A 68,185-nucleotide genomic window follows, 5' to 3' on the forward strand; every position below is an offset into this window, starting at 1 on the left:
TTAGGTGTGGTGACGTGGAAGGACAGATGTCAATAAACTAGTGGGAGACAGGGAGAGAGACAGAGAATTAGGGACAGAGGATTTGAAGCCAGAAACTACCCATTTTCTTACCAAAAAAACACCCACACACATAGAGAGTATGGGCACTTGCTAGTTTATACTATTATAAGAAAGAAGTTTTTTTTTAAGGAAAGATGTCAAACTTGTACTTCAGCAAGCAGTACAAAAATTAGTTAAATTACTCACCCCTCTGGGGACGTCAAAAAGGGTTATCTTACAGAGTACTAAAACCTATTGTACCAACGCTCGAGGTTTAAGTGTTACGCATTCTTCTTTCCTCTATTGTGAATTTGTGATGCAGAAAAATATAATAAATAATAATATGAGAGTAGGGATGCCTTCTAACTGAAACCCTATTATTTAAAAAAAAAAAAAAAAAAAAAAAAAAAAAAAAAAAAAGAGATGGGCCCTGTAGCTGTGGGAAAACAAAATCTGACCCGACCCGAAACAGTGAAAACATTGGAAGCCGAGTTAGTGCTCTCAGCTGCTCACTGCCTACTGGTCGCTTCAACCTCGCTGGCTCCCCCAGAATAATTTGAACAAACAACAAACAGCAAAACTCCGAAAACCCCTCACCAAAATTCTCCCTCATTTATTATTTATTCCTCTTCTGCTCTAACCCCCATTCTCCAAAACCCAAAACAATGCCACCGAATCTCTCCCTACTCATTTTCCTCTTGGCCACAATGGCTTACAGGTCCCTAGCCGTTGGCGTGAATTGGGGCACTACGGCCTCGCACCCATTGCCCCCGGCCAAGGTCGTCGAGCTCTTGAAATCAAACAACATTACCAGAGTGAAGCTGTTCGACGCAGACCCACTTGTTCTTGAAGCGCTTTCTGGGTCCAATCTGGGCGTCACTGTTGGGATTCCTAATGGGTTGCTTAGAAGCTTGAACTCGTCCAAGAAGGCTGCACAGAGTTGGGTCCATGACAATGTCACTCGCTATGTCTCTAGTGGTGACAGCCGCGTCAAAATCGAGTATGATCGCTTTTCATAAAGTTTCTTTAATGGGTTTGTGTTTGATTGGATGATGTATTTAGATTGGGTGGAATGGGATTGATTCTTACTAATAAGATTCAGTGCATTTATGTATGTGTCACTGTGATTGTTGAAGTGATACCGAGTGTCGTTATTCGAAAGGATCAATCTTGTTGCTGCCTTTAATTGCTTGGATTGAAGTGACAGGGTGGGTTTGTGCTGCAGTTATTAGGAAATATAAGGTGTTAGAGAATTCGATTTATTTCTCGAAGTTTCTTGGCTCTTAGTTAACTGTAAAATGCAAAAATACATGACTAACTGGAGACGGTGATGCTTAGAACATTGTAGTTTTCTTGATGCTTTTCAGAGTGGATGCTTAGAACATTGTGTCATGGATTGTCTTTGGTATCATATGAACTTGCATAGAGCATTTGGAGATGATTTTAGAGTGTTTTTTTGTGATCGAAGCATGAAAATGCTAGGTGTTGGTATTGGTGTTTTGACGCTGGCTGGTGGCTCAAAAATTGAACTCTTTACTTTCATGGTTGCTTGATTTCTTGGAAGTAAACAAATGTTTTGTATTTTCATCTAAGAAAGCAGCATACTTTATAAGAAATGAGAAACAATATACTCTCCTTTGTGTCATAGATTATAAAGAGGAGCATGTTGCCTCCATTGTGTCAGTGTCTTAGTGCAAGGAAGTAGTTGTACAAGAGGAAACTGGCTTCTTTGCATTAGGATTCGTCTGTTGTTTACAGAAGAAGGAAGATCGTCACAATATGGTAGATGCTGAGTCTGAGTCCTTTCTAGGGCTAGTTAGCAATGCAAGAAGAGTTAGAAAATCAATGTTTGTAGCAGGATTTTCATAGGTCGCCTACTCAACAGCCTCATAAAGTAACTACATACTACTTGTTTTGTTAATTTAATCCCGATACAAGGGACGTTGCTTATCCATAAGATTGCTGTTTCCTTTTGTATTTATTGGTGGCTAACTCGAATGATTCCAGGTATGTCGCTGTGGGAGATGAACCATTTCTCCGGAGTTATGGTGAGCAATTTCACCCCTTTGTGCTTGGAGCAGCAATCAATATCCAAACAGCTTTGACCCAAGCAAACTTGGACAGCAAGGTGAAAGTAGTGGTTCCCTGCAGTTTTGATTCCTATTTGTCAGAGACTAGCCTGCCTTCAAAAGGACATTTTCGAGCCGATGTCAACAGGACCATGATTCAACTGCTGACGTTTCTCAGCAAGCACAACTCACCATTTTTTGCTACCATTTCCCCGTTCCTAGCTTTCCAACAGTACAAGAACATTTCCCTCGACTTTACTCTCTTCAAAATATACACCAAAGCTCATAACGACAGTCGCAGAATGTACAAAAACAGCTTTGACTTGAACTATGACATCTTGGTTAATGCATTGTCAACAGTAGGGTTTCCTAAGATTGAAATTGTTGTGTCACAGATTGGTTGGCCTACAGATGGAGGACCAAATGCTACTTCACATGCTGCAGAGACCTTCATGAAAGGCCTGATGAACCGCCTTCGTAGCAAATTGGGGACCCCACTTAGACCTCGAGATCCTCCAGTTGAAACATACATTTTTAGCCTCTTAGATGAAGATCAAAGAAGCATAAGCACTGGAAATTTTGAGAGACATTGGGGCGTTTTCACTTTTGATGGTCAAGCCAAGTACCGTTTTGATTTTACCCAAGGTTCAAACAGCCTTGTGAATGCACAGAATGTTGAGTACCTTCCTTCCAAGTGGTGTGTGGTGAACAATAACAGGGACTTATCTAACGCGACTGCGAGTGCATTAAATGCATGTTCCCTTGCTGATTGTAGTGCACTGTCTCCTGGTGGATCTTGTTCCAACATCAGTTGGCCTGGGAATATCTCGTATGCGTTTAATAGCTACTATCAGCAGCGTAATCAGAGTGCAGACAGCTGCGACTTTGGTGGCCTTGGTTTGATCACAACTGTTAATCCATCAGTGGATAACTGCAGGTTTTTGGTTCAACTGAACACTTCCCTTTCAGATACCCTTCATCCGGCCTCTGTTTCCCAGTGGATTACCTTGCTAGTGACAGCCATTTTATTACTTTTACCACGATTTACCTAGATATACATTCCGACGAAAATTTTGTAGAAAATAGGTGTCCAAGGAAATTTTTTGATGCTGTAATGATCTGTGTTGTTGTAAGTGTTTGTTGATGTAACTTTGTAAGAGGTTTAATTATTTGTTGAAGTTCTTGTTCTATGAAATTTTTTGTACAAAAGTAGGATGTGAGGAATTAAGAAATGACTTTGAGGCTCTTCCACAACTTTTGTAAAGGGTCTTACACCCCTGAAATGTTCTTTGGCTTTGGAAAAAAAAAAAAAAATCTGTGCTTTCTTGCTTTTGAACTTTAATGCTTGTGACTTTCTGAGTGTTCAAGAAAACACAATTCTTGAATTTATGGCACGTTAACATAGAATGATTACGATTCGTAAATTTTTTATGTATTTATTGAACACAAATTGAATTGGAATTTAACTATTAAGGAATTAGAATATATGGTGGGAGTGAGTAATGTGATCTCTATATTTTCAAAAATTTATTCTTGATTCATACATTTTTCCGTTCTAAATAAATAAACATAAAATATACATGAACTATTGAACACTAAATTATTTAGTCTAAATACATAAACATTTCTAAAAATTTCAATGGGTCGGAGGCCCAAAGTACGAAGCCCAAAAATAAACGAACACGTGTAATTCTAGTCAAAGTCGGCAAGACAAAAATCTCATCACGACTTCACGATATAAATCTCAAAGTTCTTACGCGGATATATCTCATTCTGAGTCGTTACCCTAATCGCTCTGTTTCTCTCGTTCTCTGAAAACCTAGATCATGGCTGGGATGTATGGTCAGGAGGGCGGCGGTGGTGCCGCTCCGCCGTATGGATCTAGCGGCGGTGGTGGCTACGGTGGCTCCGGAGGGTATGGAGGCGGTTCCGGAGGTTATGGAGGAGGCGGTGGCGGTGGAGGCTACGGAGGAGGAGGTGGTGGATATGGAGGTAAAGGCGGCGATAGCGGTGGTTACGGTGGTGGAGGCCGTGGCGGTCGAGGTGGAGGAGGTTATGGTGGCGGTGGCGGTCGAGGTATGTATGAGGAATTCGATTTCTTAGGTCCTATTAGGGTTTTTTTTTTTTTTTTTTTTGTAGTTTTTTTTCTATTGATTTGATTTAATTGAGCTGTTTGGATTTGTTTTAGGTGGAGGATATCAAGGCGACCGTGGTGGCGGCCGCGGAGGTGGTGGCGGCGGCGGCAGAGGTGGCCGTGGTGGCAGTGGAAGGGATGGTGATTGGCCTTGCCCTAATCCAGGGTAAGTCCTTTCTCTATATATCTTTATCTGGTCTTCTGATCCATTTATTTTCGGCTTTTATATCCATCTCTGCTTGCTTAATTTGAGTGCGTTGTAGTTGTAATGTAGAAGGCTTTAGATTTTAATTGGCATTTACTCTTGCATCTGAATTTATGATATTGAAATTGGTAATACTTGCATATAGCTGTGGGAATGTGAACTTTGCGAGAAGAACTGAGTGTAACAAGTGTGGTACGCCCTCTCCTGCGGGTGCTGGTGGCGGTGGGGGAGACCGTGGTGGTGGAGGTGGTTATAATAGAGGTGGAAGTGGTGGGGGATATGGTGATAACCGTGGTGGCAGAGGTGGTAATTATGATGGGGGTCGAAGTGGCAACTATGAAGGAGGTAAAGGTAGCAATTATGATGGAGGCAGAGGGGGTGGTTTTGATAGTAGAGGTGGAGGAGGTGGGAGTAGAGGTGGTTCTTATGGTGGTAACCAAGGAAGAGATGATGGTGGGTACGGTCAGGCTCCTGCAGCTGCTCCTCCATCTTATGGTGCAGGTGGCAGTTACCCACCATCGTACAATGCTAATTATGGAACAGATGCAGTCCCTCCTCCTACAAGCTATACTGGTGGGCCTGCTTCATATCCCCCATCCTATGGTGGTCCTGCAGGTGCTTATGGTGGTGATGGTCCGGGTGATGCAAGGAGTGGCGGCCGAGGTGGCCCTCCTGCTAAATATGATGGCGGATATGGTGGTGGTGGTCGAGGTGGTTATGCAAGTGCTCCTACAGAGGCCCCTGCTAAGGTGAAGCAATGCGATGAGAACTGTGATGATACTTGTGACAATGCTAGAATCTACATTTCAAGTCTGCCACCAGATGTCACGGTCGATGAACTGCAAGCTCTTTTTGGAGGCATTGGACAAGTAAATCCATATCTTCTTCCGAACTTTAGGAACCCTACAGATTTAAAGTTTTGAATTTAGATTTTTTTGTTACCTATGTGGTATATGTCCTTAATTGTTAATTATATTACCTCCTTCCGGCTTCAGCATTTGCATTCGGTTTGGTCATTTTATTTTGTTTCAGTATCATAAGTACAGCTCTAGTTATTACTTTCAATTAGTGGATGATAAATTTGTCACAAACTTTACTATTTGACATTTGTGTGAAGGACTTGAGTGTAGTGACTAGTGAAATCTTCTTTCTTTCTTCAAATAGTTGGTTACGCTTTGATTGGTTAGCTCATGCAAAGTTATTTTTCTAGGTTGGGAGAATCAAGCAGAAACGTGGGTACAAGGATCAGTGGCCATATAACATCAAAATTTACACAGATGAGTCGGGAAAGAACAAAGGTGATGCATGTTTAGCCTATGAAGATCCAAATGCTGCACATTCAGCTGGCAGTTTTTACAACGGTAATGTCCTGTTCACATTGTGCATCGAGTAATGCTTATATAGTTTCTGTATACTCACTATGTGCTGTGCTCACAGGTCATGACATAAGGGGCTATAAGATCAGTGTTGCGATGGCAGAGAGGTCGGCACCTAGGGCTTACGACAATGGGTATCTACCTATCAACTGTATTTATGAAGTTCAAATGAACTGCGTAATCTTTGTGTGATTTTTTCTTTCAACTGGTCGGGTCGCAGTAGGGGAATTAGAGCACTTTTGTATTTTCCTTGGTGATATTTTTTATTTTGCTTCTTTTTATTGCATTGTGCTTTCTAATTATTTTCTTGCGGTTTGCTTAGCCACTATGCTTTTTATTTTTGGGAGTGATGTCATTGTTATAGCTTATTTCCTGTGGGACAAGTCCGTTTCAAATTGTTGTAGACAATTCTATTATGTTCTTAACTGTGTACTGACTAATTTTTTTTTGATAACAGTGGTGGTAGAGGTGGTTATGGGGGCGGTGGGCGCAGGGACAATTATCGAGATGGTGGACCTGACAGACATCAGCATGGTGGAAACCGTTCACGTCCATATTGAGAGAATTTTCAGATCAAGCACATTTTATGTAATGAGAATTGTTGTCTGAGGATTTTTGTATTCGTTTTGGAGGGATCTTAAACTGGAGACTAAGAGGTAGGTTGTTCAATAACCCTGGGCAATACCTCTGTCCTCCTTTAATTTACCTACCCATACCTGGAAGGGTTTAAATTATAGGCGCTTTGGATTGATTAAGTTGTGTGAATGTTTTTTTAGAGACAAGTGGATAATCTCCAAATTGCTTGCTGCTAAGGTAGGTCTATTTTTCAGGTGAGTGCTGCTCTTTCATAACTATTATTTCACACTTTTTTGGAGATTATCCAGCCTCTCTGCGCTGGATGTTTGATTGCATCTGATCATTTCATATATATTGCTCGGATGCACACATGAAATGCATGATCATGATTATGATGTTTATGCACGGATATTTTGTTGTAATGCATCATTTTTATTAGTTGTGATGTACCTCTGAATAAAAAGACTCCGACATGTTTGAAATTATGGATTTGAAGTTAGAATTCCTGTGTTTTTCGGTATTTGATTTTAGGTGGTATACTTTTGGGTTGGCAACTCGTTGTTGGTTTTGGTTAAAAAGAGTTGCTTATATTGCTATCCATCGTGCATGGAATATGATAGAACATTGGCTTATAGGGTAATTATGGGGAATAAAGTTGTAGATTCTGGTTAATGATGGGGAATAAAGTTGTAGATTCTGGTTAATGTACATAAATGGATGCTATTGTGGATCCACTCCCCAGCAGTAGACGTTCGTCAGTCTTATTTTGGATGACAAAGGATCTCTTCATGGCTATCAACATTGCTGGTCTACAAGTATTGCTTGTTTGAGACTTTGGCTTTATGACTATGAAGAAGACATGTTCTTTTAGGTTAGGTTCGGCTTCACAGAAAAAACGTTAAGCCAGTTTTCACTTTTTATGGTCATTTGAATGTATATTTGAAACAAATTTGAATCGAGCTTAATTGTTTGTTTGGGGCACGTCTTCTCTATTTTTTGTCTATATTTCTCTCTCATTTGTTCAAAGGACATGGACTATTGATGCCCCACCACCTGAATCCTTGATTTTTTGTGAAAAGAAGGTTTGGGACCAAATCAGTATACGGACCCTTTATAATGTGGTGATTATTTCATATGAACAAATCATATAAAATCAGAGTCCTTTCAGTTAGCAAATCTAAAACCAAGAAAAAGTATGGGTCAGTTTACATCCATTTCTGTGCTAAGTAGTTGCTAACTAATATTCTCAATCAACTACACCCCCGAGTGCCTTCGTCAAGTTTCAACTAAAAAACCAGTAAGAATAGACTTGAGTTTATAACGCCACGATCAAAGGCCACCAAATCGAATTCCTCACATTGGTTGAAGCTCGTGTGTTTGGTCACGGTCACTTTACTCACTTCCATCAGAACTCAGGAAAAGTAGGATGAGAAACATAAACATATAAAGCTAAAAGGGAAACAAAACATGTGCCTGGGCAAAAACTCAACTCTTGTATTATCAGCAAAAACTTTATGAAAATGTTGAAATTACATTTCAAAGAAATACGAAGACTCTGGTCTGGTTTCTGGTCCTCTAAGTACCTGATCGAACTATTATCTATGTACATGTGTTTGTTGAATATCATAGGAACTATGTGGCATTTGAGCGGAACCATATTGAGGGGTGCCATCAGCACTGCCCTGACCCTGAAGTACAGATGAATATATTGCTTCAAGGTTGAGGAACAGAAAAATGGATATGATACTTTAATAATATTAGATTACATGGCAGGATATACAACAATACAATGCTAGATTTTTAAGTACAGTGGATCATCTAAATTGCACATTACAGGTATATGTGAAAATGCAACTGCAAGTGAAAATGTTTTTTTTTTTATAGCACCTTACAGTAATTTTGGGCAATGTTTCCAAGTAAGAGAGCCAAAGTTTTCCTTGTTATCTTTTAACCTTCAAGGTTTAACAGCTTCAATCTCTGTTTTTTTTTACCTCAAAGCAGTTCATTCTTGCTAGTCTATGGAGATCTTAAGATACAAGATGGCTAGGGTCATCATGATCGAACGAGACACTTGTGTTTCCTGACAGTTGATTAATCAAATTGGAAACATATCATTGTGACTCGCTATCCATCTGGTGAAAACAATCATGCAGGACCACTTTTCACCCCGACCTCCATATGTACTTTGTACTAATACCCACAATTACAGAGATCGGTGCATTCTGGTTATAGTATCAGATTTTCCTAAGATTTCAACCTTAATGAGCCGTAACAGGCATTGCAATAAGAATGGTTTAAGGAAAACATCAAGACGCGAAGGTCATACACATACCTGATGCATGGCATAGGGATCAGGGTATGCAATTCCTCCATATAGCATTTCGGCATTGCCATAAGCCATAGGGTACCCAGAACCTGCAACCAAACAACAACCTGAAGCTTATCATAAACTCACATGTTGCAGCATTGGGATATCTAAATCTAGAGGATTAAGACGTCTACATTATCCCCACGTGAATTTTACTATTTCACAGATGATGGAATTCAAACACTGTATCAAATACATTCTCTACAACGTGCATCATAAGGCAATCTCGAAAACAATGACAGCTCAATGGAAAAGAACACTCAAGTTGAAGGCAAACAATCACCTGGATTTGCAGCTGCTACTGCAGCCCTTGCTCTCTTCTCTGCGTTTGCCAACTCCCCATGAAGCTTTTCGATTTCAAGAGCCAACTTGGCCATATAGTTCTCCATACCTTGACGATGCTCAAGGTTACTAGCTCGCGTTTTCTTCTCAATCTCAACCGCAGTACTACATGTCAAAAGATTCAAATTTTCATATCAAAATCTCAGCAATTTCATAATTCTCTCACGAATTCGAAAAAGGATTCGATTTTTTTACCTTCCTTTCTCAATCTCCAGCTTCAAGGTCTCAATTTCGTCTCTAATGGCTTCGATTTGCTTCGACTCGTCGGAGCGAGCCCTCTCAATCTCTCCTTGGATCGTCTTCAACTCGGTCGCGAGCTCCATCCGCGACGTGCTCAAGTCCTCGATGTCGTTCCGGACCAGAGTCAACTCGGCGTTCATGGCGTCCAGGTCGCGGAGCTCGTCGTCCAGCTTCAACGACCTGTCGTAGACCTCGCGGACTTCGGCGTTCCTCTCGGATTTGATTTGGCCGGCGACGGCCTTCAGGTTGCGGAGGTCGCTCTGAGCGGCGGTTAGGTCCTGCTTGAGCGCCACGTGGGTGGCCGCGAGGCGTTGATTCTCCCCGAGGAGGGACTGGATCTCGCGTTGCTGGAGATCGATGCGGTCCTCGAGGGCCGTCGTGTTGACGATTTGGGGAAGGCGGTGGAGATGCCGAGGCTCTCTTCCGGCCATAACTAATCTCACTACTTTGGCGCGACGACGGCGAGACCCGTTCGGTTTTTTTTTTTTTTTTTTCCTTATTTTTTTGGTTTTCGGTGAGAGTGAGCTATAAAAAATTGGGCCTTAAACCAACTAATTTTTTTTTTTTACCCAATGACCAGGTCACCAGGAAGTTAGTTTGCAAAATTAAGGCTGGTAGAGACCACACACTCGAACAACACTAAAGTTGGCGTGCAATCACTGTACATTAGAGAACAAAAAAGACAGATCGTGTAATTTATTGGTTGATTTATTAGCAAAACATTAATCATGATTAATGAGTCTGACGGTAGATTCTTTAACTCTTTTGTGCCGATGTCATTCCTCTCGAAGCTGATATAACAGGCTAAGGCATGCTCACCTAATAGATAGTTTTTAGGGCATGTTTATTTACTTGGAATGGGAGAGAATGATTAGGGGATAAAAATATTCATGCGTTTACTAACACATAAATTAATCGAAATGATTCCGGGTAAAAAAATTCCTGCATTTACTAACACATGAAGGAATCAGAATGGATGTAGATCTCACCTCTTTATCAGGAATCGATTCATGAATACTCAGAAATTTGATTACGAAGGGGGGAGATGAGTTTAGGAATCAATCCTCCGGAATCAATATCGATTCATTTCTTCTCCCATTCCACTTGTCTCCGATTCATGATTATTTTCTATTCCAAATAAGTAAACGTGTCATTAATAGATTGTGAGAGACAAGTGAATCTCATGGCTAAAAATAACTACACAGTTTTAAGTTGCTATAATTTCTATTTTCATATTAAATACATGTAGTTAAAATACATTTGTTTTAGTCCCTTAACAATTTTGCTACTAGGCTTATTTAAGTCAAAATTAGTTGTGATTTAGGTTTTTCATTCTTTGTCTTCGAGTTTATTTATAAAAAATATAAATAAAAGGACAAATTTTACCACGAACCGACTTCTAAAGTGATGTCTGATTTTTACGGTTCCTAACCCGATGGTATTATCAAACTCCATTGAAACCAAACGAGTAGTGTTAGGGTGAAAATTGAATTTTTTTTCTTTTTTAGTCGATTTAGTAATTGAATTTTGATGGCAACAAATGTTTCCAAATCAAGTTACCACCAATAACCCCAGTTGGGGTCTGCAGGCCATATATAAACCCCAGAACACAAAAAAGCAACAGAAAAAGTGAACCCTCATCCTAATCTCCCGCCAAAATGTCAGAGCCGTTTCGTTCACTCGTTTTGAACAGAAGGTCTGATCTTTCACCATCTTCTCCAATCTGCCATCTCTCTCTCTCTCTCTCTCTCTGTATAATTTAAGCCTCTTATTGCAGATTTGGCTATGAGACTCTTCGCGTTCTGGAATTAATTTTGGTTTCCAAGGACGTGAAGTCGTCGGTGGAAGTCCAATCCGGCTTGAGGCAGTTCATGAGGTCTGAATCCCTCTCCGTTCTGAAAGAAATTTCTGAGAAAAACGTAGAGGAGAAGCTTCTGGTTCTCGAATTTCTCGTTCGCACTTTCGCGCTCGTCGGCGATGTTGAGGTATGTCCTCTCAAATTCTCCCAATTTCGTTGCTTTCACCGTTTATTATTCTTCTGTTGCGGTCAATAAATTGAATTTACCGGATTAAATTCTTCGAATTTACTGTTTAGATCTGATTAGGTATTGCTTGTGGATCGGTTTGTGTTTGCAGAGTTGCTTGGCTTTGAGATATGAGGCTTTGCTTTTGCGAGATCTCAAGTCTAGAACTCACCAATGGCTAGAGGTGCTATATCTGGAATGGCAGAACTTTGCTCAGCAGTCACTGGACAATGGTTTCTATTCAATTGCGGCAAAGGTCTGTGTGATCATCCTCTCACTGTCCATTGCTAACTTATTAGTATCCTCAAATTTGTGCTGAACTGACGCAGAAAAGAAAGTAGAGTTATTTTTTATTTCGAAATGTGTACGCTTAGACTATGATCGATCATCATCACTATCGGTCACTCTCACTTGGTTGTTTTCTATAGCCAATTGCTTGATTGGATCCAGATAGTAGTAGTTGGAGATACAGGTTCATTATCTTGAATGACTCAGGAAGGAATTTGGAGCAATTAAACTTGTTGATAATGTTTTACTTCAGCATAACCTCATTTGAACTTTGTTATGATTTGTGTTTATTGCTTTTTCCACCGGTGTCTAGAATGAGCTGTTACAAACAATCAAGGGTATTTTTGCTATATAAGAAGCCTTATTGTCTATTAGATGAGCCAGAGAAGATATTCTGACTATGAAATGTTCATTTTCATATCAAATAAGTAGCAACTGTGCGTGTTTGGTTACTTCGTCCATGTGAAACATTGGTCTTCAATCTTGTAATTAGAATATCACAAGACTTTGAGGTCTGTGTCTTGGCTTCTAAGCTTTTCCTGTGCTGTTACAGGCTTGTGAAAATGCATTGTTATCCCTTGAGGGGAAGTCTGCTGAACAGCCTACACCAGATGGAGTTTGCATTGAGAGGATATCTACTGAAGACCCCAAAACAGATGAAGTCTTTGAAACTGAACAAGTTATTCAAAAGATAAAGAAACTCAAGGAATGTGCCATGGCATCTGCTTCTTCCCACTCAGGTATGTCTTGGTAATTGGAAATTATCTCGAATAGTTCTGTTAAATTATATCAAGTTTGGTATATATGCCAGAGTCTTGGAGTCAATCTAAGGACTTGATAAGTATATCAAGTATCTAAAGTGGTTGTTCCGGTTAATAATGCTGAATTGCCTGCCTTGACCGCAATTTAATCTAATCATGATACGGGGCTAATGTTTCGGTCCAAAAAGGAGAGGGTTTGTATTCAGGGGAAAAGAACCTCAAGTTTTCACCACAAAGTAGTGGCTATAAATGAATTGATAGGTAGTGTAAGCTGCAGTTCAGAAATCTCTGTAAATAGATAGCTTAATCAATTCTCGACCATAAGATAAGACATCTTAACTCTTAAGAATCAATTCATTGATTATTTAGTGTGTGGTCTACAATACTCCGTATCAAATGGCACTACATCACATCCAAGAAACCTTACCGAGTTCAGTTCCCTCTCTTGACATACGGTGTAGGCAAGAGGACGCAATTTATGTCCCGATGATTTAGATTGCAAGACTGTTAGATACTATAATTGTTCAAATAATAAGATCGGGATATTGATTTGTGATTCTTGATATTAGACAATCCACAGAGTTTGCTTTTCCTTTGTGGTTTGCCTATTAGGTTACTCTTTGTGATTCATCTTTGGCGACAAGGATTTGTGTTCACATATAATTATTGCTGATGTTAACATGTAATTATTGCTGATCTCAGTTCAAACGCAAACGGCAGACTACATGAAAAAGAGACTAAAACAGAAGAGTATGGTGTGCTCTCCAGTTCTCAAGAAGACAACATGTGTAGCCAGCACTTTGTTCAGAAATGGAATCAAAAAGCGGAATCAGCGAAAATTGAATGAAAGCGGAAGCTTATTAGGGTGGAGTTGAGTGGTTGATGGCTAGTAGCGTAGTCAAATCATAGACGTTGGTAACACCCCTTGTGCTCATCTTAGAAAGGAACCTTGAAGTTCCATACTCAGCAGAGGAAGACTATAGTTGTATTTGGTTTGTGTACCAAGTCCTGTACCATAGAGCAGGGTTTGGATCGACTGTTATAGAGTGATTGTATATTGTATTTTGGACTATTGGGTGGAACTGTGGCTTGTTGTACTATTAAAAATTAATAACTCTAGTGTTTTTTATCTTCTATATGAACTCAACAATCAAGTCACTCGATGAAGGAAATAGATACGAAGTTGTATATAACCGATAAAAGGAAGAAATATATGACTAATCCTATGAACCCTGCAGCCAAATACCAGTCTTGCAGCAGGCACAGGGACAGATGGCATTCAGCTTGCTCACTTCTTAGGGCCCAAGGACAAAAAGAAGGTGCTCTCATACTTAGCCGTTGCTCTTTTGATTACTCTGTTTTTATATTCTAGTCTATATCTTTTCTGCGCTTGTATATTTTCTGTTGGGCCTGGTCTTTTGGATACTAATTACTTAATTAGAATCTTAAATATGCAGGCAGCCGCTAACAGCTATACAGCAACAAATTATTAGGGTGGCCCTGCCGCTTTTACCCACCGCTTTCGTTTACCCCCAATATTTTTCATGGCTGGCATTGGAAATCCAACACCACTCTGTTCAAGCAAATTGAAATTTCAGGTCAGTAGCCATTTGAACTTCCCCACTTCTTAAGCTTTCATTGTCAAACATTGCTTCTATTATTATCCTCCATTTTAGAATTTGGATTCGAAAAATTAAGAAAACCATACATATGATCCATATCTCAAGAATCGAATCTTCCATATCACCAAGCAAGTGCATTCAATGTTTGCATCGGAGGCTGCATGTTTTATATTTTCTCTAAATTGGTGAAAGATGTCTGTTTTTCCTCTACTTTATTCATTTGGTTATAATATGCAGTAAAAACAAAAAGTTTACATGGATCTCACCGTCTAGAGCTTAGAAGTTTTTCTTCTTCCTAGAGCTTAGGGGTTTGAAACTTGAAACTGAAAACTGAAACTATATAGGAACACGCGTTTTCTGAGGTAATGCACTAAAACAAATTCAACTTCTATGACCCCATTTTCCTTACTACATGTCTAAGAGTCTAATTAAAACCACAGACTTGGTTTATAATCAAAGATAGGGAAAAAAATGCTTCACTACTTATATGCAAACAGCTATTCTTTGCAAGTAGATCACAACTTCATCCGTCTTTTTTTGTATTAATGACTGATTTCTTGTTGTTGAATATGTGTTAAAACTTGTGATTCGCTTGTATAGAATAACGACTTACTTACATGTAATGAGTCAAGAGTTCTGCAGTAAGATAAACTATGTAGTTAAATAAAAGAGAGATACGTATGCCATGACAGCTAGGAAAGAGTGCTGTTTTCCTCGGAACAAAAGATTAGAAGCTTGGAATCATGTGGAGAACATTAAATGCAAGAGAGTGAGAATAGGTCTTAGGGTTCCACACTTCCTAATTGTTTTAGTTTCAATCTCTCTCGAAACGGGTTTCCTGTTTAATAAATTCTTAACCCTTTGCTTCATGTCGGATCTCATTAATTGGGTCACATTAATTTCCTGGTGTGAGTCGTGTTATCATGTATGCTTAATTGTACTAATATAATGTATACATGTGATGAAGGATATTGAAAATTAATTGAAATATATTACAGTACTGGTTGTGACGTGTTAATACTGGATGGTTCGCAGTCATGCAATGTTGTACATGCATGTATTATTATTCCTTTTTTCGTTTAAGTATTTCAGGAACTGAGATTTGAATTTGATAGAAGAAAACAGAGGTGTGACTCCTAACCTTTGATTCAAGCACTTCTCTGCCTTATTTGACCTGTTCCTCTGTTATCTTCTCAAATTTTATAGTTGATTAACTGTCTGCATGTGTAGGTGTGATTATAATAAACTGGTACAGACAATTTCTCAAAAATATCTAAGTATTGCTTTTGGCTCACAGCAATGTCTCTTCTATGCATGTCTTTGCAGCTAGGATAGCTATATCTGCAGCTAGGATAGCTCTATCTGTACAGCAATAGACTTGTTTCTTTGATTTCCGTATGTGTGGATTTGTATGACTGATAGATGATTAAGAACGTAGAAGTATTAAAAACCAAGTTATACAAGAGGAAAGAGAAAAAAGTAAAGTATTAAGGACCTGTATGTGTATACTGGAAGCTTTACTTAATACAACACAATCATAATTAATGTCTGTCAAATGTATATGTTCTTTTTTTTTTTTTTGGAAATGGTCAAATTGCATATGTTTAATTCAAAGTTATACATGATATCCTCTTGAATTAAGAGTTTAGATCTATATACAAAAAGCTGTAGATGATACATGTAAAATCATAATGTTTGTCAAAAAATTTATGTTTAATTTAGATGTCATATATGAGATCCGTAACATCAAGGTTTAAGAAATTGATATCAAAGAATTGTTGTTGGTCAAGACTAATTATAGGACCGCATGAAAATTAGAAACAGGGCCATATATAATTAGTATACACTTCCTAGATGTATCAAAGTTAAAATTTGGTTTTTGGGGTGTGTGAGATAGAGTGAGAGAGAAAGATTAATGTCACAAATGTAATGTTTCTCCATGTGAATGTCCGCCCAACAAACATTCACGTTGAGTCGACCATCTCTCTCGGTGTCTTGGTCCGGGCTAGGGTTTCACATCACTTTCATTTGTGTGCATTACTTTACCCTAATCACCCTCTCTCTCTCTCCCATTAATGGCTTCCACATTATCTAGGGTTTAATATTCATTTGTGTGCAATTTCAATAATCACTTTCTTTTTTCTTCTCTCCCCCCTACTCGTTTTGCTCATACCAAGACATGAAAATGCAGAAGAAGCAGAATGGAAATAGAAGGGTCAAATTAGAACGTGAAATCCACACAACTGCATGGCATTTCCAACCTATTGCTGTTTCATACCCTTCACGCGCCTAGGCGGTGGTCAACCACAGAAGGATCTATTCTGCAATGCTGCAGAGGTAAGTGACAGAACTGCCCTTCCTAGTCACATTAATCCAAGGAAGTTATGGCTAGAACGGGAACTTTCATATATGAAAACACTTAATTTGTCTCTTTTGTATTATCCAGATTCCCAGGCTTTAAGTCTATGAATTGGATTATAATTGTTAATTACGTTAGTACCATATTTTATTGGTAAAGCATGTGGAACCATTCTACCCTAGACCACCACCCTTGGACTAATATAAATATGCAATCTCAGCTCCTTCCCCTTCAACACACACATGCACTTAGCTAGTTTCCTTCTGTTATAGTTCTCCACTAGCTCTAACTTTGTTCCTTTATCACATATACTTCTACTTCAAGAGAGAAATTTGGATTGTTCTTAGGGTGAAATGGGAGGAACTTCACCATGTGCTTCGTGCAAGTTGTTGAGGCGCCGCTGCGCTAAGGACTGCATCTTTGCCCCTTACTTTCCTTCCGATGACCCTCATAAGTTTGCCATTGTTCACAAGGTCTTTGGTGCTAGCAATGTCAGCAAAATGTTGCAGGTTTCTATTTCTCTGTCATTTACGAAAACTAACATGCAACCGTTGCATATAACTTTTCTCTCGCATTGTTACATGACAGTCATGTGACCAGTTTAGTGAGACTGAAGTTGTGTAAACTAGCTAGGTTTTATGTGCTAATTGTTCTGCGATGTACAGGAGCTTCCGCTTCATCAGAGAGGAGATGCTGTGAGCAGCTTGGTGTATGAAGCAAATGCAAGAGTGAGAGACCCGGTTTACGGCTGTGTCGGTGCTATATCTTTCCTGCAGAATCAAGTTTCGAATCTGCAAATGCAGCTCGCGGTGGCTCAGGCTGAAATACTCTGCATCCAGATGCAACAAGAGCCAGTTGCAGCGACCTTACCCGCATCGCAGATGCTAGATCATCACCAATATCAAGATCACGATCAGAAATCCCTTCTCTTGTCCAATAGTCACGACTTCAACAACATTCCACAGTACCTCAGCAGCTTTGCTTCTTCCAGCAATGTAATCCAAGACCCTCTTAAGAGAGAGTCTCTATGGACTTGAACATTTTGCTTATGATTTCGAATCGATCGAGCTTTGTCAATCCATCATCGTTAATTTCAATACTAGTTTCTTTTAATCTCTGTGTGCGATCCGCATGTGCAAGAACAAGGCATGTGTTTCAATTTTTGTGCGTGTGAGAAAAAGAGAAAGGGGATGATGATCTGGAATTCTGGGTCAACCCCTGCATGTGGGAGATGGAGTAAAGTAGGGTTTACAAAGCTTCCTTTTTCTTACTATAGACGTCAGCTTGTAAAGTAGTCCCTCTTTGACTAGTATTTTCATTTCAATTTTTCTTTCATTTTCGTTTACCCGTTTGCATTGGACCCATAAAATTTTTCCTGCGAGTTATCCTATGAGTAGAGGAAAAAGAAAAATACCCAACTACAAGAAGTTGTATGCAATATCTCTATCACGATAATCTGTGATAATAACACAGTCAGAGAATGAATATGAGAACATGTTGTACACGTTAAACCTACTAACAGAATTTCTCTATACGAAACCGACTTATAAATTTGATAGATATTATTACCTCATTTCGTAACAAATTACTATTCACTGTGTTAGTAGAATATATGTACTTCCCCTCAATGTCAAGAATGGGTAGGGGTGTAAATGAGCCTAGCCGGAGCGAATACCAAGGTGATTATGTTTGGCTCATTTGTTTTTTTATAGAGCTCGAGCCAGGCTAAAGCTTGAATTTTTTTTTCCATGCTCAAGCTCAGCTCGGCTTGAATATTTTTCTTAAGCCCGAGCTAGGCTCGATTTATTGGACAAGATTGAGTTTAAATATGCTCGGCTGGATTCATTTGACTTTAAATTTAAAAATTTTAAAGAGAGAAAGAAAATTTAAAATAATAATCCAAAATTTGATGTCTAACCATCACACAAATCCCTTTTGAGTTTTGACTTTATTGTAATATATTTTACTTAAAATCTCATATTCTCTTCTAATTGAAAAGGAATATAATAAAAAGAATTAAACATTTGAGATTAGAAAAATTATATTTTTATTTATATTATAAATTTTCATGAATCTAGTTTTAACAAACGTTGAGCTTTAACAAACTTGAGCTACTCATGAGTTAGACGAGCCGAATACATCCTTGTTCAAGCTCGGCTCGTTTTTTTGTCGAGCCTAATATTGAGCACATACTCGGCTCATTTATCTTACCAACACGAGCCGAACAAGCTAAAATCGAGCCGAATACGAGCTGTATCGAGCCCATTTACAACCTTAAGAATGGGGTCACCTCTAGGCTAGGGGTAGAGCGAGTCAAGAATCCAACCTTTGCGTTACATATGGTATGTTTTCACATTAGACCATCGTTGTGCCTTTGAAGCTTTAAGACATTATGAAGTGAGATATATATGACACTCATTATATGTACTTTCTTGTAGAATATATCACCAAGATGAAAGTTCATAGTAGAGACAAATGTGTATGTCCCCTAACTAGCTAAGTAGGTTTACATATATATGTTCACATTACTCTAGTGTAACTAACTAGAATGTGTTTTTTTTCCTAATTTTCAACGTATAATCGGTGTAGTCTTGTCTGAGCCTTGTAATGCTGACAAGTGAGATTCTTCAGTCGCGTTCAAAATAGGAGTGCATGGCAACTCAACTCGATCAATCTTTAGGCCAAACACCCCTACAAATTTATATTACAGCTAGCTAATCAAGCTTCCTTTAAAAATTTGAAGGCCTAGCTAGCTAGGGTCTCACATGAGGGGCTACAAACCAAAACGAAATATCCAGTTCAAATTTTAATACAAAATAATTAGATCAGACGACCACAATGATCTGTATTTTAATAATGTGCATTTGCAACTATATATAGTATTAGTATTAGCACAAATTGTCAAGGCAAGACCTTGGATTTGGAATATATGGGCGGTGGGTCTGTGTGTGTGATAACGTACACATTTGTCCTCTTAGCAGCTGGAACCATTTTTCTCTGCCATATATGAATGTTGGCTGGCTAGCTATCTAGCTTGCTACTGATTCATTTGAGGAGACTAGGAGTCTCTCTACTCTCTAGCCCATGTTTGTCTTTGAGTGTAAGTATCGATCTTGAGTGAGAATGAACAACTTTAACCTAATCTTTTGTTCTTTTCCTCAAATGAAGAGACACGATCAGGGGCAAATCCAGGATCAAAATATTATTGGGAGGTGAGCTAGATTTATATAAAATCTTTTCTTGCCGAAACATTTTGTTGTTTGAGTTTTGAACTAAGAAAATTAGGGATTGACGGTCGAAGTAGAAAGAGAAATAGAGAGGGAGGAAATGATGGAGGAAGACTGGATGAAGAAATTTTTCAGGAGAAAGATGCATGTTGAAGGATATCAGGTTTATGTATGCCTTACTAAATTAGAATTACTTTCTATTGTTGTAATAGTAGAGAATGTTTTAGATTCCTAGTTTTAATTAGAATAGGATTCCTTATATTTCAAGATTATGTACTTGTACTCCCTAAAAATAGAGGCTCTTTTTATTAATAAAAAACACAATTATTCTCTCAATTCTCTCTTTGCTTTCAATATTCTTAAACAAAAGAGACATTGAATGATTTTTCTTCTCTAGTTAGACTTAATATACTCTATAGGATTTCATTTTTTACCAGAATTCTGTGTTGGGTTGCAACCTATGCAGTATAGGCATAGATCCATCACTGGACACGATATTTGATAAAATACCTCCAAGAGAAGTGAAAATGATGAAATTTATTTTTAAATAGCTATTAGTCTCCCATGAAATGTTTGACTTGAATATTGTGAGTATTGTTTCTTAAGTTTTAGTATTGTTCTGTCTATGTGCACCACATTTAAAAATCGAAGTGGTATTAGCTCAGTGGTTAGAGCATCCACTACCTAAGATCAAGGTTATGGGTTCGAGTCACCATGGGAGTACGTAGAAGTGAAATCCTTTGATCCTTTAAAAAAAAAAAAAAAACCGCAGTTATGTTTCTTGATCGAATTATTTTTTCAAAATAGAGACAAAATGTCTCTTGATCTATGCTTAGGTTCCGGCCTACGCAGCCTAGGCATACATACAGATATTTGAAAAATACCTCCAAGAGAAGTGAAAACGGTGAGAATTGTATGTCTGAATAGCTATTAGTCTCCACTCTCCAACCAAACATTTAATTTGAATATTGTAAGTATTATTTTCTAAGTTTAAGTATTGGTTTGTCTCTACGCACCGCATTTAAAAACCGCAGTTATGTTTCTTCATTTCTTTATTTAACAATAGAGACAAGATATTCAATAAAATATATCTAAAAAAATGACAGAGATAATAAAGACTATGCTTGAATGGCTATAAATCTAGGTATCTGTCCCACTAGTCAGTATTATTTTCTAGTATTTACTCATTTAGACCATTCTAGACCAATGACAAGTTCTTCATAACCCTCATTTTCAATTTAACAGTTATTTATGTACATTATGCAGGACGTTACAAACTTAATTTTGAGTTGCTCTGATTTTAATAAGTTCTATTGCTAAATTAGTGAACCCTAGAGTTCGAGTATAGCGACGGTGACAGAATTAGACTGTCGGTCCTCTCTCCATGTCGAGTTGAGTAGGCCTCTGGCCTTTGTTAGATCGCGGTTTTATAGGGAGAAGGAGTTGGCTTTCGTGGCTGGGTCTGTACAACGATTGTTGTGTTGATCAGATCTCGGGCTGGTGGGATTGCCAGATTGGGAAGTGAAACAAATGCAGGTGTCTGGGTATCGACGCTGCACAGACTCTGTATTGGCGAGGTGCGGGAGGAGCTGTCAAGGTTAGAGCAGCGGGGATTCTCCTTTCTGGCCGGTCCTTTGTGGGATTGAGGACTGTTGACCGCGTAGGCAACAGGTCATCGATGTTGATGCACGGGAGGAAAAGCCAGCCGCCAGAGCTATGGTCGAACAGTATGCCGTTGGAGGATATGATGACAGTGAGGCAAAGGAGCATCATGATTCTCCTCCTTTGTTGTCTTGGGCTCAAATTTGGGCTGATGGGGCAGGGGAGTCTTCCTGTTAGGCAAGACTTGATTTGGGCTTGGGCTCAGGTTAAGGCAATCTGGGCCCTAATGTATTAGAGTATTGAACTTATGTGAGGTTGGATTATTTTCTACGAGTCTTCTATGATGTTTCTAGTGTCTTGCTTGTACCACAATTGAGTGATTGGCAAGTGGGAACTAGTTGAATTATTTCTTTTCCGTAGGAGGCGAGGCTTTTTCATTCTTTTATAGGCTCGCTTAAATGTGAGTGTTCTAGTAATATTTAATAGTTTGCTTTAGCTTAGATAGGTTACTCCAGAACTTCTTGCCGGATTCTTATGTAAATTTTGGTAGACTACAACTTTTTTACTGTTGATCTAATGAATTCAACTTCTATTTCAAAAAGACTACTATGTGAGTAGGCATTGCAAAAATACCCAATTGGGTGCCGGCTACTATCAACCTCCACGCTTCCGGCTTCCCCCTCTCTCTAGAAAGAGAGAGAGGGTAAAGAGTTGGAAGTCGAGGGTTGTGGGATGTGAATATCCCAATGAGTAGTTTTGCCATTACTAAATATGGGGCTTCTCTATAGAATGCAGAGAGACTGCCTCAATAGACAATAGGCATGGGATGATAATATCTTGCTTTACCAACAACGCCCCACAAGTTGGGAATGCCAACAACTGGGCTTCTGGCGTTTTCCAATTATAAATCTAAGACTGTAACTTTAACAATATGGGTCTTCTTTATACTCTTCCTGATTATATCTGGACTGCATACATGACCATTTTCTAGATCTTTTCTTTCTTGAAGCTACTATATGCTACTCCACTATGGCTGTCAACATATGCACATACATACAGAGCAACTGAACAAACCCTTTGATGATCCTTGCTTATCAAAGCTTTTTGTTCACGTGCTTCATGCAACATTTGAACAAAGTCTTTTTGGTCATATGCATATTGCATGTAGTAGTAAAAAGGCTCTGTAGGGTCCTTCTCTTCAACTTCTGATGAGGGCATGAACCAGCCAATGGGGAGAAGATAAGGTGACACGTAGGACGAAAAGAACCCTATATACGTTTTCCATTTTCTTATGCTACATTCAAATTTGGGTGCTCACATAGTACATACAAAGAAAGAAAAAGAGACTATGGGATAAGATACTAAGATGAGGTACCATTCATTCTTAAGAAGCCCAAAGAAGGAGGAGCAGCAGGTGCCGGACAGTGCTAATTCTTCCGAGGATTTCTCTGACACTACCAAAGATGGTTATGTCAATGGAGAGGTTGATATCATGGATGACTTGGAGCGCATTTGGGGGATCGAAGACGATGAGAAGCTACCGAAGGGTCACAACATGTTTACTGGTCAGGAACTTAACTGGGATTTCATGGATTGGGATGAGTTTCCTAATGGTGAAGAAGGGGATGGAGAGGTAGAGAATGAAGTGTTTGGTGATTCTGCTGAGAGGTGCTTTTTCGAAGAGGAAAGCTACTGTAAGAAGGTTGTGAAGAGAGAGAGTAGTACTGTTGGGTTTTGGGATGATGATGAGGATATGAAGAAGGTGCAATTGAATTTGAACTTGAATTATCAAGAGGTATTGGATGCTTGGTCTGATCGTGGTTCTCTTTGGGCTGAGGATTGTTCATCACATTCTTCCAAGGCTGCTAGCATTGGCAATTATGTTAGTACTACTACTCCATTGATTTCTCATTTCATTCTCCACTTTTTGCACCTTTTCACTTTCATATTTTCCCCAATTTCAAAATGCCCTTAGTATTATAACTTGCATTTATTTCCCTTCTCCATTAATGGTTTCAAATAAGGAATGCTATTCGCACTCTCCAGTTGTATTCTTGTACTTCTGCGTGAAAGTGCAAATAACACCAATAAACTTGTGCCTATCTCTTCTTCCTTTTCCCAAAAACTTGAGGTACGGAATTCTTTTTCTTTTAAGGAATGCAATGATAGTTACTCACTAACTTGATATTAATTCATTTCTCAAAAGCAATTGTTATTTAGATTTCTATTTTTAGCTCTCCAAAATCAATATCTTAATCTCTTAAAACACAAGAAGCTAGAGAGCGCATAATGGCAAACTAAAAATAAAAATGATAGACCTTACAAAAATTAGTCGGTGTCGAGTCCGAAAACTACATTCTAATTATATATAGATTGAGTATGCTTGTTCTGTGTAAATGTATCTGGGAAATGGAATATTTTGCTTAGTGTGCATTTCTTCTGATGATGATTAGATGGGAGAGGTGCCAGTAATGGAAGAAGAGAAAAGTACAAGAAGGGAGGCAAGTGTTCTGAGGTACAAAGAGAAACGTCAGTCTAGACTCTTCTCCAAGAAGATAAGGTACCAAGTCCGCAAGCTCAATGCAGATAAAAGACCTAGACTCAAGGTAAGTCATTAGGTCAATTCTTTGTCTTCACCTCTCTCTCTTTCTCATCTCTTTCCCTATCATGGATTTGAAAGTTCTGGAATTTGAAACTAAAGTTTGGTTTGGTATTGCAGGGTCGATTTGTGAAGAGAGTTTCGTGATAGATCGATGAAATATCTCAACAAATATCTCATCCAACCCGTCGACTTTTCCTTTGCAGAAAATATCTTCCTCCTAACTACGTGGAATTAAGAACCAATGATGAAAAATATCTCTATTTTTTTTTTTCTGGAAGTACTTGATTAAAGCTTCTGTTTCTGGGGTCTACTTATCATCAAGACATGATCATATGTTATAAGGTCCCTCTTGGATACAGTCTTTCCTATGACATGTTCAGGAGTAATTATTATGTACATCGAATACATTACGTTGTGATCATTAATGACGTATTTGACAGATTGTTAATCGACATATTGTTAGTGTATTGCCTTTTGTTTTCTTTTATATATTTTTTTTCTTCTCTAAATTTGATAATTAAAAGACAATCTAAACTTAAATTTTAGTAATTCTTAATTTACTCCAAATTGATAAGTTTACATTCGAAAACTCAACATTGTTATGTAATGTAGCAGATATACTAGGTAAATTAGTTTGTGACTGGAATTTTTGTGTATAATCTCGATCATAACTCACGAGAAATGAGCAAGAGTCAACTTTATTTCAGTGGACTGTCAAGCATTGGAATATTTCATGGACACTATTATTGATATCAACTGATGGCATAGTAGTGGTCCATCTCAAGAACCATTTTCTTTTGCTTACTCTTTGTGGTACCTCATTGTGTAGGTAGTAGTGTCATTGTCTTTACAAGTATGCTCGCACAAGATCACTCACGTAATGTGATCACTCATCCAAAGTCAAGTGAGACTCCAACAATTGTGTTCATATTGATCTAAATTATTTTGATGAAGTTGATTTGAAGACAATCATTCACTAATCCATGTGCAGTTGCAATCAAAGATCCAACATTTCAATACGAACTTGTACTGAATGTGCATTTGTGGTCCATATAGCATACTGTTCAACATGATTTTCTTCAATTCTTGATTTAAGCTAGGTGAAAAGCTTTTAAATGAGAGTGATTGATGTTTAGAATATTTAATTCGTTAGGTCGTGTTTCACTTATGAATGTTTTATAATTGAATTCAGTTTAACGTACATGGCATAAGGATTTTGGTATCTCCGAGTCAATTTAATTGTTGAAGTATTGATAATTTTTGTTCATAATAATGTGATCTTAAATTAGAATTCGCCCTCCATAAAATAAAGAACACAACTTTTCTACAATAATTTTCCAACCTTTAGTCCTTCCGTGGTGGATCAATATTTTCGAATAGTTACCTTCGACTGATGCTACTTTTACCTTTCTTTATATCATTTTGTTTGTGTTGTATAACTTTTGTATTATATGTGGTCCTTTGAAAGAATGGGACAATCACAGTGGACCATAAGACTTCGCCAGAAGCTCACCCCATATGTCCTCTTTTGCAAGAGGGAAAGTTTCAATTCAAATTTTCTTACAACAATTTCAGAATACAACAAAAATTATATATGAAAGAAACTAGACAAATCAGAAAAAGAACTGAGCGAAACAACTAAAAGTGTAAATTCAAATGTCTTCGTATAATATGTCACATGAAACTGAAATTGTAATGATCGTAATCAAATAGCTAAAGAATACTCGAATTGGCTATTTGTTTGCATTGATAATTCTTGTAAAAATATCTAAAGAATGGTTCCTTGGACGGCAGGCGATACAAATTACAAAGAATGAACAGAAAACGCTCGAATATGGGTTCCAAAATGACCCAAACTCACGGGCTTTGCGAGAGTAGGCTCAAATAGCCCAACAAATAGAAATGACGTCTACGTAATCGAATCTCTTTTTGGCGCTATATTAACCGCCGGTCTCTTTCGTCGTCGTCTTCCTCGTTCTGCTCAATCCTCTTTTATCTTCTTCTGCTTTCTTTCTCCCTCCTCGAACTATCAGCCCACTCCCAACGACCCTAATGGACCTCCACACTCCCCATCCAACCACCCCTAGTTGCCACGTGGTCGCATTGCCCTTCCCCGGCCGCGGCCACATCAACCCCATGATGTGCCTCTGCCACTCCATCGCCGCCATCTCCCCCGACACGACCGTCTCCTTCATCCTAACCGAAGAGTGGCTCGGCTTCATCGGATCAGATCCGAAACCCGACAACGTGCGATTCATCACCATTCCCCAGGTCATTCCCTCGGAAATCGGTCGCGGCAAGGACTCTCCCAGCTTCTACGAGACTGTTCTGAAGAAGATCAGAGCGCCGGTGGAGGATCTCCTCGATCGGCTCGTGCCGCCGGTGACGGCCTTGATCGCCGATACGTACTTGGTGTGGTCGGTTGAGATCGGGAATGTGAGGAATATTCCGGTGGCTTCTCTTTGGACTATGTCGGCTTCTGTCTATTCGGTGTTTCAATATTTTGATCTACTCGTTCAGAACCAGCATTTCCCGGTCAATTTGGCGGGTACGTAAATCTAACTTGATAATTTGATTTCATTTTTACTTAGAGAAAATTACAATTTACAGGGTTATAATTTTACAGGTTTTCAATTCGGAAGTATTGATCTAACTTCATATATAGAGTGATAAACTAGTTTCTTGTGATGTATTGATGTTTATAGATCATTCTACCACAATATGAAACTGGCCGTGCTATTACACAAAGCCGAAGTCAATAGGAAGTCCAATGTAGATAAACTAGTTTCATTAAATGTTATCAGCTAATTTTTGCGACTACTTACATGAATTGGACCTATCATCAGATAAAGTTATAATGAAAAATTATATTATGTATCCAACTACATATATTTAAATATAGAGAAATTTCGTATGATAGAATAGTTTCATGAAATATTCAAAAGTCAGATCACTATATAAAACATGGCTACCATCACATGGAGTTATATTGAGAAGTTCTATTACGCATTTAAGATTTGACACATGATTTATAGACTTTATGTCGTGATAGACTAGTTTTATGAAATATTAAGATACCGATATACTATTATATGAAATTGACATAACAACAGAGTAAGTTTGTCTTTTTTACTATATTGATTCTTTAATGCACCACAAACAATTTTGCTCTAAATTCTCTAATACAAGTATGGTTTCAATTTTATGGTCTTGATTCTTTGTATACGTAAAAGGCATATGTTTCAATTGGTAATAAAATTAGTCTACCAAATTGATGAAACTAAAAGGTCTGTCCTCAAGCTCCCACAATAAGGCAACTTACCATGCATTATTGATACAATCAATAAAACCGTATTGTTTTTTTTTTTTTTTTTTGTAGAGAGTGGAGAAGAGAGGGTGGACTATATCCCGGGGCTTCCTTCTACACGTGTGGCGGACCTTCCTACGTGTTTTTACGGAAAAGGGCTTAATGTCCTGAATAGAGCTTTAGAATCAATTTCATGCCTATCTAAAGCACAATGCCTTTTGTTACCTTCAGTTTACGAGCTTGAACCAGAAGTGATCGACGCTTTGAGGCAAAGTGTTCCGATCCCGGTTTACCATATTGGGCCTACCATACCCTGCTTCAAAGTGGAAGCCCATTCAATGCCCAATGAGGATCACTATTTTGATTGGCTTGACAAGCAACCTAGAGGTTCAGTTTTGTATGTGTCACAAGGCAGTCTGCATTCAGCTCCTCAAGCTCAAATGGATGAAATCGCCGCCGGGTTGCAGGCCAGCGGTGTCCGGTTCTTTTGGGTGGCGCGTGAGGAAGTGTCGAAGCTAAAAGAGAAATGTGGTAACATGGGGATTGTGGTGCCTTGGTGTGACCAATTAAAAGTGTTATGCCATTCTTCTTTGGGTGGGTTTTGGTCACATTGTGGCTGGAATTCGACCTCTGAAGCTGTTTTTGCCGGTCTTCCGATGTTGACTTTTCCTATATATTGGGACCAAGTACCTAATAGTAAGATGATCGTTGAAGATTGGAAAATTGGGTGGAGGGTGAAGAAGGGTTCGGGAGAAGAAGGTTTGGTGAGTAGAGAAGAGATTGGTGGGCTTGTTAAAATTTTTATGGATTTGGAAAATGAGGAGGGGAAAGAAATGAGGAGAAGAGCAAGAGAGCTTAGTGAAATTTACAAACAAGCAATCAGAAAAGGTGGGTCATCTTATAACAGTGTTGAAGCCTTTATCAGTGACATATCAAAGATGAAATAAAGATGCGAGAGAAGCAATGTTGGATCAAATGGCATTGTGTCATTGATATATGATGTACGATTAGTGGAAATAAAGATTCAAATAATTTAACTAATTAGCAGCTGCATGTAGTTCTTGTTAATTAATATTAAATTTTAATTAGTTTCCATGATCAAATTCCTATTTCCTAAAGTTAAAAAATCAAAAACCAAAACAATGCACATCCAAATAATAAAATACTAAAAATAGACAATTCAAATTCACCTTCATGCACCCACTACCTAAGATCGAGATCATGAGTTCGAGTCACCATGAGAATAGGAGTGAAAATGTGAAATCCTTTAATCCTCTTTTGAAAAAAGTAAACAAAAAAAAAATTCACCTTCAACTCGAGATTTGGTTTAATTTATGTTCAAAGGCTCAACTCAAGCAGAGATGTAGCCATATACAAGATTACTTGGGCGGCAACCCAATCCAATTTTCTCCCAAAAATGTTTATATATTATGAAATGTACAATACTTACATGAGTTTCTCAAAAATTAGTTGGTTAAATGTTTGGTTTAACACAGATTAGGTCTTTGGTTTGATCACTAAGAGCATCTCCCATGGTAGGCTAAAAGCCAAATGGTTTTAGCCTACCAAAAACAGAATATTCCCTCTAATATGCTTTTTTAGCCTACCAACAAAAAACAGTGCTGCTACCGTAGGCCAAATTCTGTAGGCCAAAATCAAATATCATTACATCTAACGGCTTAGAATATATTTCCGAGGCCAAATTCTCTAGCTTTGGAGGTTTAAAATCCTTACTTAGTTCTGTAAAAAAAAAAAATTAAAGAAGGTAAAATGGATTTCCAGTTGATAGAGGAATGAATTTACGAATAAAATTTTCGAGCCAAATATGGTAGCAGACAAGTTAGCACCTTTAACTATGCTCCGATGCAGTTAATAATTCTCTTTATATCTTGCCAAGGTGCTTGCTCCCACAGTCCACTTCTTGATAATTCCCACCAAAATGAGGGCCTGGTTTGGTATTTCGACCAGTTTCATGATGAGCTCATGACTTAGCTAATCAACAGTAGCCTAGTTAGGTGGCTTCATCAATGCCATGATGGCTATCCCAGTATCAATAAGATGGCCATGACATCAAAACCCTGAAAGCTTCAGCAAACCTTCAACCTTCACTGGTATATATCAGAAATGGGAACGGTGAAGCTCGAGCCAATCGCTCCTTGCCACCTGGTGGCGCTGCCGTACCCCGGCCGAGGCCACATCAACCCCATGATGAACCTCTGCAAGCTTCTCGCTTCTAAAAAACACGACCTCCTCATCACCTTCGTCGTCACCGAAGAGTGGCACGGCTTCATCGGAGCCGACCCGAAACCTGACAACATCCGGTTCGCCATGGTGCCCAACGTCATACCCTCCGAACTCGGCCGGGCCAAGGACTTTCCGGGATTCGTGGAGGCCGTGTGCACCAAGCTGCAAGAGCCGTTCGAGCTGCTTCTGGACCGGCTCGAGCCGGAGGTAAGCTTTATAGTTGCGGATCCATTTGTGGTTTGGGCAGTGAGGGTTGGGAATAAGAGGAATATTGCGGTGGCTTCGCTTTGGCCGATGTCGGCGTCTGTGTTCTCGACGTTACACCACTTCGAGCTGCTCAAAGAAAATGGCCACTTCCCTGCTGATGTGTCAGGTACTAAATTAGTGAAAGTAATCGCATGGAATTCTGTGAAAAAAATTTGGTTATGCTGAGTATCTTGACTTGGTGCTTTTTTTTATTATTCTATTTTATTTTTTATTTTTTTAAGAAGAAAATACAATATGACAAAGGAAACATCAGCCCAAACTTCTTTTATAAAAGAGAAACAAAATATAATTGAAAAAAGAAACAAAACAGATGCAGCAAGGATGCACCATAGACCAATGAAGATATGTGATGTACTAAACCCAGACACTAGAAATAGCCATGAGAAACAAACCAACCGTAGAATTGACTCTTGGAGACACCAATTAAAACTTGCCCATTACAAGTAGTAAAAGGGTTGGAAAACAAGTCTAAATCACAGTTTTATAGAATATTAACGTATTGGCAGTAAATGAAAGATAAACCAACTCTCAATAGTAACAGGCCAATTCCCTAACTCGAGATTAGGCTATATTAGTACATGTAGTCGGTCTATCTCTGTATTGAACAGTGTACTTAATATATCAGTATATTAATCTATATATTGTAGACTAATTTTATGTGGTAACTAATTGGTGTGTCAATGACATATCAACTGGAACATATAGTTATTTCAAGTTGAAAAAAGTGATACACTTATTTACAAATTGGGATTGTATCAATTGAGGTTTACATGATTCACTTTCAGAACAAGAAAATAAAACTTATATAGATAATTATTGCATTCTATGACCTATTTGAAAAATTAAGATGTATCATGGTTATCTTATCAATTTAGGAGCTTTCTCTCCTCTCATTGTAACAATTGATTTCATTAATAAAGTTTGTCACACTTCATCAATTGAAAAAAAAAAATTGGAAACTCGAGATTTAGATTTTTTTAAATTTTTCTTCATATATCATCAATTGTAATCGACAGTATCGGTTTCTTTCATCTCAAAATTTAGTCTAAACTAATTAAGATTATCTATATATGAAATGTTTAGATTGTAGCTAATAGTACATACATAACATCAAACTGGATGCAAATTTTGTATTCTTGATAGAGGTATCTGGTTAGACAAATATGTTTATATATCACGAGCCGGCCAAATTGCATGTGCTGCTAGGCTATCTTAAAGCCTTTCCTCATACCAATTGATTGTTACCGGAATTTTTCTTATGTTCCTCTGTGCCAAATGTGTATATATAGTCCGTGGAGATGAAGTAATAGATTACATCCCCGGAATCTCCACCACCCGCCTGGCAGATCTTCCCACTGTATTCTACGACGACGTTCAACAAGTCCTCAACAGAGCCCTTGAAGCTGTTTCCAGCACATACAAAGCACAATACCTCATATCAACTTCATTCTACGAGCTTGAGCCCCATGCCTTTGACACATTGAGAGCCAAACTGTCTTCGCCGGTCTACCCTATTGGCCCAAGCATCCCACACTTCGAGATTTCAAAAGGTGCTCATGACAATGACCTAAACTATCTGCACTGGCTAGACTCTCAACCTAAAAGTTCTGTCATGTATGTCTCACTGGGGAGCTTCTTGTCTGTTTCGAATGCCCAGATGGATGAAATCATTGCCGGGGTGAAAAACAGCGGTGTTAGGTTCTTGTGGGTGGCGCGTGGGGATGCTTCTAAGCTGAAAGATGGCGTTGGTGACATGGGTTTGGTGGTGCCTTGGTGTGACCAATTGGGGGTGTTGTGTCACTCTTCCATTGGAGGGTTTTGGTCGCATTGTGGTTGGAACTCAACTCAAGAAGCTGTTTATGCTGGTCTTCCTGTTCTTACTTTCCCTATATTTTTTGACCAAATCCCAAATGGGAAGCAAATTGTTGAGGATTGGAAGATCGGGTATAGGGTGAAGAAGAAGAAAGTTGGAGGTGGAGACATAGTGACCAGAGAGGAGATTGCAGAGCTTCTGCAGAGGTTTATGGATGTCGAAAGCAATGAGGGGAAGGAGGTTAGGAAAAGAGCAAAACAACTTCAAGAGACTTGTCAAGGAGCAATTGCAAAGGGTGGTTCTTCTGATTCCAACCTTGATGCTTTTATTAAGAATATTTCACGAGGTTATAGCCCTTAATTAAGCTCCTGATTGTTGTATTTCTTTCCTATTGCTAGCTCCATGTTTTCCGGCCATAAGGTTCAGTCTTAGATTGGACAACCTTGGTGGTGTTCTAAAGTGTCTTCATCCATTTCTTAATAGTAATGTTAAAATATGGAGTAACTTTCAAATTGTCTCCCTTTTCAAAAAACACTTTCAAATTGTCTCTATTATTAAGAAGCTGTATGGAATAATTAATGTGTATTCCGCTGAAAGATGTATTTCTCAATTTTGTGTACGTGGTTTGCTACTCACAATATACGTGATGTTTAATAAATTTGTGGTAAATAAATGTGATCGTCATATAATGGTTGTCTTTATTATGATTTCATACTGATAAAACAACATCAGTTAATTATGAATTGTGCATCTCCACTACAACAAAACTGGTCTTTTACGACACACAATGTGCGTCGTAAAAAACAACTTTACTGCACAAAGAAGCGTGTCGTAAAATACCATATTGTAAAAGACAAATTTCTCGTGGCACACAAAATGTGCGCTGTAAGGCCCCGTACCTTAACATCTCTATGAAGTACGTTTTTATTGGTTTTGACCGAGGAGTTGACTTTCTATTTTGTCTGTTACGTCGGTATATTCCTTGAGTACGTCGTAAGTTGCGAAAAATTTAGTTCGTGGACACGCAGTTTGTATCGATCGGAGTTTTTATGGGAAAGTTGAGATTTAAGTGTTGGAAGGTACTGTTCCTTATTAAAATGTTGGTTTTTTTTTTTAAGAAGGGGAATTAGTTAATTAAAAGGAGAGAGAGAGAGAGAGAATCGGACAGAGCCGACCTCCCGAACCCTCCTCCTTGCTTTTTCTTCTTCTCCCCGAACCGGACTCATTTTCCGGCGATTCACCTCAGCCGGACCTCGTTGGACTCGCCTCCGGCCACCGCAGCTTCCCCTCTTCATTCTCTTTCATCTCAGATATATGATTTTAGCTGGGTAGCTTTGATTTGAACGATTTTGGGGGAAGATTGCCGATCGGGTTTGAGAACCTCCGGCTAGGTTTTTGATTTCTGGCAGTCTCCGGCCGGAAATCCTTGTGATTTTGGTTCTCTGTGAAGAGTTGAACACTTTTCCAACCTCCTTGTAGCTTGATTTGGCCGGAGGAAGTGGTAGGGATGATGAACAGTGGCTGTCGGGTTTTTTTTCCGATTTTGGGTTGATTTCCGACCACCTCTGCTTAGTTTTAGCTGTTATTGCAGGTTTAAAGATTGTTGGGTTTGCTGTGGTGAAGTGTTTAGGCTTGTTAGGTTGGCCGGAGATGGGGTTTGGTGTGATGGCGCATGAAACCACGCACCGCCACTGGTGGTGGCGTGTTGAGTGGTTATCAGGCTAGTTAACTACTTTGTGAGGTGGTGTTGTTGTTGGAACCTTCGGTTGGCATTATTTTAGACTTGTGATTAATTGTTTGGTTGGTTGTTTTGATGTTATGGTTCACAAACTTCCGGGTTAATCCCTTGATAAATTGCTAATAGGCCTAGTACAGATTTAATCTACTTGGTTGAGAATTTGAAGTTGATATGGAGATTTTTAGAAAAGGAAATTATATTATTTTGGTGGATAATTGTGATTACGGATTTGAAATTTATTGTTTGAGAAGTTACAAGTGACTTTTGAAGGCTAAAAAGAAATTAGAGGATGTTGAGAATGTTAGGATTTCTGTTGTCGGATGTTAAATATCCAAATTGGAAGGATTCGAAATTGTAGAGGAATTGTTGAGTAACGAGTTACTTAAATTTTCAAGGGAATGAGTTTTAATTCTTTAATGATTTCCTTTGTGAGGTTAATTTTATCATGCCCAATTATTACAGGACGTACTGAGCCCTCGAGCGAGGAGGACACGGCCAGGCAGCAGGATTAGCTGCGGGACTCACTTGTGAGTGGATTTTTATTTTGTTTAAATAATGCATGCAGCATGGTATTAAGTTTTCAGTTGGTTTATTATTTGAGAAAATGTGACTTTGTGGAAAGTAAAGGATTTAAAAAGAAAGCAGTTGACAAGGAGGCCAGTTTTGGCGCATGCGTATCTTACCTAGTTGGCAGTCCCTTCTAGGTAATAGTCTGGTTGGCAGTCCCATCCGATGCGTCATCTGGTTGGCAGTCCCTTCCAGATGACATGAGGTAGTTAGTTGGCAGTCTCTTCTAACTACCTGTGGCTAGTTGGCAGTCTCATCTAACCACCGCCTCCTATTCCTGTTGGCAGTCCATTCCGATGCGTCATCTGGGTGGCAGTCCCTCCCAGATGGCATGAGATGCCTAGGAAGCAGTCCTTCCTAGTCATCAAATGAGTTTTCTTGGAAAAGGATTGAGTTGGAATTATTATAGAGTGTCGCTGCATGTTGGTTTTGTTGAAAAGAGAAATGGGGAAGCATTCTATTAATTGTTTCAGATTTTGTTTCAGTTTTGTCCACTCACTCTAACGGTTTTTAAATGTTTTCCCCTGAGCCCTTCGTTTTCAAATGCCCAGATTTCAGATTTGCCGAGATCGCGTCTAGGCTCTAGAGACTTTGGAATCAGCGCTTCCGTTTTGTCTGTAGGTTATTACTTAACCTACCTTGTATGATATCGGCTTAGTTATTAGTGTTGGTCTGATAACCCTTTTTAAATTTGGTGGATGTTTTTGTTCGAATTGATGTTTATTACGGAGGTTGTGATAAGATTTGAACTTTCTGAATGTAATATATATGCTTGGAATGTAAATATGGTATTGTGGGTTGAGTAGAAGTTAAAGTTTTAATCATGTCCAGGTTTGTGAACATTTTGGGTAGCCCATATTTAGAGGAGGTTCTGCCGATTTTTCGGTAGGATTTCACTTAACGTGGGCCCCGCAGGCTCGTATTCAGGATTACGGGATGTTTCTTGGGTCGGGTCGTGTCATGCGCCGTAAAAAACATTTTTTGCACATCATAAAACACTCGTTTGCGCGTCGTGAAAGATATTTTACAACTTTAATTGTGTGCCGTAAAAGACCATTTTGCGTGTCGTAAAAATTGTCTTCATTCAATCTTCTAATAGATAATACTTTCAATTAAACCCTTTCATTCAAGCATAGTAAACAAAAGTATGCATGTAGTAAATTAGATCAATTAAATAACTTCATATTACAAAATCATAGTATAATTAAACTGGTTTTCAAATATAGAACATGCTATCTAGATTAGAATTGTCTTCAAATTGATTACATGAGTACTTAAAGGGGCTGATTATAGCTTGATTTGATGCCACATGCCAACCATTTCCCATAAAGAAGTTGTGCATCATAGAGCCTACAAAGACAAGCAATGACAATTTAAGCATTAGTGAAGTCTGCCCTTCAATCATTCCAAATGAATAATCCATAGAAGTGAAAACAAATAACCCCAAAACAAATACCATACCAAAATTCGTGGCAGGATCTACTGCCATACTGCTAAAAGTCTAAGACCTCATAATCAAACAGAACTAGTAAGAACTACCAACACCTGAATCTTCCTCCCTTCATTTCAAAATGGGCAGGTCCCTCGTCTTCTCTACTAACTTTGCTCTGAGATTTAGGTCTCAAAGATTTGGACTTTCAATTATTAAACCAACATGGGTCTCAAAGATTCACTATTAAGAGCACAATGAGTCTGCATTGTCTTAGATACAACTTCATTACTCTCGGCAGAAGTGGATACAACTTCATTTCAAAATAACCTATCATATTTTAATTCCCCACGAACTAAAAAAGGAAAAAAAATCCACTGACCAAGACTCAGTCATCAATTTCATCAATCACACCACCAAATTCCAATCCCAAACAAACTAATGAATCAAACACTTCTACTGATATTTATGATTGATAAATATGATACAAGCACTTCTACTGTATTCATCTATTGTGCACCATTGCATTTCTAAACAAGGTCTAGAATTACTCTTTTCTTCTCACGCTCACGCTCACGCTCAAGTTCATTTTATGTTTAATCATATCATTGATCATCACATTGGTTTATTAGAGAGAGAGAGAGGGGTACAAAGATCTAGTTCCCAGTTAAAATACCATAAATAGACTACAGACTTACATGCCCTTTCTTTTCAACGTTCTCCAATGCCCTTGCTTGCTAAGCACTCTCCAATCTCTCGTTGACCATTTGCAAAAACAGAGGGAACCTGATCATTATATATTTAACTGTGAATCTCTGATAAAAGAAATATTTAAACAAACATAGCAACCTACATTTCATATAAAAATCCAGTCATAGCAATGAATAATAACCACGACCACAAACAGAGGCTCATAACAACCTTGGTTCAACAACCTGCAGCAATTCGGTAGCACAGGGAGGAATGGACCGAGCTTGTGATGCTCCCCGAGTAGCTCAGATAGATATCTGCACAGAAAATTAATAGATTCTATCATGCTGCTACGGCTTATTTCAATGTAACCAAAGATGACTATATCCAAATTCTTTTTGACTACCAAGAGGAACAATTAAGGCAGATGCCCAACTCCCACAACTAAGTCTAATAGTTCATTAATCTACCTTTACTCAACAATAGCCCACAAATCTATACAATCATTTCACCCAAAATCAAACAAACATATTATTGTGAAGAACATGGAAGAGCAAAAAAGAAAAAGAGGGGCTCGAGTAAATGACCAATTGATCAAAGTTGAGATCTACCAACTTGAAGGATACTTGAATAACGTCACCTAAAAACGATCCATCAAGCATCTAGGCATCCAATTGTTCAGACTAAACTAGGACCAAAACTATGAAACAACATCCCATGCATAATAAATTCATACAAATATTCGCAATCATCCCTGCAAGAGCATAATCACACAAGTGATTTAAGAGTAACACAAAACATACCAAAGGCATTGGGAATCTGGACGTCGAGCTCAGACATGAAAATTGCTTGATTCAGGCTTGCTAACTAGAATGCTCAGACATAGAACAAATTAGAAAACTGAGAAGCAAATTGAATCCACAACTAACAAACAAGAATCGCTAAGACTGAAATCGAATCCATATGAACAAATAAAAGCTAAGAAGCTGAGAAGCTAAGACTGAAAACAAATCCCAGTTAGAGGCTAATTGATAGTGTCATTACATTCTTGTTGTTTCTATATAAGAAAATTAAGCAAGTGCAAAGATATACATTCACTAAGATAAAACAAGTACAGCAATTAGTGTGATATTGAGCCAGTGCAGATAAATGACAAATTGAAATAATGGAATTGATCCAAAACATCAGCTCATCAAAAAAAAGAACATGTAATCTAAGAAGTTCTCACCACTCAATACACATCCATACCAAATAGAAGATCCTCTTCCCACTTGAACATCACCAACGATGGAGGCACTTGGGGCCACAAATGCATCCTTGTCAACAACAGGAGCTTTATCGAATACATTCATGAGAGTCCGATGCCTAGACACTGCACAAAAGAACATCATCACTACCATCTTTAATGCAAGGAAGAAGGCAAAACCAAAAAAAAAAAAAATCCTAAATGGCACAAATAAACTAGGAACAAGTTCTGCCTGGTAAAATCAGTGCATGTTATAAATTTATCATTCTCAGTCGTCTAGTTCCTCCTTCTTATGAATTAAGAAACATATAGCTCAATGGTCATCCAATCAAAAACACGCCACCACTTCACCACCGCAAGGAAGAAGACCTAATGGCTTCCAATACTCAAAAAGCCATTCCCAAATTTTCTATATTTCACGATAAAGTCCATCTACAATTTTTGACATTGAAACTATCTTCTATCACTTCTTCTGTAAATGCTAGATGGTAACGATCAAAGTACTATACTTCGGTAGATTATAATCCAATATTGAAGCACACTCCTACATTTAAGACATTATCAAATCTAAAGGATACACACTGGTCTAGCACAAACAGATAATCCAAAACGAAAAACGAATTGCAGAGATTGAAATCGAAACCCTAATAAAGGATACACACCGGTCGCGAGCATCGACAAGAAGAATCCATCGCACCTTGCAAAGCAAAAAAAATCACAATTCGAAATCAGAAACCTGGCACAGTTAACCTAGGCAGAGCAAGAAGAAAGGTACTGACCATTTGAAATCGACGCCTCTGATGGTCATGGAGGTCGAGCTATGCACGAATCACTGCGAGTGAGATACAAGATCCGACAATACTCATTTGAGGAAGGAAATGCTTGAATCGGACGTCGATCTTTTGCGGACGGAGAGAGGTCGCCGGAAAAAGAGAGAGGCGGTGAGGGAGTAAACAGTGAACCACCACTGAGTCGGCGAGTCGGAGTCTTTGGACTCTGACTCTGAGATGAAATCAATTAGATCTCGAGAGAGAGGGCTTTGCTTCGATATTCATCTGGAAAATACAAGCAGAGAACAAAAATGAGGAAAAATAATATTTTGAAAAAAAAAAAAATTAATACTTTATAACTCATTTACGACATGCTAAAAAAGCAAGTCGTAAAAAACTAATAAAATAACTCATTTACGACACACATATTGTGCACGCCGTTAATGAATAACTAAATTTACAACACACATAAGATGCACGCTGTGAATGACCTGAATAAAGACATTCCAACGGCACAAGATGTGTGCCGTAAATAACAGTCTTTTACGGCACACGTCAAATGTGAGCCGTAAAATGTGTGCTGTAAAAGACTGATTTTGCTTTAGTGCACGAACTTTATCATACAACGGTACAAAATCTATTTCTGTTGTGTGAATAATGAAGCAAATTGAAAACCTTTTTTTTAGGAAGATATTGGACAACTGATTTAAGAAGTTTATGTTGTGTAATGGAGAGGCCTAGAATGGAGGGAAATGAGTACATAATTCCCTCCAAGAACAAGCTCACCAAAATAGAATTTGAACTAAGCACACAATAGTTTTTTTTTACTTCTGTTGTCTGAGCATGGAAGCAAGTTGCACAGCGGAAAAGTTTTAGTTTGATGAAACCTATGTAGGCATGTACAGGCGGAAAATTTTCCCTCCCAGCCGGCTTTGTCATCATACACTCACACAACGATCACTTTTTTATCTGTTGTTGGAGAAACTTAAGACAAATTGAAGTCTCCCACCAAAAAACTTAATTGAAACCCGACAACCACTCTTATTACTCCTTTTCTTTTCCCCCAATTACATACTCCCCCCAAACCTGACAGTCACTCTTTCTCAACTCCTTCCAAAACAGCAAGCCACTATTACTCAAAACCAAATCCAAAACAGCCAGCAACCAAAGGGAAGATCTCTACTACGATTTTGATAACGATTTGGAAATCAAACCCGCTCTTACTCAAACCCTAGAAATCAAACCCATTTCTCTACTAAGAAGACCCTACTACGATTTGGATTTCGATACGAAGATCTTCAGGTTCTATTCGCATTCGCCTTGTTTCAGTTTTCTCTTGTTTTTCCAAATGAAAGAGTTAGTGATTGAGGGTTTGTTTTAGAGTTCGGTTCTGATGGTGGACTGAGGTTTACTCGTTCCTGCTTAATTTGGAATTTCTTTCCCCAAAAAGGTTTGTTCTTCTTCTTCTTCAGCTTTGGATAATTTAAGTGGATTTGTGCAGATTTCGGTCTGTCTTGACCGTCAACCACCGACGGTCGACGTTACTTCGCCTGATAATTTAAGTGTCTCTCTTTCTCGGACTATTACTTTGCTGCTCGACTTTAACAAGAGCTGATTTCAGGTGTGCTTTACTTCTCTGGTGAAATTTGGGCTTTTTTTTCAAGAATGTGGTTGATGTTGTTTGCTGGTTATATTGTTGATGTTGTTTTTTTGCAAGAACTATGAAAAATCTTGAGTGAAAGACTGGGTTTATATTAAAATTGGAATATGATTGTTCATGTTGTTTGCTGATTATATAAGATGGGGAATTCTATTGTTGCTTTTCTGTATTCCTTTGGTTAATGATGGTCGAAGCATGTATATGGTTGACTGAGCTTAGGTTGATTGGGTTCAATTGGGTTCAATTGAATTCATATGGTTCGATTTACGCTTGAGTTTAATTAAAATCACTTGAAATTGGTTGCTGCTAGGCAGATTGTTGATTGCTGGGTTTGGTCTTGGGTTATTGCTAAGTATTGTGGTTGTTTGTATTGTTATTATGGCTTGCATATATTGTTCTCTTTGTTTAAGTAAAACCCTAGTTTGTGTTTGGCCCAAACTCTAGATTACTTGACCTAGTGGTAATAGGGTTAAATTAGAAGGATCTAGATTCCTATTCAATGTATGATTACTTTCCTTGTATGATTGAGATTCTATGCATTGTAATCCTCTATATAAAGAGGCCCCTATTATCAATGAGAATACACAGTGATTTCCTCTCAATTTCAGTTTCTCTACAACACATTATCATCACGAAGCCCTAACCCTGAAACAAATAGCCAAACCCTGATTCAAGAAGCTAAAAACCTTGAATCCGAATACAAAACCTTGAAGCCTTTTCTGCCTCCACCTCACACATTAAGAACTCGATTCCAGGAATCCAGAACCGGCGGCGGCACCCCAAGAACAGGCTAGAAACCCACCGAACCGGCCACCGGAAGCTCCATACAACTCACAGCAAATATTCCACCGGTTCACCATCTTCCGGACCTCTAATTTCCACTAAATTTTGATAGCAGAAGCCCATTGATCTGAAGTTTCAGGAACCGGAAGAAAAAGTTCAAAAACTGGCCTAAAAATACGTGAACCGGCCACCTGAGCATCTGCGTCTTGAACCGGCAGAAAAGAAGAAGAGAAGAAAAGAAAGAAAAAAAAAAGGGGAAAGGAAAAGAAGCCCAAGGCAGAGGCCCACTGACGCAGGCCCACTGCCACGTCAGCAGCAGGACCCACTGCCACGTCAGCCCTCCGGTTAACGACTTTTCCAGCCACTTTTTCTGACCACTTTTTCCGGTCAAATTTTCCGGCGACCTATTTTGAGGTATTTTTTACTAAACGTTCCCCTTTTTTTAGAGTTTTTAAATTTAATTTCTCTTCTTTTTCGGGACTTGCAACCTCCCTTCTTCTACCCCCCTTTCTTTATCATAGGGGAGACCAAATTAAGCCGAACTGTGGGGGTTCGTGCTCACTCCAAGCTTGGAGCTTGTAGAGTTCTCCAAACTTAGAGTTTGTTGAGATAAAACGATCGACCGCAAACATCATTGTTTCAATCTAATCCAACCTCTCTTGGAATCGAATTTCTTGGAAGCGACTACGCTCATAAATTTTATTTGTTTTCGTGGTAGCCTTTTTCGCTTCGAAACTAACCCTAATTTCTTGTTCTCTTTCAAGATGAGTAACTTGAACAAATTGGACTTTGCTCCATTGGGAACAACTGGTTCTGAATATCACAGGTGGGTTCGTGATATCTGCCAGCATCTCAAGGCTGATGGAATCTTGGATACGATTCTCGAGCCTAGCCAGGATGTACTAACTGCTGAACAAGCTCAAGCTTTGGAAGCAAATAGAGCAGCCTTAGAGGCAAATAAGGCGAAAGCCATCATTCTAATGACTCGTCATATGGATAATTCGCTCCAGTACGAGTGTATGAATGAAGAAGACCCCAGAAGGCTGTGAGTCTCACTCGAAGATAGATTTGGCAACGTCCGTGACTCCCTGCTTTCTGACCTAGAAGTGAGATGGCATAGCCTCCGCTTCTGTGATTTGAAGTCAGTTCTTGACTACAACTCGGAAGCACTTCACATTAAATCCTTAATGGAATTCTATGGTAAAGAGATCACAAATGCGATGTTGATTGAGAAGACTATCTCTACTTTCCCCATCTCTGCATTGATGGTTGCTAAGAACTATCGAATCGATGTTACTGCAAGATGAATCACAAGGTTTCATGAGCTCATTGGAGCTATGAATGTCGCTGAAAAGCATGACAACATCCTTGTGAAGAACTATAATTCAAGATCCGTGGAAACAAAGCATATTCCGGAATCCAATTATAGTCGCGCCCCAAAGAGAGGGCGCCAAGAGTGAAACCCTAATCTTAGGAATACATTTGGATGTTCTGGTCCATATAATCGCTCTACTTGGGAAGCTAACGCCAAAATAGGCGAACACGGAACCGAAGAGGTAAACGTGGAAAGAGAGAGGGAGGCAACGCCTCTGGCCATGTTGGTGGCGCCACCAACACTAAGAGCCATCTAAATGACGCTTTCAAAGCGCCTCAATCAATGGAGTTTGAGCAAAGAGATGTATGTTCTCGATGTGGAGTGTCTGATCATTGGGCACACATTTGTAGAGCTCGTGAAGAAATCGTCACCGCCTACAAAGCATATTGTGAAGCAAGAGAAGCTCACTATATGGAACAAGAAGATCAAGAAGATGATCTAGAGTGAAGGGTTGAAGACTACAAATCTGGCTGGGATTAATAGATCGCCAATTATGTTTAAGTCTTTATTTTTCCAAGAGATGTAATAGGCTATTGCCATATATTTTTGTAGTAAATGCCAATGGTTTAGTTTTTCTTCAAAGTAGGCTCACTCAAAGTAAGTGTGATGTCTAGGAAGGTTATGAGATTAGTGGTACTTAAGTGAGCCTTGCTCCACCGACATCTCTCTACTCACCTGGTCACATTTATTTTGGAATTACCGAAAGAAGTTAGATGACTACCATTGTTTTGCATTAACTATCATTTTGGATTAGATTTTGTTTAGTCAAAGAGACAATGATGTAACTCCGTTGGCTTATGAATAAAATTTCAAATTCTTTATGACTCCATTTTGATTCTGAGCATATGACTTTTGTGACTATGATGGCTGGGCCATTAGTATTAATTCAAAGACATGGAATAGCCCAAGTTCCACTTGCCAAATGGCACCTTAATCACTGTCACAGAAACTCTCTACGCTCCTAAGACCAATCGCACCTATGAATAGCCAACGGATTCCATGCAAAAACTCATGTAGAGAATGGAAATGAGTTCCTTTGCAATACCTCTAATGATTGCGAACAAAGGCGCATCTTAGAGAAGTTTATGTGTCTCTCTAGTGGATTCTATGTCACTATTTGAGCTATTAATCCAATAAAGTTATGAGAGAAGATCTTTTGAATTTAGACACATATTGGTTTTGTCACGACAGGATAGATCATCCTAGTCATGATATGATGATCCGTCTACTAAAGACTTCACATGGACATCATTCCTTTCGAGCAAAACGAAGCATGAATCAAAAGTTGATTTCTGGACTAAGTGTCACTGATGCTGCTGCCTAGGGCACCGCCTCCGTCCACCACCAGCCTGGGGCTTGCACAGTCCCTATCCATGACACCATGGATAGCGTCCATCATGGTGATGGTGCCCCAGGTGATGCTGCAATCATCAACATGCTTCAAATAGCGTTTCAGACGCTTAGGCCTAACCAAAATACTCATTGGTTGCTTCTAAAGCCTCTCGCTTGTTTTACAAAGCCCGTTCCTTAGGGAAATTAGGACTAAGACCGTCCTATGCAAAGGAAATGAACATACTCATTCTGTTCTTACATAGAATCCATGGGGATTCTATGGATTGATTCAACCAACTTGCGGACGCTTAAATATTTCATGATGTTGGTTGACACGCAAACATGCTGATCACGTGTTGTGCCATTGTCCACCTATAAATGCTGCTTATGCTACACTCCTAGCACATATCATATGACAACGGGCTCACTCCCCGGATCATCCTATTCAGTCAATTGGATTTGACTATGCTAGAGAGTTTACATTGAAAGACTTTCGATGGATATTGCCATGGGACTGATGTTGGACATCACATTCCGATGTACACACCTAAATGGTCTTGTGGAAATGACTACGATGGTAGTCCGGACATTGGTAATGCGCACCAATCTCCTTATATCCGCTTGGGGTGATGTAATATTGCATGCAGCCATGCTAATTCGTCTACGACCCACCGCCACTCAATGTACCTCTGCGTTACAGCTAGTGACTGGGTACAAGTATCGTACTTACGCATATTTGAGTGAGCAATGTATGTGCCAATTGCGCCGCCACAATGCTCTATGATGGGTCCTTACAGACGAATGGGCAACTACGTTGGATTTGAGACTCCAACAATCGTCCGCCACTTAATGCCCTTGCAAGGCAATCTCATTACCGCTAGATTTGGGGGTTGTCACTTTGATGAGACAGTCTTCCCGTCGTTAGGGGGAGATAAGAACACGGATGTTCAGAAGGAACGACAGGAATTGTCGTGGCCTGTCCCCACTATGTCTCATCTCTATCCTTGTTAAAGTGACGAGATCACACAAATATGCTGCAAACAAGCCTGCAAGGAAAGACGTCCCTACCAGAGGACGTAGCACCACCCTACACAGAGGTAGACATGGCGCCAACGCCAAAGAGAGTGGCACTCTGGCGTTACAGGCCATGGCCCTAGCTAGGATGCATGGGAGGCCCGTAAGTTCGAAGGATGCTTTGGCACACTCCAATCCTTTGATCATCGACACTCAAAATCTGTCTCATGAGAATCTTCCGGGTTATGGTTATCGTTGGGGGACGCCTCAACGTCAGAATCTATTTTTGAGAATATAGAGCTCTATGAAAATTACACTAGTGTATATGAGACGTGGGATAGAAACTCCATCATGATTGATGATGTAATCGAGCATTTCGTTGCGCGTGAGTTTGTTGAGTCTGATGATATCGAACCACGCTTCATTGATGAATGAATGCCAACGTAGAGAAATCTGGCCTAAATGGAAAGATGCAATCTAGGTTAAGATGGATTCTCTAACGAAGAGGAAGGTTTTCGAGCTAGTGATGCCAACACCTCCTAACATAAAACCTATTGACTAATGGGTCTTCGTTAGAAAGCGTGATGAGAAAAAGATATGGCAATCTCGCCTTATGGTGCAAGGCTTATGACAAAACGCCCTGGAATCGACTACGATGAGACATATTCTCTCGTAATGGATGTCATTGCACTCCACTACCCTGTCAGTTTGGTAGTTTCCAAATAACTGAACATGCAGCTTTCAAATGTGATCACTACGTATCTCTATAGGGATCTAGATACGGAATATACATGAAGGTTCATGGTGAACTTCATTTACCCAAGTCAAGTGGCTCTAGACCACGGAGCGCGTTTACAAAGAGGTTGAAACGCTCGCTAAAATGACTACTTGATTGGGAGGGGATATGCCCATGCGTTTCCATAACAAGTTTCAGATTCCATCGCGGTTCATGTTGGACATGATCTTCATTAGAAGCCCTTAAAGAGTTAAGGGAAACCGCTGAACACTTCAAATCCGAGTTTGAGATGGAGGATTTTGGGAGAACACGATTATGTCTCGGTTTGGAACTTGAGCATCGTGTTGATAGATGCTTAGGCATTTTGAAAAGGTCAAACCTTCAAGTACCCTCATGATCGTTCTTAGTCTTGATCCTGAAAATGATCTTCTTCGTCTGAAGGATGATGACGAAGATGCGCTAGAGACAGAAGTGTCTTACTTGAGTACAATAAACTCATTATTGTACTTAGCTCAATGCACAGGATCAGACATCTCATTTGCAGTGAACTTGTTAGCTAAGGTATAGCTCTGCGCCAACGCAACGCCATTTTGATTGGTGTAAAAGACATCTTTCAGTACTTGAGATGTACGATTGATATAGGCTTGTTCTATCCATATAGAGAGATGATGGATTCGGACCCATCCCACACCAGAAAAGCCGCCAACACTGGCCTGCGTTCTCTATCCCCATCCCAAAACGATATAAGTGGTTTGGAAGGTTTTGCTGATGCTGGGTACCTCTCTGACCCACACAAAGGTCGCTCCCAAACTGGTTAAGTGTTCACCATGGGAAAAGACCGTGATATCTTAGAGGTCTACAAAACAGACCGTAGTCGCTATATCTTCGAACCATACAGAGATTATTGCTCTTCATGAAGTGTTCGTGAATGTTTATGGATTGGATCCATAATTACGCATGTTCGAACAAATTGTGGTTTGAAGTCTACCACAAGATGAGCCTACAAGCATTTAGGATAATGCTGTTCGTTTTGAACAAATGAAGCTAGGCCACATCAAAAGCGACAACACCAAGTATAATCAGCAACAACAGACTCTGCTCAAATACCAAAGTGAACTAGGTTCGATCTGAGGATAATGTGGCAGACTTGTTTACTAAGTCATTGCCCAAATCCACGTTCGAGAAACATGTGGCAAGAATTGGCTTGCGGAAATTATCTAAACTCTCATTATAGTAGTCATCAGGGGGAGACGCAGACATCAGTGGGAGATGTCTATATGTTCACCTCGAAACGTGAAGGGTGTGTTGTGCTCTTTTCCCCCTTCGACTGAGATTATTTTTGTCCCACTGGGTTTTTGTTACTCGGCAAGGTTTTTAACGAGGCAACGAGAGAAGCACCGCGTTTGGGCAACACAAGGGGGAGTGTTCAAGTAAAACCCTAGTTTGTGTTTGGCCTAAACTCTAGGTTACTTGACCTAGTGGTACTAGGGTTTAATTAGAAGGATCTAGATTCCTATTCAATGTACGATTACTTTCCTTGTATGATTGAGATTCTATGCATTGTAATCCTCTATATAAAGAGGCCTCTATTATCAATGAGAATACACAGCGATTTCCTCTCAATTTCAATTTCTCTACAACACTCTTTTATTTAATTTTTTTTTTTTGGGATTTGTTCTTCTATACTGAAGGTATATTGGATAAAACATAATCTTGGATTGGTAGCTGTTTCAGCCCATTGCACACCGAGATTCCCTGTTCTAGTACCTATCAGTTTAAAGTTAACAAAAAAAATTAATATTGTGTTTTCCTGTTTGTGTTCCTGTTGAGCAGATCATTCATTAAGTTTGTTGTCTTGTTTCATTTTCTGTTTGTGCATAGTATAGATGGATAGAACATGGATGGTTGCTGATAGGAGATCTGTCAATATAAGTTAGGGGTAATGGAGTTCTGTAAATTTGCCTTGGATAATGCTCAAGACCCTAACCACATTAGCTGTCCTTGCACTAATTGTGGAAATGTTGAATATTTTTCTGCTGGTGTAATTAAGGATCATTTGTTTGTGAATGGAATTCATGAGAGTTATGAGAAATGGACTGAGCATGGGGAGGCTATGGTGGAATTAGGAATAGCTAAAGATAGTAATGGCATGGAAACAGACTCAGATCAATCCGAATCTGTGGATGGTAATAAGGGCAGAATATGAAGTAGAAGTAGGTAGTGACGTAGAGCTGGAAAGTGAAGAGGATTAAGAGCTTTCAAATGAGTGTAACGACTTTAGAAACTTTGTTGATGATGGTAATAAACCTTTATATCCTGGTTGTGATAGTCATACAAAGTTGAATGTCCTCGTAAGGCTTTAGAACTTGAAAGCGAAGCACGGTATGAGTGATGTTGCTTACTATGATTGGCTGATTGCCTTCGCAGAGTTTCTTCCAGCATGTAATGAGATACCTGCCTCTGTGTATGAAGCGAAGAAGACCTTGAGTGCTCTAGGAATGGATTACACTAAAATTCATGCCTGCCCTAACGATTGTATTTTTTATAGAAAAGAGTATGCTGATGAAATTAAGTGTCCTACATGTGGTCTTTCAAGGTGGAAAGTAGGTAAAAACTCCAAAGAGAGGGAAGGTGTACCTGCAAAGGTACTATGGTACTTTCCCCCTATTCCTAGGTTTCGAAAAATGTTTCAATCAAGTGAAACATGTAAGAGTCTGATTTGACATGCTACGGACCGAAAACGTGATGGCTTGATGAGTCATCCGGCAGATGCAGCTTCGTGGAAGTTAGTAGATGATAAATTTCCAGACTTTGGTTATGACCCTGGAAACCTAAGACTTGCTTTGTGAGCAGATGGGTTCAATCCCCATAGTTCATTAAGTAGTAAGTATAATTGTTGGCCGGTAATTCTTGTGATCTACAATCTGCCTACATGGTTAATAATGAAGAGAAAACACATGATGCTATCATTATTGATATCCGGGCCAAAACAATCAGGAAATGACATCGATGTGTACTTGGCACCTTTGATAGACGACTTAAAGTTGTTGTGGGAAGGAGTTAGGGGAGTTTATGATGCAAGACTAAATGAATACTTTACTCTCAAAGGTGTACTATTCTGGACGATCAACGATTTTCCAGCTTACGGTAACCTTTCTGGGAGTATTGTAAAAGGGTATAATGCATGCCCTATTTGCCTTGAAAAAACAGAACCTACAAGGCTAGTTAATGGAGGGGAAATGGCCTACATTGGCCATTTGAGGTTTTTAGGAAGAAACCATCCCTATCGAAAGCAAAAGGCTGCTTTCAATAACTTCCCTGAGCATTCACCTCCTTCTGTGCCTTTGACTAGTGAATAAGTATTGGGTAGGGTAGAGCAAGAAGTTCGGAATTGGCCTTTTGGAAAGAAATATCCTCATCCTCCTTATAAAGGTGCGGATGATGAAACCAGGCCTTGTTGGAAGAAAAAGTCTATATTTTTTTAACATGAGTACTGGAAATTTCTACCTGTTCGGCACTGCCTCGATGTGATGCATATTGAGAAAAATGTATGTGATAGTCTAATAGGGACCTTGTTGAATATTCCGGGAAAAACAAAGGATGGGGTGAAAACTTGGTTAGATCTGGTGGAAATGGGTATTAGATTAGGATTGAGGCCTAATCTTGAAGGTCCCAAAAAGGAGCGCTTGCCATTGGCAAGCTGGAACCTAACAGTAGGTGAAAAAACATGTATGTGTAGGTCTTTTTTTAATATGAAGGTTCCTAAAGACTATTCCTCCAATATATCAAAACCTAGTTTCCATGGATGATTTAAGGCTTAGTGGACTTAAATCCCATGATTGTCATGCCTTAATGCAACAACTCCTCCCTGTTGCCATTCGAGGTGTGCTTGAAAAACCGGTGAGAATTGCCGTTATCAGGTTATGCATATTTTTTAATGAAATCTGCAGCAAGACTATTGATGTGTCAAGGCTGCCGAAAATCCAAAGTGAACTTGTTCGAACATTATGTGAGTTGGAAAAGTACTTTCCCCCATCCTTTTTTGACATAATAGTTCATCTAACAGTCCACTTAGTTAGAAAGGTGGAGTTATGTGGACCGGTTTGCTTTCGATGGATGTCACTATGCCAATAACCTCATCAGACGACAGACAAGTTGATTTATGTCGTCTGATATATTTTAACGACAGACAATGAAAAAACTGTTGTCTGAATATAACAACATACCATGGTAAGTTAGTTTTGAGAATTAGGTTTGTCTTGACACAACATTTATCTGTCGTCTAATCAAAGGAGATAAATTTGATTTCAGCTCATGTCGTACCTGTTTATTCTATTTTTTGTTCAGACGACATTTATCTGTCGTCTCATCAAAGGAGATAAATTGACCTTGAATTTTGTCTTGGCTTTTTTTTTTTTGGCACAACGTGAAGCGATATATGCAGAATTTTAAAGTTATTTCTCTGTCCCCGACAAATTTATCAAACTCGATCTAAACCTTTCCCAGCTTCTTCTTACACAACACTACCTTCTCTCACCCAAATTGAACCCAAGTTCGTGCCGCCAAATCGAAGTTCTCACCCAAATAAAAAATCCAACTGAATCAAAACCTAACCCTTCGATTCATACCCCTCTTCGAGAAAGAAAGGAAACCTTAATCTGCATCTGATCCAGACTTTGTTTCAAAACCTAACCCTCCAATTCATACCCCTCTTCGCGAAATCATCCAAACCTCATTGCTCATTTCATGGGTGTCAATCAGTAGTTCTTTATCTATGCTGGTAAGCCCTTAGATTCTGGGTTTTGGTTTTGGGGATTTAGGGCTTTAATAGGAAATTTCCTTTGAATCTTGATTTTTTTTTTTCTGGGTTATATTCGAATTGGGGATGGAAGGTTATCAAAGCAGATATAAGTGTTAGGGTTTTTTATTGAAGTCGAATTTGGTGTTAAACGTCTGTTTAGAAATTAGGATTGCTTGTGTTATATCAGTAAATATGCATAGAATCAACTTTGAATTGCAGTATTAGATTTGCACTTGTTCTTCCTCTTTTGCAACCTTTTCTTTATTACTATTAATTAGACCTTCATAGACCACTTTCATGAACATAGGTCTTTGCACTTGTTCTTCCTTACTTTGAGATTTCGTGTAATGGGTTTGTATTTGTATTGTTTTGCTGGTATATTTTTGTGTGGCTTTCAGATTTCATTTTAGTTTGATGCTACCTAAACAAGGTACCCTGTTGCGTTAAGCACTCTGAAACACTGCAGCAATTTTTGGATGAGATTTTTTTTTTTTTTGGTTTGATTACAGTTTAAAGGTGGGATTTTGATTTATGTAGAAAGAGGAGAAAAAGCGATTTTGAAATAATAGCTAAGAATGGTGTTAATGGGTTTTAGTCCTCTGTTCATCATTTGCATTATAAGGATGGCCTCAGTTAGTGTTACTCTTGTCTTTTGGAGCTCAAGTAGGTGATATTGTGTTTGGGCTAATAGAGTTATGGATCTAGGAAGATGTTATTTTGTGTATGCCTTTGCTGCTTTAGACCCTATATCATTAAACTATGGACCTTCTGGTCTGCTATCAACCTTTGTGCATGATGTGGTAATTGCTATGAACCTTTCATATTGTACGCTCCAGACCTTAATGATCTCTATTTTAACCAGATTATAATACGAAAGGTGCCTTTTGGCTTTTCAATTTTCACGGTTTATTGGGATATTGTCATCTCTCTTTCCTGTACATGACTATTGAAATATAAGATTAGTGTTTTGATAAGAACCCGCATCTGAAAAACTAGTCTTTATAATACTCTTGTTGCTGTCTTCCTCAATTATAGCTCTTTGCTATTATCTGTTTAAAACATAATTGTAATTTTGTGTAAATGGACATTCTTGAGAGTGAAATTTGTGATAGTTAATGGTTTCAAGTGCGTAATTGACCGAGTGTAATGTCTATGATTTCTAATTACTTTGTTTCTCTGCCAGTAGCCGAAGCAAATCCATGAGATCAAGGATTTCCTCCTGACTGCAAGAAGGAAGGATGCCCGTTCTGTGAAAATCAAGAAGACGAAGGACGCAGTCAAGTTCAAGGTTCGATGCAACCTTTTCTTTATTACTATTAAGGAAGCTTTTGCAACTCGTATTTCTGGATCTGCTGACCTTTACAAAGTAAGCATGGCTGTTTCATAAATTATTGTTGAATAGTGACTATTACCCTTAATTTCATTTCGTGTTTTATGACTGTCAAACTTGTTAAGCTATCTTGACTAAAACTGGCAGAACACCAGATACCCCTCCTTACTAGGATGCTTTTATAGAGATGCACCCTCATGCTCATGCTTAACATTATTGACCGTGTATTTTTCTCTTCTAGTTTCTATAGGACCCCTAAATATAATGTTTAAAGTTTCTCTTTGTATAATTGAAAGAAGTAGGTACCAATGCTGCAACCTAGAATTAGTAATATTATTTCTTTTATCTTATGATGCTACCTATCAATTTCATAACGTCGATGTTGGATTATTCTACCTGAGAAAGTGTTGGCTTCTCTTTTGAATTGTTATGGATTTTCCTTCTATGAAACTTAATGAACTATAGCTTTGTACTGTGTATATGTTTGCTTAATGTCACTTGTCTTTGTTATGTGTTCACTTTCGGTTTCGCTAATGATATTTATTCTCTTTTGTATTACCTCTTTTTCGGCAGTGCATGGGAATTTGCCTTCTCAAAGCCAGTTAGCGGATTAGGAATTCGTTGTTACTCAGCATTCAGCTGTACCAAAGGGGATTTTGGTGAGCTTGTGTTTCTTTGTTTTTGTAGAAATTATGAGACTATTTTGGAAAAGAATTTAAACTATTTTCTGTGAATAACTGATTATGTTTAGAAATTGTGATTGCTTGTGTTATCAGTCATTATAGCGATTTCACTGCTGCTGACTTTGTGGACCATCCACCTCCACTTTCAGTTCTGGAGACTGTAGCTACTGTATAATGGTTGCATTATAGTTAATACAGAGAGGAATTCTTCATTTTAAGATCTTGTCAGTATATATTCAATGACAGAATCTGAAGAAAGAGACAAGATGAAAGGCATGTAGCAAATCAACTGCGCGCCAGTCAAAGAACAAACCACCGGTCATTTTGGAATGATATTGCCACTCCATTTTTGCTTCTTGCAGAAACTAATCCCCTATAGTCAAAGCCTCAAAGGCTAATCAAGTGCTTCACATTCCCTGGAAATATCAAAACAGATCCCACAATAGCATGTCCCTGGTATAACTTTTCTCTCATTGATTCTCATTATAGTGCCTTTGCTTGGTTTTCACTTAATTTCAAACTGATAAAAGTCTCTCCATCCTTACAACCTGTGGTTGAAAAATTTGATCATGTAAGCGATTATGGCAAGAACAGGCGATAAGAATATACAAGCCAAGCTGATGGGTATGTCTTCGTTTTTTTTCTTTCATTCATTTGTATGCATGAATTGGCCTAATACTGATTGGCAATCTATTCTTGTTTAATATATACATGATATGTTTGTTTAGGGAAAGCAATCGAGTTCTGTGAGGATCCATGATCAAATTATGTTCTCAAGTTACCTCTTTGACTACCATTTAGGAATTCAGAATTTTGTCTATGCCCAAAAGTTAGTTTCCTGTGGAAAAGCACTTCCCTTTGTATTGTTACATTTTGTGCTTTAAAAATTTAGTATTGAACATCAGCAAGAGGAATAGATGTTGGTTGATTCACTATATTATGGATTTCGCAGGTGCTTCTTGGGACATTGGAGTTGGGAAAACAAGTTTGGTATTGAGATTTGTCACAGGAAAATTTTTGGAGTACCATGTTACTTTTAACATCAGACCATCAGAGTCTTTGTTATTGTATAATTTTTCATTATTCGTGCATGTTCTTTCGCATCAGCATTATAGTATAATTCATTGCTTCTAACATGTGTAAGCTGCAGGAATCACCAATTGGAGCAGATCTCTTCACTCAACTTCTGTCATTGAATGAAGCTACCATAAAATTTGACTTGTATTAAAAGTTTTTTGACTTGTATTTCATTTGTTTAGTCCAATGGTAACTGAAATAATGTTGGTTGATGTTGTCACAAAAAAATGGTCCTCACTTTGGAAGCAGAGATCTATCAGGGCAGAAATGATCAGGAAGCAGAGATGATCCTTAGTCTGCAGAAGGCAAGTAGAAAACAAGTTGTGATGTCTTTGACCAAGGCAGTAGATACACTGCTGATTACTCATGGGACAAGTACACCCTTCATGAAGGACCTTTTGAGGAGGTTGGAGCAACCGTGCTGAAATTTTTATCAATGGAGTATATTAGTTTATACTGCTGTTAACAGACTGTATTTTATGATTTGAGTATGACTTTTTCATCATTGGGATATATGATAGTACTTTGGAAGTTATATATATATCTTTTTTGATAATATTAAACAATAGAAAGTTACCAACAACTGTTGTTTGAAACAAGTACACACAACAGAAAGACCAAAGACACTACAAGCATCTACACATTCAAAGGACATTTAACTGTCTTTTTACAACAAGAGATACAATAGATAACTAACAACGGATGTTGTTTCAATAAAGTTCACACAACAAATTTAGCAAAGGAACATTGAAATTCTACACATTCAGACGACATTTTATTGTCGTCTCAGATTAAAACAAACAACAGATTATTTGTAAAGTCTGTTGCTAGAGTTTGACAACAACAACATTTGACTGTCGTTCTATTTGATATCTAACCACATATACTTACAATTTGTGCATATTTAAGCACATTCAGACGACAGATTTTTTTTAGGTGTCTGTCGTCTGAGTGAACTTCTGACGTCGGGCTTTACCCGTCGTCTGAACGTCAATCAGATATCAGCTTAATAGACGACAGATTTTCTTCATATCAGACGACAGTCAATGTCTGTCGTCTGATGGGTTTGTTGGCATAGTGTGTATCCATTCGAAAGGTATATGAAGGTGTGTAAAGGATATATGCGAAACAGAAATAGGCCGGAAGGTTGCATTGCCGAGTCTTACATTGCTGAAAAGGTGGTTGAGTTGTTGGCAGAAACTTTCTTTGACGACAAAACTATTGGCATCCCGGCTGCCCCCAACATAGATGACAAGCCTACCTTAGGTGCTACAGTTGTTAGTGTTTATGGGAAGTTATTTGACCAAGCTCATCTCTGTGTGCTTCAAAACACAGATGAATTCAGAAGTTACTTTCGGTAATTTACTGTCCCTCTATCTAGCTTTATGATTTCTGTTAATATTTTAAGTTAAGTTAACACAAACATTCACTAATACTATACCCCTGTTTGTTGGTTATTGCAGTGAACACATAGAATATTTATAGAGGGAGTTTCCAAGATTCAAAAAGAATGACAAGTAGCTTACGGACAAGCAAAACAAGACAATTGCTGATTGGTTGAAAGAGAGGGTAAGTATGTTGATGCAGTAAGTCCATTTTTAAACTTCATATATAGCAATTGTTTATTGTTTAAATTTGATTTACATTACCACATATAATTATGTTGCTAACTAAAGGACATTAACTGTTTTGCGGCTTACTTCGCAGGTTGCTGATCAACTCAGTGAATCAGATTGTGATATACCTGAGATAGTGAGGTGGCTTGCAAATAAACCAAGCAATGAAGTTCCAAAGTTTAGTGGTTACAAAATAAGGGGAGTTCAGTATAACACGAAGACCCGTGATGATCTTCGATCAACGCAAAATAGTGGTGTATACGTGCTTGCTGAGACACCACAAGTTGCGAGTGCTAGGGATAAAAGGCTTATTATAGATGATATGAGCTTTTATGGGGTGATTAATGAAATATGGGAGCTAGACTATGAGAAGTTTAGAATCCCTATATTTAAGTGCGATTGGGTAGAGAATGGAAGGGGTGTTAAAGTAGATGATATAGGGTTCACGTTGGTGAATCTGAATAGGAAAGGTCATCTAAAGGACACTTTTGTTTTGGGAAACTGTGTTGAGCATATCTTTTATGTTGAAGACCCTGTTGATCCTGTGTGGTCAGTTGTTATAAGAACTCCAACAAGATATTACAAAGACTTTATTATTGATGATGAGCTTGGTGACATTGGACTTGTTCATCGTCCCATCGCCACAGTGATGCCATCAATTGAGTTATCTGGTAACTTAGCCGAGGAGGAAGAAATGGCCTACATGCGGGCAGGAAAAAAGGATATAGTTGTTGATGGATGATGCTGCTGTTTTAAGTTCGAAGCTATTGTTTTAAGTTCACTCATTCTTCTAGGTTGCTGATCAATTATACTTGATCAGTAGTGTTCTTTTATCTAAAACTTTTGGTGAATTGTTTGAAGTCTGATTTGTGTTGTTAAATCAAGTCGAATGAAACTTAAGGTTTATATATTTCAATGCTTGTTGATTCGCAGATATTGTATATGGTTTATATATTTCAATGCATATTGATTCGCAGATCTTGTATATGGTTTACCTGTACTGGAATTTTTTTCTCATTAAATAACTTTGTGACCAGGTATATTAAGGTTTTTTGGGGACTTTTTTTTATTGCTAAACTACTTTTTTCTTGTGTAGATATGGCACCATCCAAATGTGCCCCACTACCAAGCAAGACTAAGGACAAGAGATTGAAACCAAAGATGAGAAAGTCCAAGTTAGGGGATTCATCATCATCAAGATCCTCTGATGCATTTATCTCAACCAAGAAGGGGAAGTCTAAAAAGAGGAAAGAGGATGAGGAGACCGGGGGACTTAAGCTACTGAAGTGACATTGTGACACTCGAATTTCAAGGCGCAAAAGCTTAAGATAAAAGAAGGTAGTTCTCTTCAACAGAAAAGGAACTCCATGTGGGAAGGCGGCAAAGGAGATGCAATCGTACATCGGTGTGTTAGCTTGTAGGAAGATACCTATAATAAGAAGTACCTGGAGGGCCGTCACAGCCGAGGAGAAAGAGAAAATTTGGCAACGTGTGTAGGTATGTAGTGTTGGATATATGATGCTTTTGTTCTTAAGCTAAATGAGTGAATATACTATTATATTAAAGGAAGGATTGTAACTTATATTAACTCTTGCTTTATTTCTTTTTCTGTATGCAGGTGCCATTTGTGCTTGGACCTGAAAACCGAAAAATGGTGATTGAATCTGCTGCATCAAAATGGAGGGAATTCAAGTCTCGACTCCCTAGGAATTACATTATCCCTTTCCTGAATGATCTAGAGTCCTTAAAGTATCCTCCAGATGATTACAAATTCACCAATGCAGATAATTGGACTGCATTTGTGGCTGAACAGACAATTCCAAAGTTTATGGTTTGTACTACATTAATGCATTACATTGTTTTTTGTAATGAATCCATATGAAAAGCTATTTAATTCAGTCCATCTGTTTTGCAGGAATTACGTCGGATCCAACAAGAGTGGCGCTCTAGGAACAAATATCCACACCGAATGTCCCGTAAGGGATATGCAGGATTGGAGGAAGAGTTGGTTAGTTAACGATCCAACTAATTAGTGTTGAATTAAGTTGCCGACCTGTTTTTATCTTTGACTTTTACTGAACTCTTCTTTTTGGTAGTCTGAATCACTAGACAGCGACGAAGTTGATAGGGCAACACTGTGGATTAAAGGACGGCAGACCAAGCAGGGCACATTCAAGGATGAAGAGACAAAGAAGTGTGTTGAAAAAATTGTGAGTGCAATCCAGTGAAGATTTCAATGTGTATATCTAATGTTATGTTGATAATATGCTTATTTTCTATACTGTCAATATGTTAGGTTACCTTGAAGGAGAATGTTGCTACTGGAGAACTAAACACTTATGGAAGTGATGATGTATTGACGTTGGCTTCGGGGACTCCTGAGCATCTTGGAAGAGTGCGAGGCGTGGGAGGCTATGTGAATCCCTCGTCGTACTTCCACCTCCCTAAACGTAGAAAGGAGTCCATCCAAGAAACGGTTAGAGTGAGTGTGCAGAAAATTCTACAAGAGGAAAAAGCAAACATCATTGAAGAGGCTAAGGAGAAGATCATTGAAGAGGCTAAGGAGAAGATTTTACAAGACCATAGAGACAAAATCATTGAAGAGGCCAAGGAGAAGATAATTGCATATGAGAGGGCATTTTGGGTTGCTCAATTTGCACAGTTAGAAGCAAAGGTAGATGGAAAAGCTAAAGCAGGAAATACTCTGGTGATTGAGAAAAGTCCGCTACGATTTTCTGTGCAGGGTAGTTGTTTCAAAACCATTGAACATGAAGAACCAAGCGAGGATCGGGTGGAAGAAGAAGCAGTGAATCTTGTTAAATATAAATCAGTTCAAAAGGCACTAATTAAAATTTTAGATGCAATGGAGGAACAACTGGTGCCTTCCACAGTGCCAAAGAAGAAGGAGATTCATGACAAATCTATTTCTGTCTCCACCACCAAGGAGATTGAGGAAGTGTTTTGCGTGGACAAGGTTGCAGATAATGCAAAACAGCAAGAAGATCAAGAGCATGATGTGCCCGTAGAATATGCAGATTTGACAAAGCAAGGATTCAAATCAAAGGAATCCACATTGGTTTGTGAAATTAGTGCAGATTAGTATAGTTATACACACACACACATATGTATATATATTGGAATTTATGCCTAGTTGTTTGTTGCAGCCAATTGGAACTGAGGTTGAGGCCAAGTCAGCGTTAGGTTCAATTGACCATATTGTAGCTCTTGCTACTGTTATTGAATGCGATGACCCCTCCCAAACTTGTCATGGTTATCCACTGGGAGATAGTAATATGCGAGTTTCGATCTATTGTGCTATAGAGGAGAAAGCAAAAGTTTCATTTCCTATGCCCAATGAAATTGAAACTATTAAGCAAGCCATGGGAAGTTGGGTAGCATGGCCGAAAGACCTGGTCATAAGGTCACCTGAAAAGGTAATTTCTTATTATAATTATTAACAATAAGTTTGGTATTTCATATTAACTTGCTCTATAATGTAACCTCAAAAGATCAGAAGGCCTTACATTAATTGTCTAAATTTGTTGTAAAAACTTACTAAGGATAAAACTGAGAGGAGGAAGAGAAAGAAAGGGGTTCAAGATGAAGATGAAAACTCTGCGTTACTAGCTAGCTTGAAGTCATTGGGACCTTCCTTGCCAGCTGCATTGAAGACACTTTGCGATTGGAGTGAGGAAACATTTAAAGATAGGCGTGCTATCACATTCGAAATGGAGTATTAAATTATTTGGGTATCAACGGAAGATGTTTATACTAGCATCAGATGTTCAAAGAATTGCAAGCATGACAGAAGTTACTGGAAACTGCATAGTGGTATACCAGAGGTAAATAAAAAGTCTTTTTATATAATTTTTGTTATATATTCTATATCCCTAAATGTATTGATGTGAATTTCTTGTTGCTGAGTTCAAACTTGGTATATATGCATGTTAGGTACCTTTATGATGTCTTGAATCAATATAAAATGCTGGATATGGTTGCTTTTGTTGATCCTTCATTGATCGGTGGAATTGGTTGTGGGGATGGCCATGCGAGGTCACAGCACATCAAGGATAGGCTCACAACGGCAAAACAAGGCCAGATGTTCATGCTGCCTTATAACTCAGAGTAAGTGATTCATGAAAGTTTTCTGTTATACATGTGATACTTTGCATTTCTATTTAAGTAAGGATTTGCAAAGTGGAGAACTAAACGTACACTTGTTAATTCTTTGTATATAGTCAACATTAGATGCTCACTATGGTGGATCTGAACAAAGAAATTGTTTATTTCATGGATCCCATGAAGAGGCGGTTTACCCACTGGAAAATGGAGATCAGTTGTTGATATGTAAGTCATAGTCTACATATATTACAATTTTTAAGTTATCGAATACTAAAACTGATGGAAAGAAGAAACTGACTGTAACATCAAACTTTAAGTGTCAATTTCTTTACATGCAAAAACTGATATTGTGGTAGTTCTATTTTAGTGCCATTGCTATGTATAATGCACACAAGGGAAGGAAAGGCCAGAGTTCAGTTTTGTGGAAAAATTTATCGGTACGCATGCATGTCTACACTAGTTTGGAACTTGAAATTGTGCTTCTGTTTACCTGGTGCATATTTTGACTAGGTTCTGTTTGTTGTTGAATTTATCGTTGTTCAATTCTTAGGGTATTCCTCCCCAACCTAATGCTAAGGACTGTGGGTACTTTGTGATGCGCTACATGAGAGATATAATTGAGGATAAGGATTTAACATTTGTCAACAAGGTATACACTCGTAATTAAGATCTGTTTGGTCTTCTAGCTATATGTGTTTGAATGATGATCTGTTTGGTACTGTTGACCGACACTTTATATAACTTCGCTTTGTTACTTGAAATCATTTCAGTGGGAAAGGAGAAGCAACCTTGTGTATAGCCAAGAGGACATTGATGTGATGCGGTGTGAGGGGGCAAAGTTTGTCGTCAAGTCATATATGTAGGAGCCATTTAGTGGTAGGCTGAAGGAAACTGCAGATCATTTTGTTTAGTGCTTCTGCTGATAGATGCATATGAATATTGCTAGCAGTAGCTGCATGCACATAGATGCATATATATGGTTTTGGAACAAGTATATTGTCTTCTGCTGTTTTCATGGTGCAGCTAGAATGTGGTTTCTTTACTTGCAGCATGCAGTTGGATATATATATATATATATATATATATATGTGTGTGTGTGTGTGTGTGTGTGTGTGTGTGTGTGTGTGTGTTTTTGGGACAAGTTTCAACTTTTGCATGCTATTTTCAATATATATATGGTCAACTTTTGCTAGAATATAATGCTTTCTTTGTTGGTTTTATGAATTAGATAATGAAGAAACAACAGTTCATAAATTGCGTTGTATGAGTAGTTGTATGTTTGTAAATCACACAACAAATTTGGTATAAATCACATAACGGTTGCAAAAGCACTTTGTCCTCATATTTGAATACACACAACATCAGAAACAAAAACCAGTTGTCTAATTGCTAAATCACACAACGTTGTTGAAAAGATGTGTTGTACAAATGCAAATAATCTCTCCCACATACAACAGTCATAGCTTGCTCACAAATACAATTACAACTATCACACCACATATATTTTGAAATATCTGTAGTGGTAAAGATAGTCCAACAACAGTTTACAATATTTCTATTGTCTGATCAGGTAACCAACATCATCTTGTATCTTAAGTCTGTTGTGTGAGCAGCCATTGAAACAACAAATGCATGCGGCACATGTGCCTAGCATCCAACTTTTGGCATTGACATGCCCAAAATTGGTACAACGGTTCTAAGATAGCCGTCGACCCTATGATCGACACATAACTGTGTTTCACAGTTGTCTGAGTGTTGTGATCACACAACACCGAGATAGACGACATAACTTTCCTCTTGGGACAACGGTTAACCACCGTTGTGTGATGCATTTTTTGTACTAGTGTCAACAACTTTTTTGAGAGAAAAATGTTAATTCATTAATAGTTCACTGAGAAAACAAAATAATTCCCTGCCTTGTGGCACTGACAAAAAGAATCACTACTTAAGCAATTTCATCTTTTCTAAACATGAGAGAGCCATATAAATAAGCATTAGTAGATTCATGATTTAACCTACGACCCAAATCCATTTGCTAACCTATCACATCTTCCTTAGTTAGAAGAGGTCATTGACCCTTCATCCATTATAATGTGCTTCTTCTTAAGCCCCTTAAGTTTGGGTAGTTGTGCAATAAGTGTAGCAGACTCTCTAATATGCTAAAAGTAGCGTCCACTTTAAGCCTGCAAGATTGTCAGATTGTAGTATAGAATAAATAGGGTTCGTTCAAGGCTAGGGATTGAGGGTACACAATTAATCACGCAAACAAACTAGCTAAAATACAAAACAAAACAAACAAAATAAAAAGAAGGGGGAAGAGAAGAAGAGAAAACTCAATTTAAATTGGGGATTTTTAGGATTTAATGAACATTAAAAGGAAAAGTAAAAAGAGAATTTGGTTTTAGGTTTTGAAAGATCAAGAGAAGAAGATGTTAGAAGCTCAGTTATCCACCACCAATCATGCTCAAAACAAGTTATGCATCCTAGTTTCAATTACTAAAGTTATGAGGAAGAAATCAATCAAGAAACAAGTTGGAGAAAATCATGTCCCTTATTTTTACTTCCCTTAATTACTTAGTCTATGTGAACGCACAATAGTTAAGCCTATCAAACATGCAATCAAGATATAGAATGCTATGCTATTAACAACACAATTAGTGTCAAGATGTTTAAACCATTAAGCACATATGGAAGTTTGATTGATTATAGAGTTGCATCCTACTGTGGAACGCCTACCTAGCATGCTCTTCTAATTGTTTGAAATATTAACTTTTGTCCAAAGCCTTTACTACTTATGAACAAAGAAAACAAGACGATTAAGTGAATTGTTTATAAGTCCTAGCTCCAATTACATGCATATATCCTAAGTGTCGACCCGAAGAACACAAGCACATAAAAGTTTTCAATCAAGCAAAATCATACAATCAATCTCAAGAACCAAGTTTACTAAGATAGCATAACAAAGAGTTTATAACGTACATAATTGAGGCTTCAAACTTTGCCCCTAACAAAAAGAAAGTTAGTTACACATAGTTTAAAAACCAAAATAAAAAATATAGTATAATAATAATAATAATAATAATAATAACAACAACAACAATAATAACAACAACAACAACAACAACAACAATAACAACAACAACAACAACAACAATAATAATAACAACAACAACAACAACAACAACAATTATAATATATTATTATTATTATTATTATTCTTGTTGCTGTTGTTGTTATTAGTATTATTATTATTTTTTTAATCAAACCCAAACTGGATGCCAATATATTGTAACATAAGCCAGAACATGCCATTACATACCCTTCTGCGGTAGACAAGAAGATAGTGGTAGTACCCATAGTGGTACATAGCTATATATGGACCCCACTCATTAGACAATTAAATATGTAGACATAGTGAGAATCCTCCTTTGATACTACTCCAGAGGCGCTAGAGGTACATAGAGTGCAGAGAAATGCATAACTTCCTAATACAAAGAAATTATTGTAATTAGATAAACTAAAAAACATAGGGATGGGCCTAGGGAAAAACAACCCAGCCCAAATTAAAGCCCAAGAAGGCATCCCCAAGAGAATGGGCCCAACTCAAGGCCCAGTAGCGAAGGGATGACTTGAGCTTGCCACACCATCCCCAACCTCCAGCCGTCGACCACGCTGCCCGACCTACAGCCGCCACGACCTCCCCTACGAAACCGCACAGAACTGCACAGCTATGCCACCCCAGCTATCCTCCCAGACCACCAAAGCCCCGCCTCCACACCGATCTGCCCCGAAAACTGCCATAGCCAAGCCACACTGATAGGTCCTGGAAATCCCCAGCTGAAGATACTCGTCGCCACATGTCCTGGAAGCTCTCGATGACCACCGTACCTGCACAATCTGACTGTCCCAGACTCCACCATCAGCCAATCTGCTCAAACCTTGAGCCGCACCACCCTTATAAGACTACCGAGGTAATAGCTTTCAAGTACCCTGATGTGCTCATATTATCCTATATTTCTGTGCCTCTTAATCTTGACATTTATGTTTAGTTCTCTTGATTTATGATTCATTTACATCTTTTAATGTTTTTGTAGGTTTGTTCCATAGAAAGAAGAAAAGAAGCTAAAATGAGCTAACTAGGATTGAAAGGCAATGTGCAATCTGAGACTGAGAATCTGCCTGTGCAGAACATCCAACTTCGCCGAATTACTGAAAAATTCTCAGATAGAATCAGACAATAAGCCTTATATCATTAGAAAGCTATGGATGTCTACTTTCTGTAGAATTTTATGGATCTTGATTTCGATACTTTTAGAGCAAGTTATGATTATTTGATTGAAGATAGGTCAGAACAAAAAACCTGCTCGGGAATTTTCATACATTCGTGGAGAACTCAAGTTTCGTGGCACAAGATTGTCAATCATAATGTTTCAAGGAAGTTAATTCAGATGAGGATTCAATGAAGAACTTATTCCTACTTCTACAAGAAATATTTCAAGCTTTTCCCATTCCAAATCAAGAAATGAATCTAAACCCAAGTTTTACAAGGAAACATGAAGCCAAAGATGAGCAGAAATCTTCCCTATATAAGGGAGCACGAATTTTACATGAAATAAAGTCTCAGAGCATATTGAAGACGCCTAAGGAGCAGAGACAACTCATCCATCTTTCCCTTCTTTTCCCCTTCCATTCTTTTTATGTTTTTCCCATGTTTTATTAGTTATCTTTTGTTAAATCTTTTTCTAGGGTTAGGATGATGTCCTAGCATGATTGTTTATGTACTTTGATATTATATTGATGGATTTATAGTTTCTTTATATGAATTCTTAGTCACTATTTGAATTGATGCTTTATGTTTAAGTTCTTTGATTGATCACCTTAGGGCTTTGCATCTAGTAATTAGAAGATTAATTTGAGGCGTACCTGCAATATAATTCAAATTAGCTTCTTGTGATTAAGAGTTATGAATTACATTATTGTCATACCTGAAGTAATGGTTTGCATGATTCTCTTGTTTTCTAGAATGTAATGAGTCCTATGTGTTAAATTTATGCCGTACCTGGATAGACTGTATGTTAGGATATACGACCTCTTCCGTACCTGGAGAGAATCATACACTTAAGGAAAATTGTGGTCTAAGTGCCGTACCTAGACTTAGATACGGGAATTGTCATCAAAAGATTCAAAAGAATTTGTTAATTGCATTGAAACATAAATAGGATTGTTAGTGGTTGATTCTGAAACCCTAGGTTTTATCATTATTTGTTTCTTTCTTTAATTTTCACATTATTTGTTTAGTCGAAAACCTCAAAACCATATCTTCTTTCGTTTGATTGTTTATGTGTTTTTGTGTTTAGATTAATTGAGTTAGGATTTAAATTGATTATCAATCTTCAATTAGAACGACCTCGTACCTGCACACTATACTAACGACGATTCGTGCACTTGCGAGTTTTAATTAAAATTTCATAACATACCTGCCCTGCAGCCGCCCAGTACCGGCATGGCGAAACCAACTCCGATCTCGAGCGCCGCTGGACGAGAAGAAAATCACAAAACCTAGGCGCAGAGTCTGAGTTTTTCTAGAATGTATATAGTACTCTTTCTAGGGCTAGGATTTCTGAACCGAGAACCGACGTACTGCTCCTAACCGAACCGGAATAGGGCGGTTCAGTCCGGTTCTTTATATAAAACACTTTATTTTTTGGAGGATCCGAACCGGTCTACAGCCTGCAGTTCGGTTTCGGTGCTGACTTTTGCAAACTAACAAGAACCGGAGGAACCGGTCACTAGTCCCATTTATCCATTATGCCCATATATGGCTTATAAGCCCATATACTCATGTCCCTATCTGAAGTCCATAACCCATCTTTGATTAACTCATCAACAAACTAAAAGACAAAAAAAATCCATTTCGATCACAAATCATTCATCCATAATTCCATATCGAACTATTCTTCTTTAGTTCTTCGACTTCCTCCCTTCTTCGTTTTCCCCCATTCAATAACCTAAAAAAAACTGAGAACCCTCATTCAATCTAAAATACAAAATCGGCCAATCCCCGCAAACCCTCATTCAATCATCTCATTCATTTGAAATCCCAGAAAACCATAAACCTTCTATCTTCACTTCTTCCCCAATTCGAAAAGACGAAAACCCAGAAAACCATCCAACAAGTTCATCTCAAATACGAAATCAGCAAATCCCAAACCTCGCTCCTCATTCAATCTTCTGAAATCCCAAATCACAAACCTCAATCCTCATTCAATCTTCTGAATTCCCAAATCCCAAACCTCGATCCTCATTCAATCTTCTGCAAAGAGAAAGAGGGCAAAGAAGAAGTCACAAGCAGCAACTTCATCAAGGGAGAGAAGTTGAATTTGGAAGCACTTCAATTTGGACCACCCGGGTTGACCTGAAAAACTGCAAAACTGGGGCTGTTTGATGCTGTGTGCAAGAACTGGAAATAATGCATAACCGAACCGGAAAAAAGGGTTCCGGAAATGAAAAGTTTCATAACCGAATCGAAAAAAACAGTCCGGTTCCGGCAAAAAATGCCAAAATGAGAACTGATCCCAGGCCTAACTCTTTCTGTAATGCCAAAGAAAGACCACTTTGAAGTATCCTTGGATGTGCTAGAATGTGAAGTTTTTCACCATATCTCCTATTCTCTATTAGGTTACTTGACTCTCAATACTTTTCGAAGTGGTATGAAGATCTAAATGAGTAATGTACCAGGTTTTTGGTGACAACCTCCAATTTCCCTCAATAGGATTGCTTGATATGTACAATTTAGGAGGAGCGCACTTGAATCTCTAGATGTTAGCAACAATCTACTCTTAACAAAAAACCCAAGTGGGTTGCACATCAAAATGCCGTATTTGACATCTGTTGATAAAGGTATAATAAATTTTGATGCAATTCTTACCGTTGTGAATATGTAGCAGATGTAATGTGATGCTTATGCAATGTAATGTTTTTACAGGATGATACTCAAATTGTGACAGCTTCTGGTGATTAAACTGTAAGTTGTTTAAGTCCACTTCAATTTTCCAGACCCATAGTGCTTTGTTTTTGTTGAGATGAGTTCAGAAAAGTTGAAATTGACTAACCAGGATTAAGAACTTGATTAGTAACACATGAATGAGGGAAAATGTAATGAAATCTGGTAGGAGGAAAATGTCATTAGTAATCCTGCCTCATATTGCAGTTAATTTAGTTTTTAAGTGATTGTGCTGTTGTTTTTTTTTTTTTTTCTCCAGGATAAGGTATGGGATGGCTGTGGCTTGGCCGAGTAGTTTGTCCACTCTGATTTTTCCGACTCTGTTTTACACAAAATCTAATGGTTTTTACACTTTTGAACAATGTCAATTAGCAGCGAATGTAGTTATGAACATCTACTACATAGCAGTATTTTGTAACAAAAATCAGACCAACTATTTTTTTGTTTGTACACATGATGCATACAAAATCCATCTCCTAGATCTAGGGCGAAACAATATATTCTATCACTGAATGAACGTCCCTTTTATATTAAATGTTTTTGAATTTACATTGATGTCTCTTGATTGATAGTGAGAGGACCCTTCCATAATCTTAACGTAACAACTGTAGCCCGCGGCATCGCGCGGGTAAACTTTCCTAAAGAATCGTGTATGCATTGATATTAATTACGAAGTGGCTCAACAAAATACGTGATTCAACAATTGAGAAGAATGACAAACGATAGAAGAAGACTAATCAGTAAAAAATAATGCATAAATTATTATACAACTAAAACTAAAATAATGTAAAACAAGTTAACTGGTCCGCACTATACATAAAAGCCGGATATGGACAAGTTTAGCAAAAGTGTTGCTCCATTTGAGCGTTCATGTGAAATGGCATACTTGTCTACCACCCTCCAACTCTTCTCTGGAAGCACGTAGTCATTTCTCAACAAAAAAAACACTTGAGATATGTCCAGGGAGGAGAGCTCCGACATGGTTGACCCAACCTTTTCCCCCCACGTGGCAGCGATGCCTTTTCCGGGCCGAGGCCACATCAACCCGATGATGAACCACTGCAAGTTACTCTCTTCCAAAAAACCCCAACTCCTCATCACCTTCATCGTCACCGAAGAGTGGCTCGGGTTCATCGGCTCCGACCCGAAACCCGACAACATCCGCTTCGCCACAATCCCAAACGTCATCCCCCCGAGCGCCTCAAAGCTGCCGACTTTCCCGCCTTTTATGAAGCCGTCATGACTAAAATGGAAGACCCCTTTGACCAACTCCTTGACCGGCTCGAGCCGCCGGTGACCACCATCATAGCCGATGTAGAAGTACTCTGGGGAGTTGGGGTTGGTATCAAAAGGAATATTCCGGTGGCTCTGTTTTGGACTATGTCTGCCAAATTTCTTTCAATGCTTCACCGTTTTAATTTTTCAGGTAAGTTTGCATATACATGATTACTGTGTCTGTCTACAAATTTTGTAAAACCCAACTGAGATTGATATGGGAAATATTGGGTTTGTTTGGTTTTGTGTTATAGATTATGGAGACCAGGAATTGGATCAAATAGAAGAGCTTGGAGAAGTCTTTGAAGCAAATGATCCAAAGGTAATGAAGCTTGCTCTGGAATGCATTGAAATGGTTCCAAAAGCACATTACCTTCTATTCACTTCAGTGTATGAGCTTGAACCCAAAATCTTTAACTCTTTGCAAGCTGAATTTGCTTTCCCTGTGTACCCAATTGGTCCTGCGGTCCTGCCATACCTTATTTAGAGCTAGAATATGATTCAAGTAGTGACAATGGCCTTGACTATCTAAAATGGCTAGATTCCCAACCAAAACGCTCTGTCTTGTACATTTCACTGGGGAGTTTTCTTTCGGTTTCGAGTGCCCAAATGGATGAAATTGCTGCCGGGTTGCGAGATAGTGGGATTCGGTTCATTTGGGTTGCGAGGGGAGAGAGTTCTAGGTTGAAAGAGAGCTGTGGTGATATGGGGTTGGTTGTGCCATGGTGTGAGCAATTGAAGGTTTTGTCTCATTCTTCTGTTGGGGGGTTTTGGACTCATTGTGGGTGGAACTCAACTCTTGAAGCTGTTTTTGGTGGTGTTCCAATGCTTACTTTCCCTCTGTTCTTGGATCAAGTGCCCAACAGTAGGCAAATTGTTGAAGACTGGAGGATTGGAAAGAGGGTTAGAGAGGTACAAGGCGATGAGAGTTTGATGACAAGGGACAAAGTTGCCGAGCTGGTGCAGAGATTTATGGATCTTGAAAGCGGCGATGGAAAGGAAATGAGGAAGAAAGCGAAAGAACTCGGGGATTTGTGTCACCAAGCAATTGCAGAAGGTGGTTCATCTGATAAGAACCTTGATGGTTTGATCAGGGATATAACCAAAGCTGCAGCCATCAAGAGGACTGATGTTCCTATTTAGCGAGTTACCGCTTCCTTATTATTTACTTGTGCACCATAGTGTATATACATGGCCTTGGTGGCCTTGGGAGTGTTCAAAATGAAAATCAGCCTTCATGTTTTTGATGATGTATGTAGCCCTTTTTGCTTTGGAATCTAAATAACTGCTTCAATTAATGCTCTTTTGGCTATTTTGGGACAACATCAGATGATCAGTGCTCTTAGTTTGTTGTCTTTTTTTTTTTTTTTTGGGAGAGAAAACAATGAAGGATGCAGTTCAACTGCTAGATGTTAGGCTTTGTTCAAAATTATTATGTTTGTTGGTAGAAGTGTAGTGAAGAGTGGGTTCAAA

At 38.6% G+C, this 68,185-nt stretch overlaps 9 protein-coding genes, 1 long non-coding RNA gene and 1 pseudogene across 26 annotated transcripts; 9 read left to right on the forward strand and 2 right to left on the reverse strand.

The window, feature by feature from the left end:
* Positions 1-530: 530 nt before the first annotated feature.
* LOC112166525 (glucan endo-1,3-beta-glucosidase 9) lies at positions 531-3,373 on the forward strand. The gene is made up of 2 exons (XM_024303393.2): positions 531-1,039; positions 2,047-3,373. Exons 1-2 carry the CDS (start codon positions 705-707, stop codon positions 3,158-3,160), a joined length of 1,449 nt encoding a protein of 482 aa, XP_024159161.1. The 5' UTR covers positions 531-704; the 3' UTR covers positions 3,161-3,373.
* Positions 3,374-3,867: 494 nt separating this feature from the next.
* LOC112202151 (transcription initiation factor TFIID subunit 15b) lies at positions 3,868-7,380 on the forward strand. 3 transcript variants are annotated; one of them, XR_002937131.2, is made up of 7 exons: positions 3,868-4,184; positions 4,297-4,408; positions 4,593-5,316; positions 5,658-5,808; positions 5,885-5,957; positions 6,281-6,479; positions 6,600-7,380. XR_002937131.2 is itself a non-coding variant. In XM_024343070.2 (6 exons), exons 1-6 carry the CDS (start codon positions 3,935-3,937, stop codon positions 6,381-6,383), a joined length of 1,413 nt encoding a protein of 470 aa, XP_024198838.1. In that variant the 5' UTR covers positions 3,868-3,934; the 3' UTR covers positions 6,384-7,380. The 3 variants fall into 3 exon arrangements, 1 of the variants encoding a protein (XP_024198838.1); XR_005799321.1 differs by having other exon boundaries at positions 3,868-4,151; XM_024343070.2 differs by having other exon boundaries at positions 6,281-7,380.
* Positions 7,381-7,873: 493 nt separating this feature from the next.
* LOC112202152 (protein FLC EXPRESSOR) lies at positions 7,874-9,869 on the reverse strand. 4 transcript variants are annotated; one of them, XM_024343072.2, is made up of 4 exons: positions 9,305-9,869; positions 9,051-9,214; positions 8,732-8,832; positions 7,874-8,087 (listed from the first exon to the last, which is right to left on the reverse strand). In XM_024343072.2, exons 1-4 carry the CDS (start codon positions 9,778-9,780, stop codon positions 7,995-7,997), a joined length of 834 nt encoding a protein of 277 aa, XP_024198840.1. In that variant the 5' UTR covers positions 9,781-9,869; the 3' UTR covers positions 7,874-7,994. The 4 variants fall into 4 exon arrangements, with proteins under 4 accessions (XP_024198840.1, XP_024198841.1, XP_024198842.1 ...); XM_024343073.2 differs by having other exon boundaries at positions 8,732-8,814; positions 9,305-9,868; XM_024343074.2 differs by lacking the exon at positions 7,874-8,087 and adding an exon at positions 8,119-8,643.
* An 887-nt stretch (positions 9,870-10,756) lies between these two features.
* Positions 10,757-14,013, forward strand: LOC112202153 (protein DOUBLE-STRAND BREAK FORMATION). 3 transcript variants are annotated; one of them, XR_005799132.1, is made up of 7 exons: positions 10,757-11,045; positions 11,127-11,334; positions 11,486-11,629; positions 12,215-12,401; positions 13,125-13,447; positions 13,661-13,741; positions 13,880-14,013. XR_005799132.1 is itself a non-coding variant. In XM_024343076.2 (5 exons), the coding sequence occupies exons 1-5, from the start codon at positions 11,008-11,010 to the stop codon at positions 13,295-13,297; spliced, it is 750 nt and encodes a 249-aa protein (XP_024198844.1). In that variant the 5' UTR covers positions 10,757-11,007; the 3' UTR covers positions 13,298-13,560. The 3 variants fall into 3 exon arrangements, 1 of the variants encoding a protein (XP_024198844.1); XR_005799133.1 differs by having other exon boundaries at positions 13,864-13,953; XM_024343076.2 differs by lacking the exons at positions 13,661-13,741; positions 13,880-14,013 and having other exon boundaries at positions 13,125-13,560.
* On the forward strand, positions 13,882-17,748 carry LOC112202154 (LOB domain-containing protein 12). 2 transcript variants are annotated; one of them, XM_024343077.2, is made up of 4 exons: positions 13,882-14,020; positions 16,236-16,381; positions 16,751-16,912; positions 17,069-17,748. In XM_024343077.2, exons 2-4 carry the CDS (start codon positions 16,292-16,294, stop codon positions 17,438-17,440), a joined length of 624 nt encoding a protein of 207 aa, XP_024198845.1. In that variant the 5' UTR covers positions 13,882-14,020; positions 16,236-16,291; the 3' UTR covers positions 17,441-17,748. The 2 variants fall into 2 exon arrangements, with proteins under 2 accessions (XP_024198845.1, XP_024198847.1); XM_024343079.2 differs by lacking the exon at positions 13,882-14,020 and having other exon boundaries at positions 16,225-16,381; positions 16,728-16,912.
* Positions 17,749-22,523: 4,775 nt separating this feature from the next.
* LOC112166300 (zinc finger protein CONSTANS-LIKE 7) lies at positions 22,524-24,301 on the forward strand. The gene is made up of 3 exons (XM_024303105.2): positions 22,524-23,114; positions 23,686-23,838; positions 23,952-24,301. Exons 1-3 carry the CDS (start codon positions 22,599-22,601, stop codon positions 23,976-23,978), a joined length of 696 nt encoding a protein of 231 aa, XP_024158873.1. The 5' UTR covers positions 22,524-22,598; the 3' UTR covers positions 23,979-24,301.
* Positions 24,302-25,723: 1,422 nt separating this feature from the next.
* LOC112165727 (UDP-glycosyltransferase 87A1) lies at positions 25,724-28,182 on the forward strand. Its single transcript, XM_024302350.2, has 2 exons — positions 25,724-26,382; positions 27,214-28,182. Exons 1-2 carry the CDS (start codon positions 25,887-25,889, stop codon positions 28,086-28,088), a joined length of 1,371 nt encoding a protein of 456 aa, XP_024158118.1. The 5' UTR covers positions 25,724-25,886; the 3' UTR covers positions 28,089-28,182.
* A 918-nt stretch (positions 28,183-29,100) lies between these two features.
* On the forward strand, positions 29,101-32,084 carry LOC112165759 (UDP-glycosyltransferase 87A1). Its single transcript, XM_024302397.2, has 2 exons — positions 29,101-29,758; positions 30,942-32,084. Exons 1-2 carry the CDS (start codon positions 29,266-29,268, stop codon positions 31,823-31,825), a joined length of 1,377 nt encoding a protein of 458 aa, XP_024158165.1. The 5' UTR covers positions 29,101-29,265; the 3' UTR covers positions 31,826-32,084.
* A 2,788-nt stretch (positions 32,085-34,872) lies between these two features.
* LOC112165760 (gamma carbonic anhydrase 1, mitochondrial) lies at positions 34,873-38,224 on the reverse strand. Of its 9 annotated transcripts, none has more exons than XR_005810635.1 (7): positions 37,915-38,224; positions 37,798-37,832; positions 37,138-37,261; positions 36,693-36,756; positions 36,121-36,206; positions 35,898-35,985; positions 34,873-35,120 (listed from the first exon to the last, which is right to left on the reverse strand). XR_005810635.1 is itself a non-coding variant. In XM_024302398.2 (6 exons), exons 1-6 carry the CDS (start codon positions 37,941-37,943, stop codon positions 35,045-35,047), a joined length of 444 nt encoding a protein of 147 aa, XP_024158166.1. In that variant the 5' UTR covers positions 37,944-38,224; the 3' UTR covers positions 34,873-35,044. The 9 variants fall into 9 exon arrangements, 2 of the variants coding, with proteins under 2 accessions (XP_024158166.1, XP_024158168.1); XR_002922963.2 differs by having other exon boundaries at positions 35,898-35,954; positions 37,118-37,261; XR_002922960.2 differs by having other exon boundaries at positions 37,118-37,261.
* A 12,586-nt stretch (positions 38,225-50,810) lies between these two features.
* LOC112202717 lies at positions 50,811-52,068 on the forward strand. Its single transcript, XR_002937542.2, has 3 exons — positions 50,811-50,972; positions 51,510-51,595; positions 51,713-52,068. It is a non-coding gene; the product is annotated as an uncharacterized LOC112202717 (long non-coding RNA).
* Positions 52,069-66,315: 14,247 nt separating this feature from the next.
* LOC112166273 lies at positions 66,316-67,970 on the forward strand (annotated as a pseudogene).
* The last annotated feature ends 215 nt before the right edge of the window (positions 67,971-68,185 follow it).

Source organism: Rosa chinensis, chromosome 5, assembly GCF_002994745.2.
Source record: "Rosa chinensis cultivar Old Blush chromosome 5, RchiOBHm-V2, whole genome shotgun sequence".
Taxonomy (NCBI): domain Eukaryota; kingdom Viridiplantae; phylum Streptophyta; class Magnoliopsida; order Rosales; family Rosaceae; genus Rosa; species Rosa chinensis.

Coding starts and splice junctions, on each gene's coding strand:
- LOC112166525 (XM_024303393.2), top strand. CDS start 705: ATGCCACCGAATCTCTCCCTACTCATTTTCCTCTTGGCCACAATGGCT. Junction 1,040..2,046: donor GACAGCCGCGTCAAAATCGA/GTATGATCGCTT, acceptor GAATGATTCCAG/GTATGTCGCTGTGGGAGATG.
- LOC112202151 (XM_024343070.2), top strand. CDS start 3,935: ATGGCTGGGATGTATGGTCAGGAGGGCGGCGGTGGTGCCGCTCCGCCG. Junction 5,809..5,884: donor AGCTGGCAGTTTTTACAACG/GTAATGTCCTGT, acceptor CTGTGCTCACAG/GTCATGACATAAGGGGCTAT. Junction 5,958..6,280: donor CCTAGGGCTTACGACAATGG/GTATCTACCTAT, acceptor TTTTGATAACAG/TGGTGGTAGAGGTGGTTATG.
- LOC112202152 (XM_024343072.2), bottom strand. CDS start 9,780: ATGGCCGGAAGAGAGCCTCGGCATCTCCACCGCCTTCCCCAAATCGTC. Junction 8,833..9,050: donor AGTAGCAGCTGCAAATCCAG/GTGATTGTTTGC, acceptor GATAAGCTTCAG/GTTGTTGTTTGGTTGCAGGT. Junction 8,088..8,731: donor ATCCCTATGCCATGCATCAG/GTATGTGTATGA, acceptor TCTGTACTTCAG/GGTCAGGGCAGTGCTGATGG.
- LOC112202153 (XM_024343076.2), top strand. CDS start 11,008: ATGTCAGAGCCGTTTCGTTCACTCGTTTTGAACAGAAG. Junction 11,630..12,214: donor TCTATTCAATTGCGGCAAAG/GTCTGTGTGATC, acceptor GTGCTGTTACAG/GCTTGTGAAAATGCATTGTT. Junction 12,402..13,124: donor ATCTGCTTCTTCCCACTCAG/GTATGTCTTGGT, acceptor TGCTGATCTCAG/TTCAAACGCAAACGGCAGAC.
- LOC112202154 (XM_024343077.2), top strand. CDS start 16,292: ATGGCATTTCCAACCTATTGCTGTTTCATACCCTTCACGCGCCTAGGC. Junction 16,382..16,750: donor TATTCTGCAATGCTGCAGAG/GTAAGTGACAGA, acceptor GATTGTTCTTAG/GGTGAAATGGGAGGAACTTC. Junction 16,913..17,068: donor ATGTCAGCAAAATGTTGCAG/GTTTCTATTTCT, acceptor TGCGATGTACAG/GAGCTTCCGCTTCATCAGAG.
- LOC112166300 (XM_024303105.2), top strand. CDS start 22,599: ATGAGGTACCATTCATTCTTAAGAAGCCCAAAGAAGGAGGAGCAGCAG. Junction 23,115..23,685: donor CTGCTAGCATTGGCAATTAT/GTTAGTACTACT, acceptor GATGATGATTAG/ATGGGAGAGGTGCCAGTAAT. Junction 23,839..23,951: donor ATAAAAGACCTAGACTCAAG/GTAAGTCATTAG, acceptor TTGGTATTGCAG/GGTCGATTTGTGAAGAGAGT.
- LOC112165727 (XM_024302350.2), top strand. CDS start 25,887: ATGGACCTCCACACTCCCCATCCAACCACCCCTAGTTGCCACGTGGTC. Junction 26,383..27,213: donor TTTCCCGGTCAATTTGGCGG/GTACGTAAATCT, acceptor TTTTTTTTGTAG/AGAGTGGAGAAGAGAGGGTG.
- LOC112165759 (XM_024302397.2), top strand. CDS start 29,266: ATGGGAACGGTGAAGCTCGAGCCAATCGCTCCTTGCCACCTGGTGGCG. Junction 29,759..30,941: donor CTTCCCTGCTGATGTGTCAG/GTACTAAATTAG, acceptor GTGTATATATAG/TCCGTGGAGATGAAGTAATA.
- LOC112165760 (XM_024302398.2), bottom strand. CDS start 37,943: ATGACCATCAGAGGCGTCGATTTCAAATG. Junction 37,833..37,914: donor AGAGGCGTCGATTTCAAATG/GTCAGTACCTTT, acceptor TTGCTTTGCAAG/GTGCGATGGATTCTTCTTGT. Junction 35,121..35,897: donor ACGTTGAAAAGAAAGGGCAT/GTAAGTCTGTAG, acceptor TTGTCTTTGTAG/GCTCTATGATGCACAACTTC.